Source organism: Pinus tabuliformis, chromosome 3_2 (genome assembly GCF_031772625.1).
Source record: "Pinus tabuliformis cultivar Carrire ecotype Pingquan chromosome 3_2, CPIR1, whole genome shotgun sequence".
Lineage (NCBI taxonomy): Eukaryota > Viridiplantae > Streptophyta > Pinopsida > Pinales > Pinaceae > Pinus > Pinus tabuliformis.
Window position 1 is genome coordinate 76,098,090 of NC_142302.1, and position 72,089 is coordinate 76,170,178.

General features: G+C 35.2%; 1 protein-coding gene and 1 pseudogene across 1 annotated transcript; one reads left to right on the plus strand and one right to left on the minus strand.

Moving 5' to 3' along the window:
* The first annotated feature begins 21,140 nt into the window (after positions 1–21,140).
* LOC149179925 (T-complex protein 1 subunit zeta 1 pseudogene) lies at positions 21,141–21,914 on the plus strand (annotated as a pseudogene).
* Positions 21,915–26,931: 5,017 nt separating this feature from the next.
* Positions 26,932–56,323, minus strand: LOC149179926 (uncharacterized). The gene is made up of 7 exons (XM_089413694.1): positions 55,654–56,323; positions 55,227–55,538; positions 54,789–55,022; positions 28,631–28,770; positions 27,837–28,548; positions 27,406–27,717; positions 26,932–27,257 (listed from the first exon to the last, which is right to left on the minus strand). The coding sequence occupies exons 1-7, from the start codon at positions 56,321–56,323 to the stop codon at positions 26,932–26,934; spliced, it is 2,706 nt and encodes a 901-aa protein (XP_089269820.1).
* Between the last annotated feature and the right edge of the window lie 15,766 nt (positions 56,324–72,089).

Consider the following 72,089-nt stretch of genomic DNA (forward strand, 5'->3'; position numbering starts at 1 on the left):
ATTTGGGCGAGTCATTTTTACAAAAAAATGGAAATTAGCGAATCTCTTTTTTGGAAAAAGTATAGAAAATTAGCCCGTGGGTGAATATTAGCCCCTAAAATTTTCCCTGACAGGTTTCCAAGGGGTGCACTCATACCTCGTTCCATGTGTTAGACACGTTCATACACCCTCCTTGAATTTTTGTGCATGTCACACCCTTTCTACCAACATGGACATCTTACTCACTTCTGCGCACAACCACGGTCAGGGAAATACCATACTACCCCACTGCTGGAACTCCTACACCAAACAGTCTAAGGTCTAGTTGGGACTTCTTACAGGGGAGATCCCCTGACATGTTGGCGGGTCTAGCACCATCAACACCAAAAATGCTCACCTTTCTCTCCCGCGAGGCTTTTGCTCATAAAAGCTTCCCTTTCTCTCCCACAAAGCTTTTATGTTTTTCACAATGGATATTTATCTCCAATCCATCTAGTTTGTCTAGAATTGAATCTAGAAGATTTATCATGAAATAATTACCCCTTCCCATTCACCAATTGGATTTGGAAATAATCTCATCTCTTAGTGTCTTGCTTTTCCAAGTGATTAATTATTTTATTTATTTCATAAAGTATTTACTTTTCTTATTACACATCAGACCTAGCTTTTCTCAGCTTAGGTTTGCAAAGTTTTACACACAAGGGAGGGGTGTTACAAAAAATATTACACTAGTTTTGCATCTCTCATCCGAATTTCACTATTGTGATTTCAATTATTAGATTCAAGGAAAATTGTAGGGACTACATTTCGCCCATGGGTTATTTTTAGTTGATTTTATCACAAAGGATTCACTAATTTCTATTTTTTTAGTAATTGTTTTCCCAAAATTTATAAGATAAAATTATTTAACCTTAAAAATTACCATAATTTTATAAAAAGTATATGAAATCTTTGGATATTTGAATACTTTTACAAATATATTTCCACACATTTTACAGTGCAAATTAAGGACTAAGAATATTTTCCAAAACTTCTACACTTTGATATAAATTTCTATCTTTAAAATTTCCTTAATTATATTCTATTTTAAATTAGAATCATAATTAAAAGTGAGGCTAATCATGAGGTGGATTTTCTAATGCCTTTTCAATAGTCTTTTATATTCTAGATTTCAACCCTTGGTCATTAAAAAAAATGTTTCACAAAAGCATGATTAGTTTCAAGGAAATAGATGGGTGGCAAAGCTTTAGAATTTAAAATGTAATTTTATTGGATGCCATAATAGTAATCTAAGGCTCTTGTGATATTTTCTTAACCTTGATATCATTTTTTGGCAATATTGTCATTGATTGCAAAGGAGTGGCAAGTAAAGAAGCAACACAGGAATAACAAGCAAAGGAGCAGCAGAGAAAGGGACAAAGGAGAAATACATACCTTGATATCATGTTGATGGCTTGATGCTTGGATAATGTTGAAAGGATTGTTTAATGAAGAATTTGTGATGTGAAATTGTTGATTAAGATTAATTATTGTGATGCAAAGTCAAAACTCCAAGGCAAAGGTAAATATCTTGCAAAGATTGTTGTGTTGTATTAATGATAAATAATGTTATTTGTTGTTGACATGAGCTTGATGCGTTTAATCATTACATATGGCTACAATTAATATTGGATGGATTATTTATTTTTGTGTTCCAATATTCAAGATCTGAAGAGTTTGAAAACGAATGAGTGGAACGCAAAGAGTCAAGCCTATTCACTTCATATTCATATATGCGATACAAACAACTTGAAAACTATTTCTATGAAAGATGTGATTTTGGAAGGCATAAATACGTTAGAGAATGGGAAAATGGGAAGAAGTTGATTGAGCTATTATGCATTAGTTACCTGGAACTTATGAAGCTTATGTGAAGCAGATTTGAAGGGAAGAAGATGCAAAAATGAAGATGGAGATATGCAGAGCAAGTAAACCAGCACATTATTATTTCTTGTTTTCATCAGGGGATGGTAGTCTCATTTAAGTTATGGTTTGATAAATATCCAGTTGGAGTTCGTTGAGGTAGGAGCCTCCTATGGGTTGTAGCCTATAGAAAGCATATGGGAGTTGGAGCTTCCCTGCATATTGTGACTTGTAGAAAATTGAGGTAGCATCCTCCTGTAGGCTGGAACGTACAGAAAATCAGATGTCATAAGGAGTAAGAGCTTGCCTTTGCATCACAAAAATAATAAAATCATGGCTTTATCCCTTTATGGGTTTCCACATATATTAGGTGTCAATATGTGTTGTTATCATGTGTTTAAGAGATGTTTTGATTAGCTTATTACTTCTTGTTCACATACTCAATATGTTGGCCATTATTTGTTAAGTTGCTCATGCAATGTTTTAGTTAATGAGATTAAGGAAAATAATTTAATGTACATGAATATACTAAACTAATTCACCACACCCTCAATTTAGTCAAGTTTTCATCAATTGGTATCATAGACGGTTCCTTCAGTGTAAGTTTAACAAATTGATGGTAGTTCTGGTTGAGTCATGGGCTGTCAAATTGTACCTATTATTAGTACATAAAACTTTCATGAATGGAAAGATAAGGTAAAATCTGAATTGATAGTTTATGGTCCTGGTGTGTTGAAACTAGTATGTGATGGCTACTGTAAAGACTCTCTCTCTGCGCAAGAACAACAGTGGAATGCTAAGGAAAAATTTGTTATGTTTAATAATATTCATAATAAGGATCTTGATATAGTAATAGATTTAAAATCTGCAAAAGAAATCTGGGATAGATTGCATCTCATGCATAAAGGAGACACTAGTAGTTGCACTGTCAAGAAGGAGAATATAAAGAGGAAAAAGAAAAATTCCTATCAAAAGGAAAGCGTTCAATCAAATGAGCTCTCTGCTAGTGTGAATGGATCTGATTGCCATGAAGAAAAGACAGTTGAAGAACAAACCAAGCTTGACATAGCCTTGACTAAAATAGAAGATTGAAAAATGAAAACAAAGATATAAAGAAATTGGTACAAATATGTGATGAGAGAGAGCATAAGTACAAGGAGGAAATCATTAGTTTGAAGACACAGCTTGAAAAAGCAAGGAGAAGAGAAGGGATGATGAATAACCAGCTAAAGGAGAAAAAGGTACAATGTGAAAGATTAGAGTCTGAGATTATTTCAGCTAGAAGTGATTTGGATGAAAAGAAAACTCTATGTAGAAAGCTTGAAGAGGAGATTGTATCCATGAAGGACTCAGAATATGAGAGCAGTAGCTCAAAGGAAACCTTAAAGGATAATGAAGTTCTAAAAATACCTATAGGAGAAGAAGCTAGCAACAACATGATTGGAAAATAAATAAACAAATACAAGCAACAAAATCAAAATGAAAAGTATGAAATGAAGAAAATGCAATTTTCTCCTAGATATGAGGTTAAGAAGCCAGCAATAATTCAATGGAGAGAACATATCTCATGCTTCCATTGCCATGAACCTGGACACATAGAAGCAGACTATAAGAACAAGAAGATCAAGACTATTCAACAAAACATGCAACAAACAAGAAGGTGCTATCCAGCAAGAAATCAAAGGAGAACATCAACCACCAGGTACATAAACCTTTTCGATGGTTATTTTTATATGTGTCATGAATTTTGACATAAGGCATTTGAATGCAAAGTGTATATGAAGAAAAACATGAACGCAAAAAGAAACACATCATTTTCTTTGTTTCTTGGCCACACAAGATGTTTTGTGTGTAATAATATTGGCCACAAAGCAAAGGATTGTAAGTTCCCATTTATTCTAACGAGCACTAAACGAAAGATGGAAGAGATTCCAAGCAGATCAAACAATGAAAGAAATGAAAATAAGGGAATACAACCTCGTAAGGAATGGAAGAGAAATAATAAAGAACAGCTAGTGACCTAGTTGCATAGAAAATTGATTTAGATGTTGCACCTGTGTAACCTGGACCCTAGAATGAGAGACATAAATAACACAGAGTCAATTTTTCATCAATTACAGTCTACTGCAGTAGGAATTGGAAAATTGTGTTCTCAATTGTTTTCAGAAATGAAAACTATTTAAAAGTGATAAGTTTTGATAGGTAGAGCCTGATATAATTTTGTTGCTAATATGAAGCCATTTTTTGGCTTACAAGTCAGAAGAGGGATGAAAATGGTGCTCATAGTCTGAGGTTCAGCCTCTTTAGATTTGTTTCATGATTAGAACATCAATTTTGAGAATGCGTTGGAAAGTAAATAGAATACATAAATGGTAGGCCTACAAAATAGGAAAAGGAAGAGCCAGTGTCTAGAAAAATCAGCTTGGGAAAAGGATAACATTGAAGGTCTCAGATGATAACCATCACGAAGAAGGTGTACAGAATAAAATGCTTTCTTGATCTGCAGATGTTGATATTTGTTGTTTTTAGATTTGTACACTGGGATTCTTTTATTTTTCCTCTTATGAACATTGTGACCAAAATTGAAGAGATCATTGCACACAAAGACCCAAAATACATCAATTCATTCGCACATTAAAGCAACATGAGGATCGAAGTGGAATTCATCAGGCAAGCTGAAGCAAAAAATTCAATAAGGACACCACTTTTCAACCATCCCAAATTTATCAATTTGGACAGATACAAAAGGATTTCATTGTATTTGGTTGTATCATATTAAAAATATACATGGATCTAGGCATGTGTTGTAGCAGCTACAACCACCCTCCAAAATTTATCCTTAGCTTCATTTTCGATCCTTCCTACCAACCTTTCAGAACACCCTATCTTGCTTCGTCAAGTATAGAAGCTTCAGTGTTTTTCTTTCACAAAGACAACTTGTCGATGAGAGCTTGATGCATACCCCTCACAGGTTGTTCACCCGGACTTGGTCCAGCTGAAAGTTGAGCAGCTTCCCCAAGAAATTGTGCAATTCTGGAGGGAAACTAGCCTTCCCTCTAGAAATTGTGCAATTATGTCTTGCAGCCTACTGGGCTCCAGAATTGTGCAATCCTATTAGTCAGGCTTTACCCAGAAAACTGTGCAATCCTTCCCAGCAGGCCTACTCAACCCAGGAATTGCACAATTTTGGGTAGCATTCAGTTGCTCTGCCTAGAAATTGCACAAATCTCCTAGAAATCTAGCCCAGCTCCCATCCAGAAATATGCATTTTCTCTCAGCAGTTGAGCAGCCTCATGCATGAGCGGTTGGGTTGACCAGTTCCACCCAAGACTAAGGAAATTTGACTTGCATGCATGGCTTGCTTTTTCCCAGAATAGCAAAAGGGAACATGCAAAAGAATCCCATGATTCAAGGAGATATTTTTAACAGTCGGAGGTTACATGTAAAGTTCATTTTAGAAGCTTTCCTCCAACTGTCAATTTTTCCTATATTTGTGGCATGCGCGTCATGAATTTAAAATTATTTATTTGACCCATCATAGCTCATTATTTTACATCGATCTTGGAGCTCTGGCATCCCACAACACATCAAGGACTCTTCGACACATCCAACTTAGCTATTCACAGGTAAGTGGTCTCAACTTGTCTTTTTCAACATTTCTGTCACTTTTTGTGTGTTTGCTCATGTGAGTGTTGTTTGCTTGATTTCTTTGAACTCTTGTTTTTGTTTACATGCATACTAGCTTGTACTAGCACCATTTCAGTTTTTGTTTCTATCTCACTATTGTTGCATGCATGAAACTATTTTGCATGAATGATCGTCGATTCGGAAACTTGCTTCACCCACATGCATGTTGATCTATTTTCTGAATATTTCATTCAATATTTGCATGAATGATCAACCGTTTCTACTTTCACTTAGTGTCACCATGCATTCACTTTTAGATTTTCTTTCAGTTGCCCGTCGGCAGGTTTGGGAAACCTTGGCCCAGACTCTGCCTCACCCAGACAGCATTGTGTAATCTGGAGAAGGAAGGCTCTGTCTTCCTCTCCAAAAATGTGCATTTCTGCCCATGCACTTTCCTCCAAGGTTGTTTTGCTTATTTCTGAGGGACAGTGACTGCTAGCCCAGAAAATTGTGCAATGCAGTCCCTGAGCCTATAGTCATTTCCAGCTAGAATTGTGCATTACACAATCCCAACAATCAACAGTCAGCATGGATTGTGCATTACGCAAATACAGTAGGCAGTCTTGCCTTCTATACAACCCAGACTGCCTTTTGCGCTGTTCTGGTAGCCAGTCACCCAGCCTCCCAGAAGAAATTGTGCAATCTTTGCCTATCATTCACTAGGTATGTGTTAAGTCATTCCCCAAATTTTCTTTTGTTTTCGCTGACAGATTTCTTGTCATGCATCCTGCTTTGTCTCCAGATCTTTCAGGTTTTAATCCACCTCTTAGAAGTACAGGATCAATGGCCTCCAAGAGAGAAGGCTAAAAGGACACTGACGGAAGTGTAACTAGAGCAACAATAGAGCAAGTGTCCGCATGTCCGTCGATCTATGAGAATACAAAGTTGTTTTAAACAAGGAAATCAAGTTGAAAAGGCAAGAGGTCAATGAAGAACTTCCAGGCACTTTTGTGCAATACCTCGAAGACCGTCAGTTGTATGTGAACATTCACAAGTCCAGCTTGTACCAGATTGGAAGCTGATACCCAACATTCCCATACGTGAACATGATACACTGGATCGTCTTACACACTGATCTCGAGATGATGACTCTGAGTAGTGTCAATGGGACGAAGCTTGTCACCTTTTGGGCACAGGATTATGATGAGATGTATCAGATGTCGAAGCCCGTGACTATCATGGAGACTCCTTTCAGCTTACCCAGCAGCAGTGCTAACTCCAAAGACATTTTGAAGAACTGGGTAAAGGATACGGCCAGATTTAGGATGAAACCCAACCAGATCTATAAGACAAAGATACTATGAAAGGCATATCAATACTTGGTCATATTTTCATGTTGAATATGTTGCCAAGAAAGAACAGAAACCTTCCCGTAGAGTTGGGTAATCATGCTGGACCAACTAACCAAAGAGGGTAAACCATGTAACTGATCCGACATGTTGGCTCATCAGCTGAAGGAATAGGTAACGAAGGCTCGATAGTCACCTAGAGGTATGAAAGTAGAAATATACATGTCTGCCTACATCTTAGATGCAATTTGTGCCCAACAGGAGTTCCCGGGCCTGGATTAGCCATGGTCACCGGTGGATACTACTATGAACACATATTGTAAGTTGTTTTCGAAATGCAACTTTAGAGGAGTAATCACACCGCCATCTGATCATTTTCCCACCCCAGTCTAAAAGATGATATTCGAACAGGATCCACCCTGCATGTCGAAGGAAGAAATGGAGTAACTGATAGACATTGATGATTGGTATGCCTCACTGTCTGACACCTTCATACAAATGTTCAGCGCGGAGAAACCTCTGCATGTCCTACCGAAGTTTTCCTCCGACATACTCATCATGCAGGAAGTAACATATCACATCTCGACAAGATTTATAGTTAGACTGCACCAGAAGAAGAAGGCACCTTGGCCCGCTCTTCCATTGCGGATTGGGTTATACAAGATTCAGAGTTTCAGGCAAGCGGATGTCAAGGTAGAACTGATGAAGAAGTATCCATTCGACCTCCAAAGTTACAATCTGTATGACCTAGATGCATTGTGAAAGATCACTGCATGAGAGTACAGTTCTACTAGATCACAGGGCATGTCATTGGGCAAAGGAAGACCCATGGAGGTACTGTTACAACTCCTCCAGACTCAATGAACCAGTCAGCTTCACTATGGAGTGGTTAGTGAAGCAACGTGAAGTAGCATCCCGGAGAGCACCAGCACCAGTAGAAATAGCAGCAGAGGCAAGCATACTAGTGTGTGACAAGGAGAAGAGGAAGATTGTTGATCACATGGAGGAAGAGAAAAGATGCAAGTTTTGAGAAGGTCCATTGGTAGAGAAAGCAGCTATGGCTATAGAGGTGAAGAGGCAACAACATGACAAGAGAATCACCCAAAGGAAGAGGGAGAAAAGAAGAATGAAGCAAGTAGATAAAGAGTTGCATGAGATGAAGGAGAAAATCGAGAAGGAACAAGAGTTGTGAAAACAAGAGAGGTAAGCGTAGCAGCAACAGGTACAGCAGGGGCACAACATGTGAAAACAAATGAAACAACATCGTCGAGGTACTGGATTCATCAGAACAAATGGCATAAGGTAAACTAGATGAACCATGGCAGGAGAAGGACTTCGCTCATGAGATAGAATAAGCACTTCAACAATTGGATACAGATATGGAGCAGTGGGAATTGTAACAGGACATCGACCTTTTATCTCACCACAAAGAGGTCGACTTACCTGCTTCACTACATCCAAATGATGAGCAAGTCTCAAGTGACAGAGGAGGAACTAAGATCCGTAGAGATCAACCGGAAGAAGAGATGCACAACATATCATTCAACGAGTCTCAACATAGAGTTGTGCATTCTCATAGAGTGTTAGCTCTGGATGATCATACATCTCCTACGCAAGTTGAGGAACAAGTGATCATGTCTGACGTGTGCAAACATCCACTAGCCTTGGCCGATGCAACTAGAGTGTATGTCGAAGCCACTAGCTCAAGTGTTCACTCTATGATTGCTGAAAATGAATGAATGGCTAAAGAACTTCAAACGTCCAAGCAAGGAGGAGAGTTCGTGACAGCGTCCACCTGAGCTAAATTGGAGAAGGCAATACTAGATGAGGTATTGTCCCTTGACACATTTATGTGATCGTTGTAGTCCAAGTTTCACACCGTGCATAAGGTAGTTGTCCATCTCAATGGATGGCAGCAACAACATGCTAGAAGAGCATGTGCCTTGATGAACTTGGATGATGTTGTTGATTACATGCAAGCATGGACGCTGAGATACAAGTGAGCCCCACTTCACTTACCTAAGATGATGAAGGCCAATGCAGTTGAGCTGAAGGCACGTATCCAGAGTCAGATTCGGAACTACAAACAGCTCTCGTAGCTCATCACTAGTACACAGGTGTCCCATGCACATGTGTTCAAGTGTATGGATGTTGTGGTGCGCGCACATGCGATCCCATCTATTGGGACTCTCACTCAGACGAAGACAAAGTCACACGTCTGACTAGATATTGACTCATACTTCGATGAGTTGATGTGCATGCTACCAACCCAGACTTGCCCATCAGTGAAAACATCATGCACAAGTATGTTGCTGGTCCAGCTGCATTGAAGACAATGATGTGCATGCTTACAGACGAGTTGGATAGAGGAGCCCAAGCAGTGTACCTGGATGCTATGGAGGCAAGAGTCAGGTTCCAGAAAGATGTCACCTTGGAGCACACGGACACCATCAAGGAATATCGATCTTGGCATCAATATGTTATTGTAGATCATTGCGAGGATGTTGAGGAGTTGGACTTCCATCGTTTTCTAAGATAGAGTGATGTCTAGCATGGCTTACTGAAGCCACTTTGTCTCACATGGGTACATGTGCATTGTAATGTAACATCATGTCAAGTGTAAGTCAAGTGTTGATAGTTGGATGTAACAGTCATAGAGTAGATAAAGAGTCATGAGGGTAGTTGAATTGTCACAAAAGGGAATGTCAAGGGTCACCACACCCTTCACTATAAATAGTCCCTCATAACTCATCGTCTAGGATTTTTGTCAACCAAGCTTCCGATAACACTATCTTGGAGAGAGCTTGGACAATATTGTAACGAGCCTTGGCTTCCCCACTACGTGGAGCTAGTACATCTATTTGGAGGAGTAAGCGATTTTGGCTGTAATGTTTCGCTATCGGAACTAGTGGTTGGACATGGATATATTGTATGACTGGAACTTAAACTTCTTAATATAACAAGAGCCATCATGTTTCATGCATATGTTGTATTGTATTTTATGCTATCTGATTTACTATAAAAAATATGTGTATTGGTTTTCTTACGCATGCATGTATATCTATCTATCTATGCATGTGTGAATCTTTCTTAAATGTTTTGTTGGTTTAACCATCACTTTGGATTGCTTGCTAACTTGGCTTCCATGCTGTGATGTATCTTTGCTCATGTGTTACCTTCTTAACTGCGTGCTATCACAAGTTTCCAAGAGGTGCACTCATCTCAACCCCTGTGTGTTAGAACATCTCATGCACCTTCCTTGGCTCGTCGCAGCTGTTACACCCTTGCTACCAACAAAGTTATCTTACTTGCCTCTGTGTAAAATTGCGGTCAGCGAATTTCCATATGAACCACTGTTGGGACTCCTACACCGAACGGTCTGAGGTCTAATTGGGACTTCTTACCGGGGAGATCCCCTGACATGTTGGCAGGTCCAACACTGTCAACATTTTTGGCGCTAGAAGGAGGGCCAGATGACAAGCTGTGTCCTCTCATCCTGTTTTGAACCTTTGCATATCTATCATGGATTCTTGCACTCTTCTCCCTCCACATTGTTTTTCAAATCATGAAGATGTCACCATCACGAGGGAGTTCTTTGATCTCTTGTCCACTTACACGTATGATGGTGAAGGTGAAGTGGCCTGGCCTGAGTTCTTACATGACTTTATTTCCATGCTTCATGAGGAAGATGGGTGTTCTAATGAATAGGACAGCTTGCTACTTGCATACACACTTCACGAATCTCCACTTTGATGGTTGTGCAGCCTACCAGCTGACAGCGTGCACTCACTTGAGCACTTCTGTGATCTCATTGAAGACACTTTCTATCATTTTGATCGAAACCATCTTGACCAAAAACTGTTACAACAATAGAAGGCTCCGCATGAATCGATTATGGACTTTTGGCAGCGCTTCTGTGATTTGCAGTTTCAAGCTCCGAAGAGCCAAATGAAATTTTTCTATCTTTGGGACTGGTTTGAGTATTGTGTTAAGGAATATGCTCATCCCAAGAATAAGTTTGAAATCAAGCCTCGCTCAACATCCTTCAGTGATGGATCTACGCAATCCCAAATGGATGCAGTCACTGTCACAAGTGACTGTCTGCCATCCCCTCATCAAACATCTCCATCACTGCAAAGTGATGTTGAGGATCATGCTCACACACCTGTTCATCTATCACATGCTCCCAACATCACTTCGATAATTTTCACACAGATTTGGTTGTGAGTCCATTGAGTTGTCATATTCCTTTTGTTCCACAACCTTCGTCTTCGCACTCGGATGTTCCTCCAAATGATATTGTCTTGTGTTCTTCCATTCGAGACTCTACACTTGTTTTGAACGAGGAACAAGCCACTGGTGGAGTTGGTGTTGCACAACCAACATGCACTGTCATTCATGAAGAGTATGAGTGGGAGCTTGAGCATCAACACTCAACGAAGGATGACTCCCTTCTGTTCGAGCCTCCTATGTTCTTTCTTGAAATCTTTCGTGAACCTTCCGTCCATGATTTCACATGTGTATCGTCATCCACAAATGCACCCATCGTTGATCACTCACATGACACACCGAATTTCGGTCCATCATCCAACAATGGAGAGGATATGTATTTCATTGAAAATCCACTTGACCTTTCATCTGCCTTTTCTAGATACACGAAGGATGAATGTGTTTGCTTCTCATCTACCCCTCTGTTTCATTCATCAGATCATGAGGATGTTGATGAAATAATTGATTTTTCTGATCGTGGCTATCGTGATCCATGTACTCCCATATTCGATCATGATCATGTTTCTATCACAGTTGATTTTTCGAAGCCACCAGTATATGATGATCTATCTAACGATGAAGTTGAAACAACCAACACTATCGAGACACTTCATCTTGAGCTTATGGTTATGTCAGGCCCTCGCTCTCTTGGGGTTAGTCTTACTTCCGATTAGGAAACTGTTCAATAACTTGAGGCTCCTCATCACTAATCTGTATGCATTGAAGATCAATCTCACATACATATCATGCTTCCTCCACTCTAACTACATCATCCTATCGCCCATGCATCGAAGGAATCTTACATTGCAGGCACATGTGCACGATGCAAGTTGTCTTTGTTTCTTTCGTTTGCTTGCATGTCACAGTAAAGAGTGTGCTTATGCTTTAAAGCTGCAGGCAGTATCACACAACAGTGTGGTAAGTCCAGGGATTGCTCTTCATACACTTGCACTCACTTATGTCCCGTGGGCATCTTGAAACATGAAGTGTGGTTGTCTTCATTGTTATATCTTTCTTGTTTGTTGGTTCGCACAACTGGGTTGCTCGCAGACCAAGCCTTCACCAACATGGGTCAACCAATCCGTTGGTGGCTGCATTGGAAATATCACTTCATGTGATCAGGCCCATGCACATTAGCTTAGGAGTAGGAGTAGTGTTTACTTTCAGTCAGTTTGCTTGCATGCATCTTTCCTTGCTATATTTGTTTGTATGTTTGCTTCCTTGTTTTCTTACTCGCTTTGCTTTCACTTTTTCTTCTCCTCTTACTTTTCTTGTTTTGTTTGTAGGTTAGTTTCGCATGAAACAATGTATGACTCTTGAAACAAGCTGGGTAAAGTACACGAGGCCTTGTGGAGCTATCACTACTTGGTTATCTATCATCTTTCCATTATATGAAGATATTTTTACTCGTATTCCATAATATGTCTAAGGAAAATACGTATTGTTCGAAGTGAACCTTGATGAAAACACGATGCTTGCGCACCAACTAGTGTCACCTACTCTAGTTGTTTGTTTTCGAGTTAACCCTTGTCAGCTCAGTCAAGTAGAGTAAGGTGAGGGGGAAAACCTTAACAGGCATGTCAGAGGTATAATAAACTACTTCCCTACTGGAGCAACCTCTTCCACTCTCCATAAGTTGGGATCCATCTTCTGCCTCTGAAATGAATAAGTTCTATGCACAATTATAAAAAAATGAAAATGAAAAAAATGAAAAGGGAAAAAATTCAAAATGAAAATGAATAAGATGAAAGAAGAGAAAGGCAACATGTGCAAAGAGGTGATGCAAGTAACTATGTCGGGGTACTAACCAGGCTCTCTGGCAGTAGAGCCATTCTTGTTTTCCTATGTGAATCTGCCTGGGTACTGTCTAGGCCTGCTGGCAATGAACAAACACCAGAGATGAAAATAAGACTCTGACGACTATACTGGTTGTGCACCAATATATCCCTCAACCCCAATTGAAACAATTGTGTTTCCTTTGTTTGAATGTGTGTCAACCGACCAAGAGCTTGGCAAATACTACATATTACAATCAAGCTAGTGTGAAACCAAGAGGAACTGAGAACTGGACAATACTTCTGGAGGTGTTAGACTTTCTTTTCACGAACAAGGTCCATTCAAAGAGTTTGAGTTCTACCAGTGTGTCACCGCTTGTTGTAGTAGCTACAACCACCCTCCAAAAATTTTCCTTAGCTTCGTTTTGGAGCTTCCCTACCAACCTTTCACAACACTTTGTCTTGCTTCATCAAGTACACAAGCTTCAGTGTTTTTCTTGCACAAAGATAGCCTATTGATCAGAGCTTGATGCATTCCCCTCACAAGTTGTTTAGTCAGACTTGGTCCAGCTATAGTCTGAGCAACTTCCCCAAGAAATTGCACAATTCTATAGGGCAACTAGCCTTCCCTCAATAAATTGTGCAATTCTGTCTATCAGCCTACTAGGCTCCAGAATTGTGAAATCCTATCAGTCAAGCTTTATCCAAAAAAATTGTGCAATCCTTCCCAGTAGGCCTACTCAACCTTGGAATTGTGCAATCCTGAGCAGAAGTCAACTGCTCTGCCAAAAAATTGCACAAGTCTCCTAGGCATCCAACCCAGCTCCCATCCAGAAATGCACATTTTCTTTCAGTTGTTGAGCAGCCTCATGCATGAGTAGTTGGGTTGACCAGTTCCACCTGGGACCAAGGAAAGTTGACTTGAATGCATGGCTTGCTTTTTCACGAAATAGCAGAAGGAAACATGCAAATTCATCCCATGATTTAGGGAGATATTTTTAGCAACTAGAGGTTACATGCAAAATTCGTCGTAGAAGCTTTCCTCCAAGTGTTGTTTTTTCCTAGATTTGTGGCATGTGCATCATGAGCTCAAACTTATTTATTCGACTCATGAGAGCTCATTCTTTCACATCAATCTTGGAGCTCTGACATCCCATAGCACATCCAGGACTCTTTGACACATCCGACTCAGCTATTCACGGGTAAGTGGTCTTAACTTGTCTTTTTCAGAATTTCTATCACTTTTTGTGTTTTCACTTGTGTGAGTGTTGTTTTCTTGATTTCTTTGAATGCTTGATGTCATTTACATGTATATTAGCTTGTACTAGCACCGTTTCAGTTTTCGTTGCTATCTCACTATTGTCACATGCATGAAACTGTTTTGCACGAACTGTCGCCGATTCAGCAACTCGCTTCACCCAAATGCATGCTAATCTGTTTACTGAATATTTCATTCAATATTTGCAAGCATGATAAATTGCTTATGATTTCACTTAGTGTGGCCATGCATTCACTTTTACATTTGCTTTCAGTTTCCCGTCGGCGGGTCTGGGCAGTCTTTGCCTGATCTCTGCCTCACCCAGACAAAATTGTGCAATCTAGAGAAGGAAGGCTTTGTCTTCCTCTCCATAAATGCTTATTTCTTCTCAGGCACTATCCTCCAAGACATTTTTCCACATTTATGAGGGACAGTGACTGATAGCCCAAAAAATTGTGCAATGTCGTCCCTGAGCCTCTAGTCATTCCCAGCTGGAATTTCACATTGCACAATCCCAGCAGTCAACAGTCAGCCTGGATTGCACATTGTGCAAATCCAGCAGCCATTCTTGCCTCCCAAATAACCCAGATGACCTTTTTTGTAGTTGTGGAAGCCAGTCACCCAGCCTCCTAGAAGAAATTGTGCATTCTTTGCCTATCATTCCCTAGGTATGTGTTAAGTCATTCCCGAATTTGTTTTGGTTTTCGCTGATAGATTTCTTGCCATGCATGTTGATTTGTCTCCTGATCTTTCAAGTGTTCATCTGCCTCTTAGCAGTATAGGATCGATGGCCTCCAATAGAGCAGGATCAAAGGGCACTCACGGCATTGAAACTGGAGTAGTAGTCAAGCAAGTGTCTGCATGTCTACTGATCTATGAAGATACCAAGTTCTTTCTAGACAAGGACATCAAGCTAAAATGGCAAGAGATCAATGAAGAATTTGTAGGCACTTTTGCGGAAGACCTCGAAGACCGTCAAGTGTATGTGAACATTCACAAGTCTGGATTGTACCAAATTTCATGCAAATACCTCGCATTCCCATTCATGAACATGATACACTGGATCGTCTCGCACACTAATCCTGAGACGATGACTCTGAGCAGTGTTAGTGGGACGAAGCTTACCACCTTCTCGGCACAAGATTATGATGATATGTATCAAATGTTGAAGCTCGTGACTATCATGGAGACTCCTTTCAACTTACCCAATAGTATTTCCAACTCCAGAGACATTTTGAAGAACTGGGTAAAGGATCTGGCTAGATTCAGGATGACACCCAACCAGATCTATAAGACAAAGATACTACGAAAGGTGTATCAATACTTGGTCATATTTTCATGCCAACTATGTGACTAAGAAAGCATGGAAACTTTCCCATGGAGTTGGGTGATCGTGCTGGACCAACTAGCTAGAGAGGGTACACCATGTAACTGTTCTGGCATGTTGTCTCATCGGCTAAAGGAATAGGTAACAAAGGCTCGATAGTCACGCAGAGGTATGCAAGCAGAGATATACATGTCTACATACAACCTAGATGTAATATGTGCCTGACAGAAGTTCCCGGGCTTGGAGTGGACATGGTCATCGACAGAGACTACTGTGAACACATATTGTAAGTTGTTGTCTAAATGCAGCTTCAGAGGAGTAATCATATGGTTGTCCGATCATTTTTCCACCCCAGTCTACAAGATGATATTCAGACAGGATCCACCTTGCATGTCGAAGGAAGCAATGGAAGCACTGATAGACATTGCTAATTGGTATGCCTCACCATTTGGCACCTTCATATGAATGTTCAACATGGAGAAGCATCTACATGTTCTACTGAAGTTTACCTTGGACATACTCATCATGCAAGAAGTCGCATATCACATCTTGGCAGGATTGATAGCTAGACTGCACTGGAAGAAGAAGGCGCCTTGGCTCTCTCTTCCATTGTGAATTAGGTTATACGAGATCCATATTTTCAAGCAAGCGGATGTCGAGGAAACATTTATGAAGAAGTATCCATTCGACCTGTGAATTTACAATCTTTATGACCCACATTGCATTGTGAAATATCACTACATGAGAGTACAGTTCAACTGGATCCACGAGGCATGTCATTGGGTGGAGGAGGACCTATGGAGATATTGTTACAACTCCTCTAGACTCAATGAACCGGTTGGCTTCGTTGTGGATTGGTTAGCAAACGAACGTGAAGAAGCATCCCGGAGAGCACCAGCACCAGCACCAGCAGTAGTAGTAGCAGAGGCAGGCATACGAGTGTGCAACAAGGGCAAGAGGAAGATTGTCGATCGCATGAAGGAAGAGAAAAGTTTCAAGTTCCAAGCAAACCCATTGGTAGAGAAATCATCTATGGCTATAGAGGTGAAGAGATAATAACGCGACAAGTGAATCACGCAAAGGCATAGGGAAAAAAGAAAAATGGAGGAAGTAGAGAAGGAGTTGCATGAGCTGAAGGAGAAACTCAAGAATGAACAAGAGCTGTGCAAGGAGGAGATGGAAGTGCAATAGAAACAGGTACAGTAGGGGGCGCAACATGTGCAAACAGATGAAACAATGTCGTATAAGTAGTGGATTCATCAGAATAGCTGGAATTAGGCAAATCGGGTGAACCATCGAGCAGCAGGACTTCACTCATGAGATAGAACAAGCACTTCAATCGTTGGATATGGATATGGAGCAATAGGAATGTTAGAGAATTATTTATTACGGAGCAATGGAACACATAAAATATTGCAGAAATATAAACACAGAAAACACATAAAACAAGAGAGACACAGATATACGTGGTTCACCCAGTTTGGGCTATGTCCACCCCAAACAACCAGTCCTTCTTTTATATTATCCAGCAAAATGAAAAGACACAACCTACAGCAGATCCACTGTAATATCCTCTTTTTTCTCTCACAGTCTCACCTCTCTGTTTCTCGCTCACAGAATACACATCTATTACACAGCCTCAAGTACAAGGCCCTCATACAAAGAGAGGGGTTTCCTTCTAGGGTAAAAAACCCTAAACTAAACATAAGTTCTACCATCAGATCATCTGCCTAATGGACGGCCTAGATTGACTTGAAATTACTATACTTTTACAAGGCAATTTTACATATGTTTTTAGCTTCGGGGGTGCTGCCCTTGAGCCCCCGCCGGGGAACACTGGCACCTGGACCCCCCAGCTGGGGGGGATCGGCCCCCTCGGACCCCCGCAGGGGGGACAAGTCCCCCCCGCGTGGAGGGGTGTACAAACTTCCTGGGATATACATCCAGCTGAAACAAAGACCTCTGACCAATCATGCTCCACACACAACAAGGAATTGGAACATGACATTAACCTTATGCCTCATCAACAAGAGGTCAACTTACCTTCTTCACCACATCCAGATGATGAGAAAGTCTCAAGTGATCATGGAGGCAATGAGATCCTTATAGATCATTCAGAAGAAGAGATACACAACATCTCATTTGACGAGTCTCAACATAGACTTTGCAGTCTCATAGAGTGTCAACTCAGGATGATCATACATCTCTTGTGCAAGTTGAGGAATGAGTGGTCATGTCTGACATGCACAAACATCAAGCGGCCTTAGCCAATGCAACTAGAGTGTATGCCAAAGCCACTAGCTCAAGTGTTCGCTTTCTGATAGCTGGAAATGAGTGAGGCTAAATAACTTTAGACAACCAAGTAAGGAGGAGAGTTGGTGACAGTGTCCACCCGAGCTGAACTGAAGAAGGTAATACTAGATGAAGTATTGTCCCTTGACACAGTTATGTGAGTGTTGTACTCTAAGTTTGGCACCGTTCATAAGGCAGTTGTCCATGTCAGTGGATGGCAGCAACGATGTGCTAGAAGAGCGTGTATCTTGACGAACTTGCATGCTATTGTTGATTACATGCAAGCATGGACGATGAGATACAAGGGAGCCCCGCTTCACTTGCCTAAGATGATGAAGGCCAGTGCGGTTGAGTTGAAGTCATGTATCTGGAGTCAAATCTAGACCTATGAAGAGCTCCCGTAGCTCATCACTAGTATACAGGCCTCCCATGCATGTTTGTTCAAGAGTATGGATGTTGTGGTGCATGCACATGTGATCCCATCTATTGGGACTCTCACCTAAGCTAAGACAAGGGCACAAGTCTGACTAGAGCTTGACTCGTACTTCGACGAGTTGATATGCATTGCTACCAGCCCAAACTTGCCCATCAGTGCAGACATCATGCACAAGTATGTTGTTGGTCCAGCCGCATTGAAGACAATGATGCGCATTCTTACAGACGAGTTAGAGAGAGGAGCCCGAGTAGTGTACCTAGACGCTATGGAGGCAAGAGTTAGGTTCTAGAAAGATGTCACCTTGGACCACACGGACACCATCAAGGACTACCGATCTTAGCATCAGTACGTTACTGTTGATCATCGTGAGGACATTGAGGAGTTGGACTTCTGTGGTTATCTACGACAGAGTGATGTCTAGCACGGCTTGTTCAAGCCATTTTGTTTCACATGGGTACATGTGCATTGTAATGTAATGTCATGTCAAGTGTAAGTCAAGTGTCAATAGTTGGATGTAACAATCATAGAGAAGATGAAGAGTCATGAGGGTAGTCAAACAGTCACAAAGGGGAATGTCAAGGGTCACCCCACCCTTTGCTACAAATAGTCCCTCATAACTCATTGTATAGGATTTTGGTCAGCCAAGCTTCCGATAAGACTATCTTGGAGAGATCTTGGACAGTATTGTAATGAGCCTTGGCTTCTCCACTATGGAGAGCTAGTACATCTCTTTGGAGGAGCATGCAGTTGTGGTTATATTGTTCTGCTATCAGAACTAGTGGTTGGACATGGATGTATTGTATGACCGGAACTTACACTTCTTAATATAACAAGAGCCAGAAAGTTTCATGCATGTGTTGTATTGTACTCTATGCTATCAAGTTTACTCTAAATGATATATGTATTGTTTTCTTATGCATGCATGTATAGTTATTTTTGTATGTATGTATAAATCTTTCTGAAATGTGTCGTTGGTTTAACCATCACTTTGGATTGCCTTCTAACATGCCTTCCATGTTGTGATGTATCTTTTCTCATGTTTTCCCTTCTTAAATATGTGCTATCACAGGCTTCCAAGGGGCACACTCATCGCAACCCCTTGTGTGATATAGCCTCTCATGCACCTTCCTTGGCTCGCCGCCACTGTCACACCCTTGCTACCAATAGAGTTATCTTAGTTTCCTCTGTGAAAAATCGCGGTCAAGGAATTACCATATGAACTACTATTGGGACTCCTACACCAAATGATATGAGGTCTAATTAGGACTTCTTACCGGGGAGATTCCCTGACATGTTTGCGAGTCTAGCACTGTCAACAACGTGACATGAATTTTGTCAATATATATCAATAATTTTATATGATGAATTCAACGTAGCCAAAGTTCTCATGCAAGAAGAAGTGCCTTCATTCCACGAGAATGACCCAACAATTATTATCTATTTGCACCTCACGAAAACATTGGCATAAATCTTTTTCTTTAATGCCTTAAATGTTGCATCGTGTTATGTTGATGACTGTGTATTGTTTATGCTACCAACGTGGTTTCTAATTGTGTGGAAGTAAGGGTTGTTCTAGCTAGTAGAACTCGCATTGCACATGCATTCACCCATATTTCTATTGACTTGTAGGTGCAAGGGAAAATGAATATGAGAGTTTTTGGTGAGTTGGCTAGACATGTGGGTTCTATAGTGGCTTCAAAAGGAGAGGATATTGATGTATTGCGCGAGTACTCTGCGGTGATGGGAGGAATTGTTGAAGGCTTTAGTATTCATGCATTTACCATGAGGAAATAATATTTTCTTATGGTTTTGTGCCCTAACTAGAGATAAAATACATTCAACATGCAACGTTAATATTAAAATCATATTATGAATAAAATAGAGCAGAGCAATAGAGCACCAATCGCATGAACATGGCAGTGAAGTGAGAGCGCCTCTGAGCTCATCAAAAGTGTTAAGTATTAATACATCAGTTGTTAACGTGCCTTGGGCTTGATTTATTACATTTTGAAAGAATAAATCCAAAGGATCAGTAGCTAAGAAGAAACTGGGCAACTCCTTCAACCACAATGGTGGGATTCGTTGGATGCTTCACACAGTTGGGCATTATTGTTTTATGTTCAAAATTTACATACACGTAAGAAGAGGCAACATGGACAAGACTCGAGAGCCTTCCTTCAAACTCATTTCCTTATTGATATCAATTATGGGGTTACTTTGGCATTAGTGTTATAAGATCATTAATTGGTTTTAATAAGGAATTATATGATATCGGTATTCTAATGGTTTGATGGAATTATATAGTAGGATTAATATATTATAGTTTTGTTGGAGATATTGTTTTGACATTAGGGTTTTATGCCCTAGTATCATCCTTGACTGTATTCTACTTTGACCAAGCCACTTGGAACACCAATATTTTTTCAATACATATTAGCTGAGTCATGTTACATAGTGTTACAATGCTATTATATTATGAAGAGTCTATAGAAGATGACCGAACATCAACAAAGCGACAAACTATGAAAAAAAGAGAGGGGGGAGCACAATCAACGCATAGGAAAGTGAAACCTAGTTCAACTTTTGTTCATATCCTAACTGCTACTCAGTATGACATAAGTGGAGATGGCATAACATATACATTTCCTTTCATTGTGGAGCTAATGAAAAAAAAACAGAAAGTTACATTAATGAAGGAATGCACCCACTTATGCTAGTGGATGGATTTGATATTGCAAAAAGAACTACATTGGATTTCCTTGATAATTTCAAAAACTTAGTTCTTATGGAGGAAGCACCTAAAGGGGAGATGTTAAAAATGGTAGCGAGGAAAAATCTCTTGAAACACTTGCATATCAATTAACTGACATTTTTTGTGAATGTGGTACTTTGTATCCAAAGGCTGGCAGAATCTATTGATCTATTTATGGTGGAAATTATTCATATGAGGCATAAGTTTGAGATAGATTCTAATCCAATTTAAATCTTGTTTCTTGGCCATGGAACCTGGCATCCGGACATGAAGAAACAAGTGGATAATTGCTACATGTTGACTTTCTATGTATCTCTAGAATATGAAAAGACCGAAGTAAACACAACTTTATTTTATTCAAATGCAGAGCAGAGGGAGAAAATGGTTTTAGCAAAAAGAAAATAAGTAGATGAGAAAACTCAAAATATCATTAACCTGTAGAAGAAGGTTTGTGATGGATCTAACAGCAATTTTGTTGTGATTAATTAAAATGGAATAGACCCTATGTCACTTGTTCTTCTTGTAAAAGAAAGGAGTATAGCTTTGAGGAGAGAAAAGAGGCGCAATATGGAGAGATTGGTTTTAACATGATGAGCAGCTATCAATTATGTTGATGATATGACTCCTAATGTTCTTGGATGGGTTGGGCTTGTATATGAGCATGCCCTAGGGGAAGTAAAGTATTTTTTTGTGGAAATTATTAGGAATCCCCACTCATGTACATTTTTAATAAAAGGACATAATGATTATACTATCTCTCAAGTTAAGGACGTTGTTAAAAACACACTTGAAAATAGATCTATTGTCTTGGGGACCAAAGCTTTTGAAGTTGCTACAAGCCAACATCTCAAACACACATTCAAGAAGGCTATTCAGGGAGTTGAATTATTTGTTGAAGCCATTCTATTGGTACTCAAGACTGGAAGAAAATTTGAATTATTAGTTTAAAACATCATACAGTTCTCATGCATACCATGTTTTCTTTACAAAGTGTTCTCTCAATAGTATTCTTTCTTTCAGAGTGTTCTCACAACAATATTTTTCACCGCTCTTACAATTTTTATTCATCATATAGAACAACATTCACTTTGGAGAAACATTCATTCAATGTGGAGGAGATCTAATAAGCCATTTGGAGTAGCATTCAGTTAATGATGTAGAACAATACATTTCAGGTTTTAAAGCATTAAAGCAATAATGACATCTACACTGAGGACTCTTTTAGAGGCTACAAGACACCTATATCCCCTTTCCATTGATGTCAAAGGGGGAGGTAAGCAGAGGTTATGAGAAGAAATGAGAAATATGTTTGAGGACAAAAGGGGGAGGACTAGTGTGTTGCCACCAATACCAAAGGGGGAGATTATTGGCAATATGGTCATTGATGGAAAAAGAGCAGCAGGAGAAGGATCAGCACAAAAACAACAAGCAAAGGAGCAGTAGAGCAAGGTACAAAGGAGAAAAAAATACCTTGATGGCATGTTGATGACTTGATGCTTGAATAATGTTGCAAGGATTGTTTAATGAAGAATTTGCATGTGAAATTGTTGATTAAGCTTAATCGTTGTGAAGCAAAGGAAAGACTCCAAGGCAAAGGAAAATATGTTGCAAAGATTGTTGTGATGCATTAATGATAAATATTGTTATTTGTTGTTGACATTAGGTTGATACATTTAATCAATCCATATGGATGAAATTAACATTGGGTGGATTATTTATTTTTGTGTTCCAATATTCAAGATCTGAAGAGTTTGGAAACGAATGAGTGGAAGGCAAACAGTCAAGCCTATTCACTTCATAAACCTTTATGGGATACAAACAACCAGAAAACTATTTCTATAAAATATGTGATTTTGGAAGGCATGAAGAGGTTAGAGAATGGCAGAATGTGAGGGAGTTGATTGAGCTATTATGCATTAGTTACCTGGCACTTATGAAGTTGATCTGAAAAAGATTTCAAGGGAAGAAGATGCAGAAATGAAGATAGAGATATCTATAATTTATGAGTAGGTAAAAGAGCAAATTTTTATTTCTTGTTTGCATCAAGGGATGGTAGTCTCCTTTCAAGTTGTGCCTTGATAAATATCCAGTTGGATTTGGTTGAGGTAGGGGCCTCCTGTAGGTTGTAGCCTATAGAAAACATATGGGAGTTGGAGCTTCCTTGCTTGTTGCAACTTGCAAAAAATTGAGGTAGCAACCTCCTGTAGGTTGGAGCCTATAGAAAATGAGATGTGATAAGGAGTAGGAGCTTGACTTTGCGTCACAACAATAATACAATTGTGGTTTTCTCTCTTTATGGGTTTCCACATATATCTGGTGTCAATATGTGTTGTTATCATGCGTTGATGTGATGCTTTGATTAGCTTATTACTTGTTTCTTACATACTCAATATGCTAGCTATTATTTGTTAAGTTGCTCATGCAATGTTTCAGCTAGTCAGATTAAGGAAAAGAATTTAATTTCCATGAATATACTAAACTGATTCACCCCCTCTCAGTTTAGTTAAGTTTTCATCATCATTTATTTGAAAATTAGTTTTCTTCCTTTTAATCTCAAATGATTTTCTTATATCTTTTGTAAGTCATTGAAAAGGTTTCAAGGGTGGGCTTCATATACCCTAATATTCCTCATTTTACAATCAAATTATTTCCTTGGATTTTTGGTAAGTCACTGAAAATGTTTCAAGGGTGGGTTTCACACAACTTATATAGCCAAAATTTGGGGTAGGTAAATAAGTTGTTGGTAGCAAGCAATAAAATTTATGATTTGATTATATTACAATATTTGTTGGCATATTTATAATGATACCTTAATTTTCCCATTCCAACATTGTATGGTCATATTATTATCTATGAACATTAGGGTACTTATGTGCTTTAGTGATATAATAATGCTTAGAATTCATGTTCCTAGATAAAAAAGATGATCTTTCCTATGTCAAAACATAGGTTTAGTTGAACATTAGTTTTCTTTAATACCTTTACAACACCATGTTCCATGTCTCGTTTTTCTTCCATATGATCTCCATTTAATCTCTGAGTGGTAAATTGTTAAGATGTATTAAATACTAATTTGAATCCATTTTGAGGATGAAAAATACTATAAAATTAAAAAGGAAAAAATAAATTTAAAAAAGGAAATTTAAAAAGCCATTAAATAGGCCATGCATGTTTAAGCATGAAAAAAATCAAGGTAAAGGTCAAAAATTGAAATAAATAAGCACTCCATTTCGTGCTTCAATGATCATTGAATGGAGCATTGTTCAAAGGTATCCATATTGGTTAGATACCATTTGCTATATTAAATTGTTGGCTAAATTTGTTGGTAGCAAATCTATTTTTTCCTAGTTCTAGGTTAAAACAATATTGTTGATTTATGGTCTCTTTTCTTTGGTTCTTCACTAGTTCATAGTGTTGGTTCATTTTTCATGGATATAAATTTCTCGCATTTTTTTCCATGGAGAAATAATTTCAAGGAGAGTGATTCAAAACCTTCTTTGGCCCTATCTACAAATCTCTTTGGACATTTTTTAATTATGGTTGGGTATATATATTTCAAGTTCTTTTTATAAGATATTTTGTGTGTGTTGTTGGTTTAGGTGGAGGGGGAAACTCGGGTTCGTGGGTATATGCATTGATTGGAGATGTTCTTTCTATTTAGTGGACTATTATGGGATTTACAGTTTCTTTTGGGGAGTTTTTTCTTACAAGTTTTTCTCATTGCCAAGACCCATTCTTTGTTATCTTTCTTCTTTAGTTACTCCCTATGTTTAGCTTAAGGAGGGTGTTAGAGGAGTGTGATAGATTAGGTTGGGTATATGCATTGAGTGGATATGTTCTTTCCATTTAGTGGACCATTATGGGATTTATAGCTTCTTTTGGGGAGTTTTTTGCTACAAGTTTTTCTCATTGCCAAGACCCATTCTTTGTTATCTTTCTTCTTTAGTTACTCCCTATGTTTCGCTTAAGGAGGGTGTTAGAGGAGTGCGTTAGAGTTGGTTGGGTATATGCATTGATTGGAGATGTTCTTTCCATTTAGTGGACCATTATGGGATTTACAGTTTCTTTTGGGAAGTCTTTTCCTACAAGTTTTTCTCGTTGCCAAGAGCCATTCTTTGTTATCTTTCTTCTTTAGTGACTCCCTATGTTTCTCTCATTGCCAAGACACATTCTTTCTTATCTTTCTTCTTTAGTTACTCTCTATGTTTTGCTTAAGGATGGTGTTAGAGTGTGTTAGAGTTGGTTTTTCCAAAGCTTCATTTTCCTATGAACTAGTTATCCTTAATTGACATTAGGCCTATTCTATTGCTATATAATGAAGGTATTTTATGTACTTTAATACAACATTGGGAGTAATAAAATAAACTTACAATATACACAAATTATATATATAATGTTTGATTTGCTTTAGAGATGATATTTGAGTGGGAAAATCCCTCTAAGCAAATCTGAAACTGTGACATAGGAAATTGATTAAAAAAACTATGGCAGACACCAAAATTTCAGTTAAAGCTATACCAAAATCATTTTACTTGAAAGGTACTATTTTCAATCATTTTAATGTTACACTGAATCTTGATAGCCTTTTTGGCAAGTTTTTACCTTATTCATTAATCAAATCAGTACTTTGTAGAGTTTAAGGTTTTCTCTAAAGAATAACTTTAATTGATTCTTCCAAATATATGTGCATTGCTCGTTCATATATATATATATATATATATATAGATTCTATGCCTGAATCTTGATCCTCTTTCTGGCCACTGTTTTCCCTCACATTTTGGTAAATCCATTGCCATTAGCGTTTTTGTCCGAAACAATCCCTAACGTTCTTGCAGATAACATGTACCTAATTTTCGTTGTGGATCACTAGAGACAAAATATGTTTACACTGTTGTTCGAAAAGAATATTCAACAACTACTTACAGGCCTGGTTGAAAAACGGTTCCAAAACTTTTCCTTGCCCGAAAACTGAAAAACGAATTAACAACCCTTTATCTAATCGGTTAGATGATTATACGACTAAGAATATTCTATTATTATGAAATCTAGACTATCAATATTTTTTTAATTTGTGAATAAATAAAAGTTCGAGCAAACCTATGGACGAAAATTAAATTAAACCTAATAACTAATTAACATATAATTAAATTAATTATAAACTTAAAATTATATATACTTCAATAATTAATCAAAATTGAGTTTAGTAAAACATTTTCATTATAAACTTCAAACAACTATTTAAAACAATTTATCCAAAATAATTTATCCAAATAACTTTATTGTCAAATCAAAATAATTAATTGAGCTGTAGTTTATAACACTTGGCTATTTTTTTTTTCTCATCACCACACGGTGTATTATATTGTGTTATATTAAACCCATTTCAGGCCACATTTACTATCCAATAAAATTGGAAAGAGAGCTTTCCCTGGTTTACCCCAAAGCCTCGCATGACAATAATTATCATCAAGAAGCTGTCACGATCCATCATATAGACAATGCTAAGAGAATATGAACCATGCGAGGAGGAAACTGAAATGGAGGCTTAAATCATGGAAAACATTTATTTCACTTCATAACATTTAATAAATCAACAACGATTTTAGTAAAACATTTTCTTTAAAACAATTTATACAAACAACTTTATTGTCAAATCAAATTAATTAAATGAGCTGGCAGTTTACAGTAATCATCATCATGAAGGTATCACGATCTACAATGACAGTGTGAAGACAATTTATACAAACAACTTTATTGTCAAATCAAATTAATTAAATGAGCTGGCAGTTTACAGTAATCATCATCATGAAGGTATCACGATCTACAATGACAGTGTGAAGAAAATTGAAATGGAGGCTGGAACTCTCCAAAATTCATACTGTGCGTAATATAAGGCATCATAATACTCTGATTGAATTCAATGACACAGAGCATACTGCTTCTGCGTATGGCCCTTCTGCAATTTTTAATATAATTTAGCCTTACCCTTTATGTCCGCAGTCGGGCACGAAGTTCGACACACAGAGATGGAGGCAGAACCACGCTCTGGATTGCTGGGGGAGTCGGAATCAACCGCACTGTTAGAAATTACGATCTCAGAAGCGACCCCTTTAACGGTAACATTTTCTGAAACTGAGGCCGCCTCCCTAAAAGCCAACTCCCCTTTACTGCTCGCCGAACTTGTAGCCGCTATTGTATCGATCTTGGAAGTAGAAGTCTTCTCCGTAGCCATCATCCCTGATCTAGTAGATGCAGAAACGACCTCTGTATTGCTCAAAATCCAAGGATGGCCTGCATTCATATTTCTTTCTTTATTAGTTTCAGATGTTCAGACCAGATTTCGAGAATATTTAGAAATTTAACCAATGAAAATGAAATCGACAAGATTTTAAAATATTCTCAAAACCAAAAACAATATTATAACGGAGGTGTAACGTACTTAGGATTTGATCGCAGGACAACCGGTTCCAATGTCTCTTCTCTAACATTCCAAGAACAAGATCCTTGGCAGAATCACATACAGAGCTCCATCGACCGAGCGTAAAATCTGGCATTGTATCCTGCACTAGTATTTTTTCATACGTGGTGCTCTCATTCTCGGCCTGGTTGAAAGGTAACCTGCCACACAGAAGAAAATATAACACTACTCCAGCACTCCATATATCAACCTCATATCGGTACCCTCTCCCGCTTCGCATTTCTGGTGCAGAATATCCCACGGTTCCCACGTTACCATACACAATATACTGATCTGTGAATTAAAACAATCAAGATTAATAAAAGAAGAGTTTATGTTCGTAGCAATGAAAAGATTGTCACAGACAAGAATCCAATCGATGTCCTATTTGTTCTTTCTGTCAATAACCCTACCTGGCTTGACATGAATTGCTCGATCAAAATTTCCAAGTTTCGTGGTCCATGAATTATATTCTGCATCGTTCGATATAAATATGCTTGAAAGCTTTACGTCTCGGTGAATAACCCTTCTCACATGGCAGAACTCGAGAGATTCCACGAGAGATTTTATTATATTGGCTATCTCTACCTCAGGAAGAGGTTCGCCTGATTTTACCTTGTGACTGAGATCTCCACCATTGCAGAGCTCGGTAACTACGTGCATCTCCTTGAACCTAAGCGGATACCGTGACTCCGTCCATATACCATCTATGATCTTCAAGATTCCGGGATGGCCCCCGTCGGAGTTCAAGTCATGGAGTATTATTAACTCAGCACGTGCATTCTGGGTGTCCGGCATTGTCTTACACGCCACATCTTGCCTCGTGCTCCTGCAAATGCATTTGCGCACCTTTCCCGTTCGTCCTGCTCCAATAATACTCCCAAATTCATACGTGCTTTCGATAGATTGCAATTGGGGATCGTCTCCATATCCAAAGCATGTAGTGCAGATGAGGAAATCTATCAGACGCTCAAAATTGTTCCCTGTCGTGCTCATGGCTGCAGACAATCGTTCTATGACAATGCTCGTGGCTTCAGACAATCTTTCTTTGATGCTGGCAAGGTTCTCCATCTGCAGTAATGGCAAAGTTCTTTGATATCTTGCACTTGGCCTTTTCTCCTGTAACTGTTCCCACAACCAACCCAGAATTTTGTTCTATTTCTCTTACGATGTTTTCTCAACATACATGCTGAATGTTTCCTCTTACGATCTTACGTGCTGAATGTTCAGACAATCTTGCAGAAGCTGGTCTGTTCTCTCTCGAACTCTCTCTCTCTAGCAAGAATATCGGTATATATTGGCATTGAAATGTGCCACCAGTAATCTTCCAACGTCGCTTTAAGAACCCTAATTATTTCATTACGTTAAGGTTAGATAGAAAGACTAGGACGGCATGCTGTCGCAAGTCCTAGGCATGTGCTGAAATGGATAACAGTGAAAACTCCTCACACTGTTACGCTAATTAACGAGGTCCAACCATTGTGCAAAGAGGAATGTATTTGAATTATTCATAAAATGACTTAAACAAATAATCAAGATCAAGGTGTATAATGGTACGGGCAGTGTATATGTGCCATGACTCAACGAGGAATTCACCAATGAAAGAACGAAGTTACTAATTCTTTTATGAAAATGAATTCAAATATTATGAAAATGAATTCTAGAACATTATTAAATGAAAACTAGATAAATAATATACATTTTGTAATAAAGGAATGAAAATTAGGTAAATAATTTGTATTTTGTGATAAAGTAATAAATATCATGTAATTTGAATGAAATAGTTTTATATTCAAAACCAGAATAATTACATAGACTGATATAGTAAATGGTATGGAGGGGATTGGTAAACCATGATTCGGTATGGTTCATGTTAGTTAATTATGGTTAAAAATGGTTATCAAGAGATGATGATATTTGACCATGGTAGTGAGGATTGTTGATGGTTGATGATGGTTGACCATGGTTGAAGAGGGTTGATGAGGATGACCGATGTTGAAGAGAGTTTATTAAGGTTGACCATGGTTGATTGATGTTGATAGTGCTCAACCATTAATATAACAATGCATTTATGTTACATTAATTTAACAATGTTACATTAATGTTGATGATTATTACATTCACATTACATTAATATTGACAAAGATTGACGTCCATCAACCATGATTGACTATGGTTGATGTTACATTAATGTTAATGTTAATGTTATGTTAATGTTACAATAATGGTTAAAGAGTGTTGATGAAGTTGACCATTGTTGATAAGACTGCCAAGGTTGATTGAGGTAGACCTTGGTCAATTTAGGTTGACATTGGTTAAGTATGGTTGGTTATGGTTGACCTTATTTGACCATGGTCAACCATGCTTGATAAGGGATATAGATGATAGATTATGATGGACTAAATGTGACCATGGATGACCGTGTTGACCGTGTTTAACTTGGCGGACACAGGTGACCATTGTTGAGATCATTTGACAAAGGTTTACTATGGTTTACAATGGATGGCCATGGGGGAACATGGTTAACCATGACTGCCAAAATTTAACTATAAATTGCTATGGTTGACCATGTGGGCTATGGTTGACCATGTAGACCACCCCACTATGTTTTACCACAGTTAATTATGTTAGCCATGTTGACCACACGCAAGCATCATTTAATCAAGTTTGTCATGGTTGACCATATTGTATATGGTTGTTTATGGTTGATAAGAGATGAACATGTTGACCATATTTAACCACATTAGTAAATGTTGTTGACCATGGTTGACCAAGAAACATATGTCTAGCCTTGGCGACTGTGGTGGACTATCGTTTGAGTATGATATACTACGATTGAACTTATTGACTTATGTAAACCTAGTAAACCTAGCAATTTAAAGTAAACCTAGTAAATCTATCTCAACCTAGGTCAACGTGGTAAACCTAGTTGATAGTGGTTAGCCATGGTTGACCTAGAAAAAATAGATCAACCTAGTAAACCTTAAAACTAACTCGACATAATAAACCTAAATCAACCTAGTAAATCTAATAAACCTACATCAACCTAGTGAACCTAGTAAACCTCGTTCAACTCAGTAAATATATTAAACCTTGTAAAACTGGGTCAATACAATAAATGTAGGTTAAGCTAAATAAACTAATACAACCAAGGTAAAACTAGTAAACCTAGGCCTACCTAGTAAACATATGTCAACCTAATAAACTCAATTCAAAATAATAAATCTAGTAAACCTATTTGACTTACTAAACCTATTCAACCTAGGACAACCTAACAAACATAAGTCAAACTAGTAAATCTAGTACACCTTGTATACCTAAGTCAACCTAGTAAACCTAATAAAATTGAGTCAACTTAAATGTAGGTCAACTTATTAAACTTATTAAACTTAGTAAGCCTAGGTAAACCTAGTAAAACTATGAAATATATGTAAACCTAGCTCAATCTAAGTTAATCTAGTAAACCTAGGTCTACCTCGAAAACCTCAAAGCTTAGGTCAACCTAGTAAACCATGTTTAAGCTAGTAAACTTAGGTCAACTTGGTAAATCTAGTAAACCTATTAAATGTTGGTCAACCAAATACACATAGGTCAATCTAGTAAATCCTGTAAACCTTCATAAACCTATTAAACATATTAAAACTAAGTAAAGCTACTAAACCTATGTCAAATTAGGTCAACCTAAGCCAACCTATTAAACCTAGTAAACCATTGTCAAACTAGTAAACCTAGTGTGACCTAGAAAATCTAGGTCAACGTAGTAAATGTAGGTCGGTTTAGCAAACATAGGTTAACGTAATAAACTCAGGTCAACTTTGTAAACCTAGTAAACATAGGTCAACCTAGTAAAACTATGTCAACCAGTTGACTATGATATATTAATGTGGCTATCACATTATGACATTGTTTGTTCTTTATCACATTATGATGTCATTTCTTGTTGATTAAATTACAACATTGTTTCCTTATCATCACATTATGACATCATTGTTTTTTCCAATTGCAATGTTGTTAGTTGTTCATCACATTACAAATTTGTTTTTTGTTTATCATATTATGACCTTTTTTATTGTTCATAAAATTGTGGCATTGTTTGTCATTTTTCACACTAGGAACAATATAAAATTTAATTCCTGTGGTGACTACAGTTTTCCATGGCACCCATGTTGACTATGATTGACTTTGATAGTCATGTTGACTATGGTTGGCCATATTAACTATAACCGACCAAAGTCAACCATAGGTTACATGTGTATAGATTAATGCATTGTTAATATTATATCAATGTATAGTAAACATTGTAAACCTAGGTTAACCTAGTTGACCATGGTTAACTATGGTTGACCTAATAAACGTAGGTCAACTAGGTAAACTTGGTAAACCTAATCTAGATTGTGACGATGTTTATTATTTTCAAAATTGCAATGTCATTTGTTGTTCCTCATATTGTGATGTCTTTTATTCTTTTGTACTTAAGTTTGAAATGTTTGTTGTTTGTCCATTTCAATGTTGTCACATTGTGACATGGTTTGTTGATTATCACATTATGACATTTTTGTGTTGTTCATCATGTTGCAATGTCATTTCTTGTTTGTCATATTACAACATTGTTTGTTCTCATCACATAGCAGTGTTTTGTATTATTCATCACACCATAACATTCTTAGTTATTCATCATATTATGAATTCATTCCTTGTTTATCAAATTACAACATTGTTTCTTCTTTACCACATTGAGATGTCACTATTTTGTCCAATTTTGACGTTGTTTAAGGTTCATCACATTACAGCTTTGTTTGTCTTTCGTCACAGTATGATGTTGTTTATTATTCATAACATTGTAACGTTGTTTCTTGTTTTTCATGTTGGGAATAATATTAAACTTAATGCCCATGGTGGCTATGGTTGACTTTGATGGTCATGTTAACCATAGCCAACCATAGGTGATGTGTTAATGTATAATTAATATGTTATGAGTGTATACAAAATCTTGTAAACCTAGGTTAACCTAGTTAATTATGGTTGACCATAGTGGACTATGGTTGACCATGGTGGACTATGGTTCACCTGGCAAATTTGGGATGACATAATAGACATAAATCAACCTAGTGAACCTAGTAAACCGAGTAAACCTAGTTCAAATTGTGACAATATTTATTATTTGTGAAATTGTGTTATCATTTGGTTTTCATCATATTGCAGTGCCATTTGTTTTTTTTAACTTTTAAATTTTGTTTTTTCTTATCACATTTCAATGTCATCACATTGTGATGTATTTTGTTAATTTTCACATTATGACATTGTTTAGTGTTCATCACATTGTGACGTTATTTATTGTTCGTCACATTACAACATTGTTTATTTTTTGTCACATTGTGACATTGTTTATTGTTTGTTGCAGTGTGACATTGTTTTTCATATTGGGAACATTATTAAAATTAATTCCCATAGTTATTATGGTTTGTAAAACAAAGCATGGTTATGCACCTAACCTTTGTCCTTTGTTCTTTTTCTGGATTAGAAGTTGTTTTATTTCTTTAATGTTATCTAGTTCATGACCTTTTAACTACTTCTATTTAAATAAATATTGACACATTTTTGTTTCATACGTTGTGATGTTAATATTTATTTTTGATATTATAATGTTAATTTTTTAACATTTTTTTTATGGTCAACAATGGTTAACACATTGCAATGTCAATTTTTGAACATGGTTGTCTATGGTTAAATATGGTAGACTATGAGTGAACATTGGTGATGCCAATGTTGAATTATAAATGAATATGGTTAAGAATTTTCAATATGGTTTACCATGTGAACCATGGGTGGCCATGGTGAGCATGGCCACCCAGTTCATAACCTTTTGACGATATCTATTTACATAACGGTTGACACATATTTGTTTCATACATTGTGGTGTTACTATTTATTTCTGATATTACGATGTTAATTTTAAACAACTTTGTCTATGGTCAACAATAGTTATCAAATTGCAATGTCAATTTTGGAACAGGGTTATCTACAGTAACTATGGTTGACTATGAGTGAACATTGATGACTATGGTTGTCAATGTTTAATTATAAATAAATATGGTTTACAATGTTCATTATGGTTAACCATGCAAACCATGGGTGGCCATGGTGACCATGGTTGACTATAGTTGAGATAGCTTTACCATGGTTGAATATGTATGCACTAGTGAAAAAAGATAAAAATTATTATTATTATTATTATTATTATTATTAAATCCTTTTAAACTTTGGGTATGGTTGACTAAGATTGAATATGGTTGACTATTGTCAACCATCATTGACTATTATAACATTGCTAACTATGAGCATGCTATAACATAATTCCTCTTGTTAATAATGAGTGATCACAATGTACATGTTGATTGTGGTTGACGAAGTAAATCATCATTGATATCTATTAATATATACATTAACCTATTAAATCTTAATATGACAATATGTAGATAAATATGTTATTATAAATGCATTGTTAATTTATTAACATATATATACATTTATTAATGTATATTTTTTAATATATTATTATGAATACATTAAGGTTTAAAAAATATTATAAAGTTAATAACAACGTTAACAATGTTAATAAACCTTATTAATAAATATTATCAACAAAACTTACTAAATATATTAATAGCCTTATTAAATAATCTTAAACTTTAATTCTATTAGTATTATGTTGGTTATATTCGACGTTCATCATCATTATTAATTTATTATTATTATAAATATATTTTCTCTATTAAATATTAAAATTGAATATTTAAAGAAAATTAAATGTGTATATTTAAATATTGTATATTGTTAATCTTTTAATAATATTTCAAATTATGAGAAAGTAATTTGTGGAGAAAATTGCCTTACAAAGCATTGAAATCCCCAATGTTTCAAAACACTTCACCCATCATCAAAAACATGAATAAAAAATAAATGTGAAGAAGAAAAGAGACCTCACCTCTATATATATACACACACGTGAAGAAGAAAAAATACCTCACCTTAATATATAATTGTAGTACCAAGAGATACACATTAGAAAAAAGAAAAAATAAAGAAAATATCATTATTTTTATTAATAAGATATTATAATAATTATTAATAACATATTATTAATAGTATTATAATAATAATAATAATAAATAAAATAAGATATAAAAATATTAATATTTTAATATAACTAATAAAAGTTAAAATAATAAGAATAATAAAATATTATTATTCCAAAATAAATGAAATTATTACCATTAATTAGTGTTAATATACCGTCAATATTAATATTAATTTTATGCTTAATATAAAGTAAATATTAATATTAATATTAATATTAATATTAGAAAAAGAGAGAGTGAGGGGGTTTTAATTCCAAAAACAATATTATTAATGTGATGAAAAAAAATACAATATTAGTGTATTAAGGAGACTATTAGTTCTAATATTAATAATGAATAAATATTAATATTTTTATTCTTAAATAATAAAATTCGTATAAACTTAATATTATATTAATTAAAAATAATATTAATCCTTATAATTTTAGATTATTTTTTTTTAAATAAGAAAAGATTTGATATTAAGTTTGTGCTTTTATATAGTGAACTATATAAGAAATTTACATATTGTTCAAGATTACTAGAACTTCTAAGAAGAAGGGGAGAATTATCTTGAATGGTTTAGAATGCTTTTGCTACACTCACTCCAAGCACCAAAATTTAAACTTCTATTACTATAGACTCTATAAAATTGGCCATTATCAAAATACATTTATATGGATCTGTTATTTCTTATTAAGTGAGATGAATTGACATTTGGTATATAGGGCTATCACGACAATAATTGTTGTACTTCTTGGGTCTCCATTGTTCCTTTGAGCTTAGAGGTCATGGAGTTGAAGGTGCAACCCATCCAGCTCATCCTCCATGCATTGAATTTCGACCTGTTGATTCTACATTGTTTATATCAGAGTGAGGATTTGTTGACACATATCAGAGTCTTCCACTTACCAATCCAAAGGAGGGTGTGGACAAAGATCACAATTTTTAGCCATTGGTGAGATGATACTTGTCCAGACCCCTTGGGAGGTTGGACTCTAAGAAGTGCCAGAGTATAATGTGCAAGTGAGAAAATAACCCGAATACCATTGGGGAGATGTGTAGGGTGAAGAACCAACTAGAAAACCAATGCACAATGTCTGCTTTTGAACTAATTGTAATCCACTGAGCATGCTTGAACATAGAGACCATGAGTGATACTGTTGGAAAGTTGCGATTGGGTCTACCTACACCACTAGAAGTGTTACCTTATGAAGAAGGATGAAATTTTACGCTTTTATTTTCCACTGTATCACATGAATTACACTCAAAACAACACCTGTAAGAAGAGGATTGTCATGATTTTCATAGAGATTAAATAAACCATAGGAAGCATGACTCACAAATGAGAGAGGTTCTGGGCCATCCTTTGGTGACTTCCCAATTTTGCCTTGGCCACCCCACTGACCACCACATTTGAATTCACTCGACAAATTTCGCAGCCTCGACATGAGCATGAGGGCTTAACTAAGGGAGAAATACCATAGCACGTGGGTTCATATTGGGGGATATTTATTGAGGAAATAATGACATAATATATTACGGGATATGTAAGGGGTAAAGGGTTTTTATATTGGTAGGTATTAAAAAATGGAGCTTAAAGTTAATGAAAAACTATAAAGGGGTATACAAAAATTTAATGAAAAAATGGATACCTACAATATCTAGTGAAAGTAGGGGTTTTTTAAATTGGCAAGGTGTATTGAGTTTGTATTGGTAGGGAGTTAAATAATGTCATTTTTAGAGGTATTTTCCAATATGTAGTTAGGGGTATTGTTTAGTATGCCATGAATGCACGTGATATGCCATAGGTTCCTTGAGTGAAGCCCCCATGAACATGAGCTCAACTTGCATGAGTGACTACATAGAATTCATAAATTCCCATCCTCCCCAAATAGCCATTAACGTTTGAAAACTAGAGTATGTGACTAGCAATGTTCATTCTGATGAGTATGATTTTGTGTGATGATAGTGTGAATAACTTAAATTAAATTCTTAACCAACTTTCTTATGACTTCACTTCATGTCTGTGGATGAGGCAGTTGTCACTTTGAAGGATGCAGCACACGATGAACAACAGTTGGATGGATTCACACGTTTTCAGGGAGTGGTGATTATAGGAGATATGTGGCCATCTTTGTTGACCAAGAGGAGCAAGTTCTTCCTTCTTCTTAACGCTTGAGAAATGATATTTCCTAAGATTTAGCTATGACCCTTCTCTCTTTTCAAATTTCACTTGGTTATGGTGAAGTAATTTTGGTAATTTTCCTTCATAATGGGATATGATTCCAATTGAAATTTCCATTGATTATGAGTTTCCCTTCTTTTAGTTGACAAGCTATATTAGTTTGTTTGTTAGCTTCCTTATTCTAACGGATGAGAATCTGGTGATATGACTTATATGAGAATGATTATAGGATCCTGGATATTTTATGAAGGATAGAAAGCACATTGTTCTTAGGGATATATCATGAGTGGAGGTGTTGAATGATTAATAGAGAGTCCCCCAATACAACAATAGAAGAGATGTAATGTCTTAGGTGATGTGATTCTAGAACTCCACACTTAAAGTTGTGATTGACAATGATTTTGGACAAATTTAAATTATAAGAATTATATGTTTCTTATTAATTGGAAAATATTTGAATGTAATTATAGATATCACATGTCCAAAAAGGAAAAATAAATAAATTTTTTTGTAATGTTAATAACAATTATTTTTTATGTTTATGATAAGGCCTACTTGGAGTGTTAGTCTCCCTTCAGTTAGAAAATAGTTAAGAAAGTAAGCTATATCCCAAAGAAGGGAAATAGCAAAAAGGAATAAATTCCTCATTTTTGGGCCACTTTTCACTCTAAAGAAAATGAGGAGGAAAAGAAAGAGGGCTCTAGATTAATGGCTCGAGAAATATGCCATTGAACTGGAAGAGGATGAATATAGCATACTCGAAACAAAGTAACAGATGGAGATAAATGTTGATATTCTAGTACTCTTACATAGAGTCACAAGGGCATTGGGTAGGCCATAACCCACTTAACTAAGATTTATAACAGTGGGAAGAAATCCCAAGGGTTTCATTCTTGGAAACAAAACAGAGAAAATAAAAAATATAACTTCGAAAATTATCATAACATGATCTAGGCTTTAACGTTGTTTAGTAGACCTGAAGAGATAAATTTAAAAGGGCAGTAAGAATCTCGCGACACTTGGATTATAGAGTCGAAACCTAAGCGACGACGAGAGGATTCTTTTATGAGTTTTGCGTACAAGATTTTCCATGGGACTTCCTAGACAGAAAAGTATGAAATTATCAATAATAATGCCAACCAATATTTACTGTCAATAGGATAAACGTTCACAGATAAAATAAAAGAAAACTGTAAAGGAAAAGAAAGCAAGACGAGTTTAGGATAAAATCCTTTGCCCTAAAAGGCAAACTAACTTGTAGAGGTCATTTAGTTCTTCTCTTGTGACATGGGATAATGTCATGTGGGTAGTCAACCACTTGCGAGAATGTAAGAACAATAAATCTATATATGTAACTAAAAACCATTGATGAAACATAAATATTAATTTTAATAATATATAAAATCAAATTAATAATTTTAAATAAAATCAAAATATTAATATTAAAAGATATGTAATAAAATCAATAATATATAATTAAATATTAAAAAAGTATATAATGAAATTTTTAAAAATTAAAATATAAAATTTGTAGTTTCTCCATTAATAAAATATAAAGATTAATTTTAGAAATAACTAAAATATAATTAATTATTTTAAATAAAATCAATTTATTAATAATAAAATGTATATAAAAATATATATAATAAAATATTTTAAATATATATAATAAAAATATATGAAGTGTATAATTTCTATTATATATAATATAATAAAATAAAATAAATTATTTTAAATACCAAAAGATGTGATGTTAATTCGTTTTACAAATAAACATATTTATGATAAAATTATATTATAGGTTAATAAATTTATACGATTTTTCCACGGACTTACTACGCCAATTAAGGGGCAATTAGAATTCTCATCATTTAATATAAAGGTTGCATGGCATTATATATATATATTTATATATTTTGTTATTTAAAAAACTAAAAAATATATTTTATTACTTAAAAACAACTTCTGAATATGGCTATAAAATCAAACTAATATTAATTATTTTAAGAATTAATGTTAATTCATTTTGCAAATAAACATAATTTTATTATAAAATTATATTATAAGTTAATAAATTTATATGATTTCTCCAGACTTCCTACACCAATTAAGGGGGGAAACTCCTATTTCCACCTCCATAGTAAAGTTAATGCACTCTGACATGCAAGGGGAATAGTGGGTGCTTTGCTGCTAACATGCCAAAGTCAACTTTGAGGGAAAAATAAATACAAGGCACCCACTATTCACCTTGCATGTCAGGGTGCAATAATAAATAGGATTCTCCTGCAAGGAGCATGTGAGAACTCTCATCATTGATTATAAGCGTTGCATTTAATACGAAATGGCATTGAAATATGCAAGTAAATTATATTTATTATTTAATAAAATATTTGAATATGTATATTGTTTTGTGTAAGTTTCAACAGCAGGTCGTGTGCTCGAATCTGATGAATTGAAATCAATGAAGATGACTTTGAAATAAAGGTACGACTCCGGTGAGTTCTAGTCCTCTGCCCCTATGAATGTACAGGCTGAAAGGCGTGGATACAGGTCGTCCTTCCATTGATTGCACTAGAAATTTTCCTTGTCCTTCCACGTGTGATGATTGAACTGTAAAACGATACATACGCAAACAAAATGAGATTCGTATGTTAAAACAATACTCTAAAGAGTTTTTTATTTTGAATATATTTGGTTTATTAAAAGCTTGGTTAGGTTTCTGGATTCATACAATTTTTTATAACATCTATTATGAGATTCGTACGCTCACAATCTATATTGCCCATCTGACCATTAACTTTAATGTCTCACAGCTAACATTTAGACCCCATTCAACTGTTTCATTATTAAACATACGGAGCAGATATTTGGAGCATTGCAGGTTCAATGAAACGGCAAAAAAAATATAATTTAAAATTCGAATTCCTACCAATGTTCATAGAAAAAAATTATAATTAAGAAATCAAATTCAATGACCTGCAATAAGTATTCATGGAGAGCAGATGCCACATACATGAACTCACGTCACTAAAATACATCTATGATCGAATACAAGGATCATATCCATTTGCAAATGCCTGCCAATTTATGAAAAGATTGGGGGCTTTTCAATATTGCATTACGGTGAGTTTCTAGGTATTCTGTGAGCAGAGGAATATAATTACCATGTTTGCGCACTCTCTAGCAACAAATGCAAGGTTATCTGCACAAAAACAATGTTTAGGCATACCTTCTCTAATTTCGATTTTGCTGCATCAATCACATCAAATGCCTGAAGACTTGGATTATTAGTTAGACTATACTTCTCTGCAGTATTGTTGTGTGTGGAGTCTATGAGAACAGAGCCATCCTATCCCTGAAACTGCAAGCCATTTCAAAATTAGGACATTATAGCTTACCATGCGTTTCCATTGAATTAGTTACTAATGGGGTGGAATTATACTATCAGTTACCAAATACATATGCGTCTCCAAGCATATGCTCCATGTCGCCCCATGTGCAGTCTATGTATCAGGCACATTCTGTTATACTATCAGTTATTAAATACATATGCGTTTCCAATGCATATGATCCACAATGTAATCGATAATATATCTTTCTCAATATATAATATGCCGATTTTTTCCTTCTGAAAAAAAAAGAATGTCAGTTTTATCATTTTCACTCAATGATGTCACTGGTGGCTCTTCCACTTCCACCTATCGACAACCTTACAAATTTAAAAATATATTCCTTTCAAATCCAATATTCTACGTTCATTTAAAAATAAAATAAAATTATGCAAGCTTACATCTACCTTGAGTTGAGTTGAAATAGATAATCCTACGCACTTAATAACTCAAACAAAGAATAAAGATATTGTAACATGGTGCGAGAGTAGAATGATGAGACTCAACTAGGAATTCATGCTACCCAAAGTAAGAATGAAGTTGCTAATTCTTTTATGAAAATGAAACACAAAAATATTATTAAATTAAATTAAATATTATATAATTAATATGCATTTTTATGTTGATAGGATATTTATTTCATCTCACGGTGGATGTGGGTTTGCAGATTTTTAATTATTTTTGAAATGATTAGAGAGGATTTTAATCCAAAGGAATTTTTTATTTTTATTTTTATTTTTTTTCATATTTTTTTTTTACCACAATGATTTTATTTAGTTATTGTTAGAAATTGTAATTACTTTCACATGAAGAGTTGGTTAAAATTAAAGAGTAAGTTAACTAAGCATTGAGTTGAGTCGAGTTTAGTGTGTGGTTGCATGTCAAGTTATTTTAGGCCAGTCGCTAGTTGGAAAATGTTAAATACTCTTCACCTGGTTCATTGTAAGTTGAATCAAGTTTTGTGCGATTAATAGAAAAACCACACCTAATATGTTTTGTGTGTGAATTTATGTTTTGGTTCCTCTGTCTTTCCAACAATTTGGTATGAAAGCAAGATGATCTAAAGGACCAAAAATTTTGTAGCCGCAGCTTGCAGAACCACAAGTAATAAAAGAGTCATCGTTGAGAACTACCCCATAACTGGTCAATTTTTTTCTAAAGAGAGAGGGGTCGCAAGCCTAGATGCCACACGAAGAGCCAAAAGATAGAAGAGGGTCGTGACCAGTCTACTAACAAGAAGTATTTGTTGAGGACAACAAATAACCAGCGTGTCCATGGGCTATAAATGCATGAGACTGTATGTACCCACCGTTGAATAATTAACCTACCAAAATCTAAAATTAAACATATACAAGCCCGTAAATTTATGATCCATTAACAAAATAGTCCTTTTTAGCAAAATGGTTATTTTCAGCGCTTTGTGTACGAACACCTACGCTGCCGTGCCGTGAAGCTTGAACGATCAGCACACATAGAGACCGATGAAAGAGCAAAAAAAAAATGACATTAAAGAAAAAGCACGGAAAAAGTTGTTTTCAAAGGAAAAAACAAGTCAACGGTGGTGGAACACGCTTCGAAAGAGTGACCACGTGGGGCAATTATATTTTTTTATTACTATTCGAAAGCTATTCATAAGAGGGTAATTCCAAAGACCATAAATAAAAGGTTATTAAAGGTGTGTATTTTGGAGCTACTAAAGTGTTTCATTTGGTATGTTAAAAAGATATCGTGTTTCAAATATGTATTTTGTGGAAGAAATTTATAAAATTTAGGTTGGAAAAGGTGTATATGTTTTTAAGGAGACGTTTATAAAGGATTTTGGTTTGAAGTGATTTTTGGGAGCTTTTCAAAGTGGTTTTTTTAAAAGAGGGTTTAGGATTTTGCAAAATTTAGTTTATTTGTAAAAGAAAATTGGTGTTTTATGAAGCATGACAATGTTTTGGGTTTATATGACTTGGTTTTGAGTTTTATTCAATAAGTAATGGGTGAAATAATTCTATGCAAGGCAGCAAAAGCTACATCTTTCAAGGAAGTGTGGAAGATTTTGGAAGCAGAATTTGGTGCAAGGGAGAGTGACATGTAGTAGCAAGATGTGTCACAGTTTGTTGAGTGAGCGCAGATCTGAGAGTAGATAAGCAAGACTCTGAGATAATTACAGAGCTTGGAGAATCTCACTCAAAAGTGGATGATAGTTCTCAAGATCATAAAATTGAAACCCATTATGCATACATGCATATGGATAAAAAAGATGCAAAAAATATTGCAAAGAGAGAAGTTGAAGCCTCTGTGTGTGAAACAGAGCAAGAACGTATAAATGATCAAGGACTCCACTGTAATGTTGATGGTGGAGATGATGGTGAATCTCACTGTGATAAGACACATGTGAATGATGAATGCAAAGTGAGATGTGAATTGGTGAATCTAGCCGCAACTGATGGATTTGGTGAAGTTGAAATTGTCAATCAAATTGACAATGAGCACATGCATGCTCGGATATCCCACCTTAGTGTGGATGAACATTATTTTGATGCTATGTGTGGTTTCTTTTTTGAAACAGAGATTGATTGTGACAATATGGTAAGCGCCATGTTTGATGAAGAACTGAAGGTTGAAGCTATCATTGTAACAACAAGATATGAAGCAGTTGGAACTGCTCATTAAGAAGTGTGTGAACAAACAACAAGTGAGTTTGGAATAGATAAAGCTATCAATAGAATAGCAAGAGGTTTGGTGGATCCAACAATTGGAATTGTTGATGTTAAATTTGATGAAAAACCATTAACTGGGGATGAGTGGTTTCACATGATGCAACGAAAATATCTTATTGACATGTTGTTATTTGGTGAGAGAAGCCTACTTGTGTCTAAAATCCACGCAAAAGACAACATGTTAGCAATAGCTTATGATTTCAAAGAAGATGGAAATGAAGTGATTCAACAGTTTTTGATGAAAATATCCACTCACAACATAAAATGGAAGATAACCTCGATGTAGTGGAAAAGAAGGCAGAGAAGGAAGAGGAGAAAGCTCTCACTTAAGAGCATAAATGAGATATTTTTAACATTGATTTTGAGTGTGCCGGTAAACATGATAGAAATCCAGCGAAGAGAGAATATGAACAACAAGACGCAGGAAAAGAAATGGATGTTTCTAAAGACAAAGATGAAAACATTGAAACAATTTTTAAGCAATGGAGTCAAGAAGAGATAATATTATGCTACCAAAAAATATGGGAGAAAGAAAGTCACGAATATGAAGCACAAAAAGCAGAGGAAAGAAGACAATTTGAAGATGAAGAGTTATGGTAGCAATCCATAGTTGAATAAATCTTTGAAGAGGAAGTTGTAGAAGTCAGAATTAGATCAAATTCAAGACAAGTCAAAGAAAAATACAACAAGAAATTGCAACTAAGAATGAAGTAGTTTCAAGGATATAGAATCTGGAAGCAGAAAAAAAGAAAATGCAGCATGTTTGAGTGATAATTGAGTCAATTTATATTGTAAGCATAATAAACATAGTAAAGTCGTGTTAAGTCAAGTTAATTCATGTTTGAGTTATGTTGAGTCATACAGTGGTAATTAAGGGGGGGTGTTAGAAATTGTAATTACTTCCTCATGAAGAGTTAACTAAAATTAAAGAGTCAATTAGCTGAGCGTTGAGTGAAGTCGAGTTAAGTCATAATATGATGTAGTGTGTGGTTGTATATCAAGTTATTTTAGGCGCTAGTTGAAAAATGTTAAATACCATTCACCGGTTTCATTGTAAGTCGAATCAAATTTTATGTGATCAATAATAAAGTCGCAGCTAATGTGTTTTGTGTGTGAAATTTGTGTTTAGCTCCTCTATATTTCCAACAAATTTCATCTTGAATATTACATTTGATTTAATAATCATTTTTATTTAATTGATAAATCTTGTGCAATATATTTCCAACAAATTTCATCTTGAATATTACATTTGATTTAATAATCATTTTTATTTAATTGATAAATCTTGTGCAACATAAATCATGAAAAGCTCATAACGGGGTGGTTGAGGTAATTGAATCGATTTGATTTTATTGGTGTCCTTTTCATTCTCCTTTGTTGTCATTCGTTCGGTGTCATTTCATTTGTTTCAACCTATATCGATGCATTTCAGTCCATAATTTCAACCATGCGTCCATGCTGCCGTGAGTACTGTTACGATTTGATGTCATACCATGCTTCCATCTCTCAGGCCGAGTGGACCTAGTACCTAGGTTTCTAGTTTTGAAATTGATGTCATTAGGTTTAAGTTTTAAATAATTAAACTGACATGTCTTTTAATTTGTGGAACGTTATCATTGGAGCAACCAATAAATGAATTCACCGAACCCGGTACGGATGCCAAGGTAATCCATAAATCTCATCAAATACCCGGTCTGCCAAAAAAATGAATTAGACTTACAAATTTGAAAGTTAATGAATTTTGATTAAAAAAATATTGAATAAACAAATTTCAATGCTCTTTTATTCAAGAAGATGGCATGCTATTGATGGTTATTTTTGCATACTTATGACCTATTGGCGTACTATCACATTCACAATGCACATCTCACCACACCTAGTTCTCTGAATACAATTTTCCGATTGAAACATGTTATGTTACCATCACAGTTATTTGGGTGTACGAGTATGATGCCACAACATATGCACTGAAAACTGTGGACGACCCCAATAACGGTGAATAAGACTGTATATATATGCCCACCTAAAAACATTTTATCTCAGAGGGAGGTAGTGGATATTTGGGAGAAACTGTGCGAAAAGGTTTTGCACAAGATACCCGTCTCAGACGACTGGTTAGGACCAATGGAAGGTCATCCAAGTAAATGACTGAAATTGGTTGCTTCATAAGGAAAAATCTGTCATAAAACTCAATGAGATGATGAAATGTGTGTTTGAGCGGATGGATCAACGAGTGTATAGAATAAAGTGGAGATGACGATATTTTACCATATATTTTACAGGGGTGAGCTCGCCAACTTTGACCTAAATCAATCCAACCAATTGGAGGCTTCTCTTCTCTATCCCGACATTGAGTACACATCCCTAGAGCGCCATTTGAGCCATTTTGGGTAGATTAATCGTCTATTTACTCCTGTGTCAATTCTCTGCCACAAATAAATGGAGATCGCTGGAATGAACTTTAATTTGCAATAGCAGCTAATCATTGCACCATTGTGATTAATAAAAATATGTCTGCTTCAAAAAAAAATCGCTAGAGAGAACAGTAAGGTTCAACTTAAAGTTGAATTATTTTACATATATAAGTTTGTGAAGTGATCACTCTTGATAAACGAATATTTTCAAAGATAAATTTAAAATTCGAAATATGTAGAAGGTGGCAATGGAAAAGGATGGTTGGATTCACTGCAGCCACTTATGCCTTTTATCCAAGAAATTCAAAAATTTTAATATTGCAACTTCACTATTTAGTGAAAAGACAGAAAGTCAATAGCAGTAATAATAATATTTTTATCATAATCGAATGTGAGAGCAACATAAGTGTCTTGTCACCAAAGGCACACTGGTCAAGGGCACAAAGATAAAGTAGTGGGGAAGCACATCATAACTCATGGATTAATTAAGAAATTAAATTGAAATGGTAATGTGTCTTATCAAATATCTTGGTTTAAAATGGAAGGATTATCAATAACCTTGTGGAGTGTCTTCGACCTGTGTTTCACCATTGCCCTTTCATATATATTGGCGAACCGAAGAAAAATGTGGTTCTTGAGAGAGGATTTGGGGTACGTTTAGTGTAACACGACTACGTTTTTGGTTTAATTTTATAGGGATTTGTTAACATTTTAAATTTTATTGGTGTAATTTGAAACTTTGAAAATAACCTGGATTAAATTGATTTTGGTTTTATTTTATTAATATTTAATATATTATTAATATTGTTTATAATTTTATGGGTGAAAGTACCTCGGGCCTTTTTTCTGGCGAGCATGCTCCTCATTATAAAGGGTATTATTGTATGTGATTTTCGAACTCAGAACTTTCTAGAGGCGGTGGTTGAAGTTATAATGGTTCACATACGTTTTGGGAAGGTTGATGAGAATTAGGAGATGAGCAGTGGGTGTAGGGTGGTGAGGTCGATTATGGGTGGCCATGCGAGCTCGCCCTAGAAGTTGAACATTTTGTGAAGTGCATCGATAGACCTTTATGTAGTATAGTGATGTTTTTCGGAGTCATCACATTCATGTTTTATTGTATCGACCTTTTAAACCAACCTTTGTGATTCATCATCGATCATATGTGTGAAAAAGACAGATAATGATGGGTCAATAAATAGAAGAGAGGTTGGGAAGGTAATGTATGGAGTCGACATGTTTGATAATGTTAGGAAATAAATTTAGTTTAATTAATTAAATATTTAAATTTTTATTTTTATTTTTGTTTTTTTAATGTTTTTTATACTTTTATTGATGAATATAAATATATATATATATATATATAGATTTAGATTTAATGTTAATTATTCAAATATTATAATGTAACATTATATTATATTATATTATATATATATATATATATATATATATATATATATATATAGATTTAATGTTAATTTTCAAATATTATAATGTAACATTATAATATTATAATGTTATTAACTAGAATGTTTTAGAATGTTTTAGTATGAGTTATTTTGTATGACATTAATTAATAATTAATGTTATTATTTTAATATGATATGATGTGATATTATAATAGTATAATGTTTCAAATGTTATAATGTTATTTGTCCCCAACAAAAGTTTTTGTATTAATCAATTTTGTTGACTTTAAGATTATTAACGTTAAATTTACTATGTATTAATATTAATGTTTTAAATGTTGCAAGAAATTAAAATATGTAATATAATAATGAAACTAATTAAGTATTCTAAATATTACTATTTTTTTTTTTTTAAGATATATTGCTAAGGATGTTCTTAAATTTTAATGCTAACTGAGGTTTAAATAAAATTATTTGAAATTAATCTTACTAAAGTTTTTTAGGAATTGAAAGAGTGCAAGGATGGGTTCTTGATTAATGTTATTTATTCAAATATTAATGAAATGATATTAGGGATATGTGAACCATAATGTTAAATATTTGTTTTTAGGATGGTTCTAAAGCATTCAGCTGAGCATTCATCTAGGACCCTCGGAGCACACCTAAATTGCTCATATATCCTTCTTCTCAGGCTTGGGTTAATGAGTGGAATCAACGACTCGTGTCAATGATGTAGACCCCTATATGGACTGGCATTATGTGGCTTCTAGGTAACCATTTCTATCTGGTTGTGGTCTTGTTATGTGGTTTTTATTCTAGCGGTGTTGAAGTTTTGGTTGCAATTGAGTGATTTTCTGGGCTCGCGGAACTAGGTTCACAAGTGGTGCCCAACCCTGTGGGTCATGCATGTTGAAGAGTCTTTATGTGGTCTTTTAAAGTTGTGGTGGAGATCGGGTGCCCAATGGCTCTCGAGTGGGGACTTCCCTGTTTCTCGGAGGTCTGTTTCCTTTCTATTATTTGAGAGTCTATGGCGTCTTAAGTCCAACCCTCCATTGGACTTGGACCTCTATGTTTTCTATCTCATGGCTAAGTCCATTTCACATCGATCTGTGTTCGGCTTTTATGTGGAGTGTGTAAAGGCTTTTTGGGTGGGGTGGGCAAGTAATTCACATTCCTTAATCCTCTTTGTTGGCTATGAGAGAAGCGTGTGGTCGCGAAAGTTTGTGAGCACCCTTGAGTATTGTGGGCTCTGTCATGTTGTAGAGTTGGTATCACCTCCTCTTCGTTTCGTTTGTGGGTCTCTTGTTTAGGTTCTTGTGGGTGGTGCCTCGGTGGAGGTTGCTGTAATTTTTGGGTTTCAAGTTTGGGAAATTAGCGTGAGTATAATTATGCCTCGGTAAAGAGGTCAAATTCATAGAGGCGGTGGTCAGCAGGGGAAAGCAACGAATCGTGCAAGTAGCCACAATTCATCAACTATAGACTCTGCGAATGTGGAGTGCAAGGGGGAGGTAGCTTAGGACCAAGGCCACTCCACGAGACACGTGGATGTGTCGATCACCTTGGAATAAATAGATGAGCAGTTGTGAGGAATCCAGTATAGCCTGGATATCTTCAAGGAGCATAGATATGAGGATAGGAATGAGCTAGCGGTATTTATGAATGACATCCAATTCAGTCATAATGTGATTCTGGAGCAGCTGCCTAACATTTGTCGAAACCAGTGTCATACTAATGATCACGTGCATTATTTGCACACAAGAGTTGAGCACATTGATTTCCATATGCATGAGAGATCCGGTCTATTTGCAGTTCCTCTTTCACACGCTCCTCAACTCATGATATGATTCTCACAAGTTGTATGCTATTTTTGTTTTCTCCTTAGCTTGTATGTCTATTCAACGCGTCAAAAATAAAGGCACAATGGAAACATTCTTTGCATACTCTGTCTCTCCTATCTAACAAATTTGGTTAGAGTGAAGCAGGGGGAGCCGTTGAGACACATTTTGTAATATGAATTTTCATGATAATATAATAGAAGCCCTTTGATCGACAAAAAAAAAATATTGTCACATGGGGGCAACTCAATTGGTGATCGAAGTAATGTGAAATCTATGAAAATTGAGAGATTCAAGGTTCATCCCCCGGTTATGACTCGGTCTATGGAGAGGAGATCAGGTCGTAGACCCCCACATGTCTACTAGTAAGCACAGTGTTGGGTTCCTCTGATATATATATATATATATATATATATATATATATATATATATATATATATATATATATATTATATTATAATTTATTTATTTATCAATAGAATATTAGTTACTTAATTACTTAATGCATAATTAATGTATTATTATTTGATATATTTAATTATGATATAATAAATATTAAAGATATATATAATATTGTTAGCACATTAATATAAAATTATTAAATTATTTAAGTAATATTAATAAAACTTTAATACAATATCAATGACACATTAATAATATATTAATATACACATTTATAAAGTTTTAGAAATAAATTAATCTATATAATAACACATATTATATATTGTTGACATGGTCAACTATAGTATATATGGGCATCATAGTCAACAATAGTCAACATGATTACCATGGTGAACCATAGAATGCCAACTTGAGTTTTCACGGAATATTTTTTTTCAAAACTTATCCATTATTTATTTGAAAGTTTGAGGGTTTAGTATTTATCCTAGGGTTTATAATATTAATCCAAGTTTTAATATATTTAACTTAGGGATTAATATACCAATCTTAAGGTTTATTTTATTGGGTTTTATAATATTAATATATTGATCATATGATTGATAATCTTAGGGTTTATAATAGTAATATCAGGATTTAATATATTAAACTTAGGGTTTATAATCAATCTATGATCAACCATTGTCAATTGTAGTTGATTCTATTTAGCATGGTTGACCTTCATCAACTGTGATCACTCACGTTCAACCATGGTAATACATACTCAACATTAATAGGGGTTGAATATTAATCCTAGGGTTTATAGTATTAACCCAATGGTTTATAATCATAGGGTTTAATATATTAATGTCAAGGTTTATAATTTTAATCTTAGAGTTTATCGTAGTAATCTTAGTATTTAATATATTAAAGTTAGGGTTTAATATATTAACCTTGGGGTTTATAATATTAATCCTAGGGTTTATGATATTAATCCAAAGATTTATAATCCTAGGGTTTATGATATTAATCCAAGGATTTATAATCCTAGGGTTTAATATTAATCCCAAGGTTTATATTATTAGTCTTAGGGTTTATGATCCTAGGATTTAATATATTAAACTAATAGTTTATAATCTTAGGAGTTATAATGGCCCACGGGGCTTTGGATTGATGGTGAATGGGTGCACGGTTAAGGCACTCCTTGCTCCTTGCGATAGGTCACTGGTTCAAATCCCCCGTAGGTGCTTACCTACCAAAAAAAAAAATTGTTAGGAGTTATAATAATCATCTTATGAGTTATTGTATTGAGTTTTATGATGTTAGGGTTTAATATTACGACATTGGAATGGTACAAAAATCTATCCAATATCGCATTATGATAAACGTTTTTTTTTTCCAGCTGGTTCACGGACCCTGGTCAGTTGATCCGCTACTCCAAGTTTGAGAAATCGGGGTGGACCCCACCCGAAGGGGGTCCACCCCTCGGTCACCACAGACCTAACCCCAAGAGCTTTTGGGTTTCGACCCTGTGACCTCCCATTGGCGAGGCCTCGACTTGACCGATTGAGCTAACCCTTGGGGCTACATTATGATAAACGTTGTTAGAATGTGACAATCAATTTAGTCCTCATCATCACAATGTTAAATTAGATTATGATTTATTCAAAATCGCATTGGGACATTGCGAAATTGGGTTTAAAACTTGGGGTTAACATTAATGACATGTTAATAATATATTAGTTTGCATATTTATAAATTTTTAACTGTAAATTACTCTATAAATTAACACATGTCAACTATGATTCACTATTATTAACATGGTCAACTATAGTAAACATGGGAATCATAGTCACTAATAGTCAACCTTATAATATTAATTCAAAGGTTTATAATCCTAGGGTTTAATATAGTGTTTATAATAATAATCTTAGGGTTGTATATTATTGTTTAAAATTGTGAAATTGGAATGGTACACAAATTTATCTAACATTGAATTGTGATAACACTGTCTCAATGCAACAATCAATTTGATAATCGTTGTTGCAAAGTTGTACTACATTGCAATTATTCAATGTCGTATTGCGACATTACAAAATTGAGTTTTAATATTATGGTTTTTAATATTGGGACTACAATATTAGGATTTAATATTGGGATTATAATTTATAATAGTGGGATTTAATGCTAGTGTTTATAATAATATTTTCAGGGTTTATATTCCTATGGTTTAATATTAATCTTAGGATTTATAATATTAATCCATTGGGTTTTTGAATATTAATCTCTTCCCTTTGGTTCATAATTTTAATAATCCTTCGCGTTTATTAATCTCTTCATTTTATAATATCAATTCGAGGGGTTTATAATATTAATCCCTTGGATTTATAATATTAATAATCCCTTGGGTTTATAATATTAATCCCAAGGGTTTATAATATTAATCCCTTGGGCTTATTAATCTCTTCGGTTTATAATATTAATACTCCCTTGGGTGTATTAGTCCCTTAGCTTTATAATATTAATCTTTGGGTTTATAATCTTAAGGTTTAATATATTAAATGTAGGGTTTATAATCTTAGGGTTTATAATAATAATCTTAGGATTTATTATATTGGGTTTTATAATGTTAGGGGTTAATATTATGACATTACAATAACACAAAAATCTATCCAATGTCACATTGCAATAACATTGTCTCAATGTGACAATCAATCTCATAATGATTACCATACTGTTACACTACATTGCAATTTATTCAACGTTGTATTGCAACATTACAAAATTGAGGTTCATAATATTAGAGTTTTAAATATTGGTATTACAATATTAGGGTTTAATATTGGCTTTATAATTTATAATAATGGGGTTTAATTTTAGGGTTTATAATATTAATCATAGAGTTTATCATATTGGGTTTTATAATATTATGTTTTTATATTAGGGTTTAATACTATAATATTGGAATGGTAAAAAATATATATCCATCATTGCATTGTGGCAAACAGTGTTTCAATATAGCAATTATTGTCGTAATGTTACATTATTTTGCAATTTATTCCACATTGCACTGTTACATTACAAAAATGAGGTTCAATATTAAGTTTATAATATTAAGGCTTTTTAATATTAGGCTTATAATATGGATGTTTAATATTATATTTATAATTTATAATATTAGAATTTATATTCCTAGGAGCGAAAAAATTATAAACTATGGTTAATTATGTGATTAAAGTTGAATATAATTATATTATTGAAAAGTATTATAAAATTTATATTAAAAAATAAAAGTTTAAAAAAAAACCTAAAATATTAAACAATATTAAGATTATATTAAATTTATTAAATTTAAATTTAACCATTAATACTTAATTTATTATTTAAAGTTGTTAATATTCATCAAAATCACTTACATTTAAGTATTGAAATTATGCATATTAATACTATGTACATATAATATAATATGAGTTCAAATTAAATAAATCAAATAATTTAAATTAATTGAAGAAATCACAAAAAGAAAAGAAGAAGTAAAAGATGTAAACTTAAAGGAATTAAGTGTTATTCATAGCATAGCATTTATAAAAAAAAATCCATAAGTGCTCTTTTGATTGATTTTAAGATTTTGTTTGTAACATTACTCATTGAAATGATTTAAAACCATTGGGAACACTTATTTTATCTTTCTACTAAAATATTGTAATTTTATTTTTAATAAAATTATTAAAACTATTTTGAGTATTCTCACTAAACATATATTTAGTTAATATACACGCTTTAGACCTAAAAGTTTCATTGGCATTACTCAAACTAACCAAAGGAAAGTATACATATCACAACTCTATTGGGTGGATGAATAATTAATTGAAATTTGGTATCCATGAATGAATTATCAATTACATTTTTTTTCAGAAAGAAAAGCAATATATTATATGAAGTCAATATATACATCATGTTTTGTGATAAACAGAAAGAAGATCTCCTTGACATAGGTGACCACTGTTGAAAAAACAGATATGACAAATATGACAAATAGCTGATAGACATATATAGTAAGAAACATTATGAAACATATATCAACAATTTTGCCTTAATGTGCTATTAATATGAAATGATGACAAAATGAAACCAAAAAGAGCAGAAGGAAAAGAACCCATAGCCTCGGTGGAGCTGACAGAAAAAGATGTTGAAAACCCCAAAAACTAAGCTCTTTGCCCCCTACCAAACTCCAGCCTTTAACCAATCTTCAGATAGATTGATAGAAAGCGAAGAGCCTAAACGTGGCGTTGAAAACCTCGACCCAATGCATAAAATCCCCTACTTCAAGTTTTTTTTTTTTTTGGGTCGTTTTTAAGATATTGACGAACTCTCAAGCATACGTTTTTCTTGCCCATTTACAAGCCAATTAAATTTTCAACAAGATTGTTCCTACTCTGTTTTGCAATTAGTAGAATATATCAATGAGGAATTAAGATTTCGATAAAATAGTCCTGGCTTTAATTTGCAATTTTTATTTCTCACAATATTATAGTTGATGATTTATAAAATTGTTTAAGTTATAATTGATGACTCGTAACTTTTGTTTACTTGATAATTATTATCTTTGGGATTATATTTTTCAAGATTTTAGAAAATAATTTTAAATATAACAAGTTCTACTTACAAACAATTTTGAGTCACACATAAACAAATAAAATTATAATTTAAAAAAACAAAACTTTTTTTCTTTAATAAAAATTAAATTTAACTGTATTCACAAATAATCTATTTTAAAAATTAACCAAACAAAAAATCTCTTAATCTTTTCCATTAACTATTCACAAACAATTCAAAACGATTTTTGAAGAACTCATTTATTTTAACAAAAAAATGTGAACCTTAAAAACTCCACCGAGATTGAAAACCCTTCCCACATTCATAGCCCCTTCACTGCACTACTTACAATTATTGTAGGCATTGCCTGGTTCCCATGTCACCACCAAATTCAACCGGTAAGGAGTGGTGCCCATGCGTAATTCATAGTGGGCAGCCATGATCTCCATGCATAGGAAAGTGATCCCTTTAAATAGTACCCAACCTGTGAAGTCATGGTGGGGTGGCACTTTGCATTTCAAGTTCTAGCGTTGTATTCATTCCGCTACATTTAGTGGTCGCCGTCGGAATCATCAAGAACATCATAAGCAGAATCCAAAAATATTCGCGAAAAAAAAAAAAAAAATCAATAATTATATTCAATTTCTTTTGCGTTTGTGGTTTGAAAATCTGAATTCAAAAAGATACCCTTAAAATCCCTGCAATGTGAAACTATGACCTAGAAATTGGATTTAAAAAGCTATGGCAACAACCAAAATATTTGTTAAAGCTATCCCAGAATCATTTTAATCATTTTAATCGAGTCAGTACTTCGCAGAGTTTATGGTTTTCTCTAATCAATAACTTTAAAGGTTAAGCAATACCAATTTTGCTATTCTTTTAGAATACCCAGTATAGATATAGATATAAATATATTTATATTTTCAAGATCTGATTTGATTTAGAGACCAGATTTATTTCAGTTCATACATGTAATAAATCAACGTTGAATTTAGCAAAGCATTTTCATTATAATCATCAAACAACTATTTAAAACAAATTATCCAAATAACTGTATTGTCAAAACAAATTAATTAATTGAGCTGGAAGTTTACAGTAATCATCATCGTGAAGGTCTCACGATCTATCATAACAGTGTGAAGATCTCACGATCTGTTATAACGGCGTGAAGTGAAATCCGAAATGAAGGCTGGAACTCCAAAATTCATATAGTGCGTAGTATAAGACATCATAATACTCTGAAAGACATCATAATACTCTGATTGAATTCAATGACACAGAGCAGACTGCTTCAGCGTATGGCCCTTCTGCAATTTTTAATATAATTTACCCTTACCCTTCATCTCCGCAGTCAGGTGCGAAGTTCGACGCAGAGGGATGGAGGCAGAACCGCGCTCTGCATTGCTTGGGGGTTTGGAATAACCCAACTCCTCATTAATGCTCGCCGAAGCTGTAGCCTCTGTTGTATCGATCTTGGAAGTAGAAGTTTTCTCTGAAGCCATCATCCGTGATGTAGTAGATGCAGAAACGACCACCTCTGTATTGCTCAAAATCCAAGGATGACCTGCATCCACATATTTTTAATTAGTTTTAGATGTTTCGATTAGTTGAACTTAATTTGATTAGTTTGAGATGTTTCGATTAGTTCAAATTAATTTGCGGAAATTTCACAAATAAGAATGGAATCAATCAATTTTTATAATATTCCCAAACCCTAAGATAATATTATAACTGAAAAAATGCAAAATATTCATGAGGTGTAACGTACTTAGGATTTGATCGCAGGACAACCGGTTCCAATGTCTCTTCTGTAACATTCCAAGAACAAGATCCTTTGCAGAGTCACATATAGAGCTCCATCGACCGAGCGTAAAATCTGGCATTGTATCCTGCACTAGTATTTTTTCATACGTGGTGCTCTCATTCTCGGCCTGGTTGAAAGGTAACCTGCCACACAGAAGAAAATATAATACTACTCCAGCACTCCATATATCAACCTCATATCGGTACCCACTCCCGCTTCGCATTTCTGGTGCAGAATATCCCACGGTTCCCACGTTACCATACACATTATACTGATCTGTGAATTAAAACAATCAAGATTAATAAAAGAAGAGTTTATGTTCGTAGCAATGAAAAGATTGTCACAGAGAATAATTCGATCAATGTTTTTTTTCCCTTGTCAATAACCCTACCTGGCTCGACATGAATTGCTCGATCAAAATTTCCTAGTTTCGTGGTCCATGAATTATGTTCTACATCATTTGATATAAGGATGCTTGAAATCTTTACGTCTCGGTGAATAACCCCTCTCCCATGGCAGAACTTGAGAGATTCCACGAGATATTTGATTATTCTGGCGATCATTACCACAGGAAGAAGTTCGCCTGATTTTACCTTGTGACTGAGATCTCCACCATTGCAGAGCTCCGTAACTACGTGTATATACTTGACCCTAAGCGGATGCCTTGACTCCGTCCATATACCATCTAAAAACTTCAAGATTCCGGGATGGCCCCCGCCAGAGTTCAAGGCATGGAGTATTATTAACTCAGCATGTCCATTCTGGGTGTCCCGCATTGTCTTACAGGCCACTTCTTGTCCCGTGCTCCTGCAAATGCATCTGCGCACTTTTCCCGTTTGTCCTGCTCCAATGATACTCCCAAATTCATACGTGCTTTCGATATATCGCAATTGGGGATCGTCTCCGTATCCAAAGCATTTAGTGCAGAGGAGGAAATCTATCCTGCGGACTCTCAGACGGTCAAACATGTTCTCCGTCCTGCTCATGGCTGCAGACAATCGTTCTTTGACGATGGTCGTGGCTGCAGACAATCCTTCTCTGATAGTGGCAAGGTTCTCCATCTGCAGTAATGGCAAGATTCTTTGATATCTTGCACTTGGCCTTTTTTCTTGTAACTATTCCCACAACCAACCCAGAATTTTGTATCTCCGAGTACAAACTAGGTTGTATATATTAGCATTGAAATGTGCCACCGGTAATCTTCCAGCGTCGCTTTAAGAACCCTAATTCTTTTCTTACGTTATGGTGGGATAGAAAGACTAGGACGGCATGCTGTTGCAAGTCCTAGGCATGCGATGAAATGGATCACAGGGAAAGCTCCTACACTGTTATGCTAATTAACGAGCGCCAACCATTGTGCAAAGAGGAATGTATTTGAATTATTCACTAGCATAAAGATTTAATATGAGTTAAAGGAGATATAATTTCTTCACTTCCAATTTTTTTTAAGTAAATATTATTTAAATGTTTTTATAGTTTTCCTTTGATTTAGATTTTTATTTTTTTTAAGAGAGAAATGAGTGAAATTTCAACTTACATTGTTACGCATTACACATCATACTTCTTATAGAATGAGTCTCTAGTAAGTTAGACCCTTATATATTACATATCATATTGGGCTGTAGAATAAGCCTCTCTCTCAACCAGCCATCTTAAATACAGATGTAACATGAGCTAGAGAACCAATTTCTTCACTTGCAATTTTTTTTATGAGTCACATTATTTAAATGTTTTGTACACTTATTTAATTTCTTTAATTTTTAGATCTTTAAAATTTTTTATTTTAACTTAGATAAGCAAAATTTCAAGTTTGATAACAGACATACTATAGAATGAACCTCCTCACTCAATAAAATAACTTAAACAAAGAATGTTTTGTAATAAAATAAGTTAAAGCAAAGAATGTTTTGTAACTTGGTACCTGATATATCTGCCATGACTTAATATATCTGCCATGACTCAATGAAATGACTTAAACCAAGAATCAAGATCAAGGTGTAACGTGGTGCATGGTATATTTGCTATGACTCAACGAGGAATTCACAAAATTGAAAGAAAGAAGTTACTACTGTTATAAAAATGAACTCTAAAAATATTATTAAGTGAAAATTAGATAAATAATATACATTTGGTAATAAAGTAAGGAAGGAAAATTAGGTAAATAATATATATTTTGTGATAAAGTAATAAATATTATGTAATTTATATTTGTGATAAAGTAATAAATATTATGTAATTTATATTAAATAGTGTTATATTCAAAACTAGCATAATCACAGAGGTTGATATATTTTGATTTATTTCATTTTTATATGTCTATTGATATATAAAAGATTGAAAATCTATTGATTGATATATATTAATCACATTTATTAATGTGGTTGTGCTAGTGAATAGTCAATGTGCATGGGTGGATTTGTAAACCATGATTCAATATGGTTCATGTTGGCTAATCATGGTTAAAAGTGGGTATCAAGAGATGATGATAGTTGACCATGGTAGTGAGGAATTTTGATGGTTAATAATGGTTGAGCATGGTTGAAGAGGGTTGATGAGGATGACCAAGGTTGAAGAGAGTTGATTAAGGTTGACCATGGTTGATTGAGGTTGATTGTGGTCAACCATTAATGTAAAAATGTATTTATGTCACATTAATTTAACAATGTTATATTAATGTTGATGATTATTACATTATTACATCCACATTACATTAATTTTGACACTGATTGACAACCATCAATCATAGTTGTTGTTACATTAATGTTAATATTAATGTTAATGTTACAGTAATGCTTGAAGAGTGTTGATGAAGTTGACCATTGTTGATAATGTTTCCATGGTTGATTGAGGTAAACCTTGGTTGACTGAGGTTGAGCTTGGTTAAGTATGGTTGGTTATGGTTGACCTTAATTGATCATCATCAATCATGCTTGATGAGGGATGTAGATGATATATTATGATGGACTAAATGTGATCATACATGACCATGTTGACCATGTTTAAGTTGGTGACCTTGTTTGAGCATGGAGACCATTGGTGACCATTGTTGAGCTTGTTTGACAAAAGTTTACTATAGTTTAAAATGGATGACTATGGGGGAACATTGTTAACTATTGTTGTCAACATTAAACTATAAATTGCTATGGTTGACCATGTAGACCACCCCTTCATGTTTGACCACAGTTAATTATGTTAACCGTGTTGACCATGCCCAAACATCATTTAACCAAGTTCATCATGATTTACCATATTGTATATGGTTTTTTATGGATGATAAGAGATTAACATGTTGACCATGTTTAAGCACATCAGTAAATGTGGTTGACCATGGCTAGCCAACAAACGTATGTATGGCCCTGTTGACCATCGTTGACTATCGTTTAAGCATGGTTTACTATGATTGAACTTGTTAATTTATGTAAACCTAGAAAATTGAGGTAAACCTAGTAAATCTACCTCAACCTAGGTCAACCTAGTAAACGTAGTTGATAATGGTTAACTATGGTTGACCTAGAAAACATAGATCAACCTAGTAGACCTAACAAAACCTTAAAACTAACTAAACCTAATAACCTTAATAAACTCATATCAACCTAGTGAACTTAATAAACCTAATAAACCTACATCAACTTAGTGAACCTAGTAAACCTAGGTCAAGTGAGTAAGTATAGTAAACCTAGTAAAACATGGTCAATAAAGTAAATGTAGGTTAACGTAATAAACTAAATAAACCAAGGTAAAACTACTAAGCCTAGGTCTACCTTGTAAACATATGTCAACCTAATAAACTTATTTCAACCTAATAAATCTAGTAAACCTAGTTGACCTACTAAAGCTTCTCGACCTAGAATAACCTAACAAACATAGGTCAAACTAGTAAATCTAGGAAACCTTGTAAGCCTAAGTCAACCTAGTTAACCTTAAGTTAACTCAATAAACGTAGGTCAACTTATTAAAACTTAGTAAACATATCTAAACCTAGGTAAACCTAGTAAAACTATGAAATATATGTAAACCTAGTTCAATCTATGTTAATCTAGTAAACCAATGTCTATCTGGAAAACCAAAAAACATAGGTTAACCTATTAAACCATGTTTAAGCTAGTAAACTTAGATAAACTTGGTAAATTTAGTAAACCTATTAAATCTAGGTCAACCTAATACACATGGGTTAATCTAGTAAATCTTGTAAACCTAGTACACATATTAAACCTATGTCAAAGTAGGTCAACCTAGTAAACCATGGTCAAACTAGTAAACCTAGAATAACCTAATAAATCTAGGTTAATGTAGTAAATGTAGGTCAATTTAGCAAACATAGGTCAACCTAATAAACCTAGGTCAAATTTGTAAACCTAGTAAACATAGGTCAACCTAGAAAACCTAGGTCAACCGAGTTGACTATGGTATATTAATGTGGCTATCATGTTATGAAATAATTTGTTCTTTATCACATTATGATGTTATTTATTTTTTATTAAATTACGACACTGTTTCTTGATCATCACCTTGTGACATCATTATTTTGTTCAATTGCGATGTTGTTTGTTGTTTGTCACATTACAACTTTGTTTTTTGTTTTTCATCATATGACAATTTTTATTCTTCATAAAAGTGTGACATTGTTTGTCATTTTTCACACTAGGAACAATATAAAATATAATGCCTATGGTGACTATAGTTTTCCACGACACCTATGTTGACTATGATTGACTTTGATACTCATGTTGACTATGGTTGGCCATATTAACTATAACCGGCCATAGTCAACCATAGGTTACATTTGTATAGATTAATGTATTGTTAATATGATATCAATGTATAGTAAACCTTGTAAACCTAGGTTAACCTAGTTGACCATGGTTAACTATGCTTGACCTAATAAACATGGGTTAACCGAGTAAACTTTGTAAACCTAATTTAGATTGTGACGATGTTTATTATTTTCAAAATTGCAATGTCATTTGTTGTTCCTCATATTGTGATGTCTTTTGTTTTTTTACCCAAGTTTGAAATGTTTGTTGTTTGTTCATTTCAATGTTGTCACATTTTGATATAGTTTGTTGATTATCACATTTTTATGTTGTTCATCATGTTGCAATGTCATTTTTGGTTTTCATATTACAACATTGTTTGTTATCATCAGAATGCAATTTTTTTTATTATTCATCACACCATGACATTATTTGTTGTTCATCATATTATGACGTCATTCCTTGTCTGTCAAATTACAACATTGTTTCTTCTTTATCACATTAAGGTGCCATTATTTTGTCTAATTTTGACATTTTTTTATTGTTAATCACATTACAACTTTGTTTTTCTTTTGTCATAGCATGATGTCGTTTATTATTCATCATATAGTGACATTGTTTCTTGTTTTTCATGTTGGGAACAATATTAAAGTTAATTCCCATGGTGGTTGTGGTTGACTTTGATGCTCATGTTAACTATACTTAACCATGTTAACCATATACAACCATAGGTCACATGTGTTAATGTATAATTAACATGTTATCAATGTACATAAAACCCTAGAAACCTAGGTTAACCTAGTTTACTATGGTTGACCATGGTTGACCCAGTAAACTTGGTATGACCGAGTAAACATAAATCAAACTAGTGAACCCAGTAAACCTTGTAAACCTAGTTCAAATTGTGAAAACATTTATTATTTGTTGAATTGTGTTGTCATTTGTTGTTAATTATATTGCAATGCCATTTGTTCTTTTTTTACTTTTAAATTTTGTTTTTTGCTTGTCACATTTCAACATCGTCACATTGTGACATGTTTTTTTTCTTTTCTTTCACATTATGACATTGTTTATTGTTCATCACATTGTGATTTAATTTCTTGTTCATCAAATTACAACATTGTTTGTTGTTCATCATATTGCGACGTTGTTTGTTGTTCATGAAAGTACAACATTGTTTGTTTTTTGTGACATTGTGAAATTGTTTATTGTTTGTTACAATGTGATGTTGTTTTTCATGTTGGGAACAATATTAAAGTTCATGCCTATAGTGATTATGGTTTGTAAAACAATGTATGGTTATGCACCTAACCTTTGTCCGTTTCTCTTTTTTAAGATCAGAAGTTGCTTTATTTATTTAATGTTATCTATTTCCTGACCTTTTGACTATTTTATTTACATAAATATTGAAAAAAATTTGTTTCATATATTGAAATGTTAATATTTATTTTTGATATTATAATATTAATTTTTAACATTGTTGTCTATGGTCAACAATGGTTATTAGATTGCAATGTCAATTTTTGAACATGGTTGTCTATGGTCAACTATGGTAGACTATGAGTGAACATTGGTGACTATGGCTGTCAATTTTTAATTAAAAATGAATATGGTTGACAATGTTCACTATTGTTAACCATGTGAACCATGGGTGACCATGGTGAGCATGGCCACCCAATTTATAAACTTTTGACTACATCTATTTAAATAAATATTGACACATATGTGTTTCATACATTGTGGTGTTGATATTTATTTGTGATATTACCATGTTAATTTTGAACATCATTTGTAATGGTCAACAATCGTTATCAAATTGCAACGTCAATTTTGGAACATGGTTGTCTATGTTCAACTGTGGTTGACTATGAGTGAACATTGATGACTATGGTTGTCAATGTTTAACTATAAATGAATATGGTTTATAATGTTCAATATGTTTAACCATGCAAAACATGGGTGGCCATGGTGACCATGGTTGACTATAGTTGATCTAATTTTACCATGGTTGAATATGTTTGCACCATTGAAAAAGGATAAAAAATTATTATTATTAGTGTAATAAACCCTTTTAAACTTTCGGTATGGTTGACTAAGATTGACTATGGTTGGATTTTTCAAAAATGCAGCAAGAAATTCTCAATTTGATTTTGCCTTGATTTAATTGGTAAATTCAAATTTCCACATCATCAAACAACTTGGATGATGTTAACTTGTGTGACAAAGCTTATGTCACCCAGTTTAGTCAATAAATTTGAGTTGGAGGAGTTAGAGTTCAGTAAAACATGTGTGATTGCTAATTTGTAGCAATCAATGTCAATTATCTAAGGTTGTTTTTAGTTAAACTAGTTCCAACTATTGGAGGAACTAGTGGAGGATCAAGTTGTGCAGTGGAACTTGAGTCAAACTCATTGATCATCTAGTTAACTCGTCAATCAACCCAAAATAACTAGTGCATGTAGATAATTCAAGTTACCTAATTGAGGTGGAGATTCCAAGGCAGTAAAACATTGGTTGTAGACTAGTCTTTAGTGTACATGTGTTGCAAGCAGTTAATTGATCAGCCTAAGGAGTTGTGCAATTTAATTAGAGGAATTCCTTGAATAATAGGGGATAGTTTATCAAGAAATAATGCAAGTAAATAAGAGCTCAAGAAAAGGAAATTTTGACTAAGTTTGGGTCGGAGGCCTTTACTGAGTAGAAAGAGAGGTTATGCACTTGTAGGGTGTGCTTAATTGAGAAAAGCAATTATAATACATCTCTATTCATTTAATTAATGCAATAAGGAATTAGGGTTTTTAGCATATTTATTTCCCCAGATAAAAATACTTGTTTCATGTGTGTTATTTCTTCTTGCATGTTTGAGATTTTAGTTTTAAATTATGAATTAATGTCCACAGGGCAGTACAATAGGTTTGTTTTTTGTGGTTGTGATTAAAAATTCATAAGCAATTACAAATATACAACCTAATTTCTACATGTTATTAGATTTGGATTCACATTAGAGCAGGAAACTTAAATTTGTTCTCAGGTGATCCAGGGGATCAGAAAAGTGCTCAAAAATGACCGAAACTGGTGTCATATGATAGTTCTTGTCATTCTGAATCTAACGCCACTTGATTCGTTGAAAACTGATATCATATGCTCAAGTTATGACGTTATGATCATTTGGCTCAACAAATAAAAAAATTGCAGGTGTGCTGACATGGTAGTTCGTACTACTAATGTCAGTGTGCTGACTAGTAATACGACCAGATGAAGGACTAGTGTGGGCTCAACAAGTTTCACATGGTCATTGGTCCAATTGGGCACAATTGATTGGTTGAAGTCATTTTGGAGGTCCAATTAGGGCTGCCATGTAGCACCTCAAGGTTGGATAAAATTTGGTTTTATTGGCCCCCACACTTCAGCGGGGATCAAATCTATGACTTGCAACCTACAAACACTAAGCTCCACCACCATGCCATAAACACGAGTCTTAATATACTATGGCTTTGACTTTATGTTAAAGGATTATGCGTTATGAATTTAGGGAGAGGGGTCGGGCATTAGCCCTAGCCCTTGTTATTTGACACCTCCACGTGATCGTCGATAGATCGAGGGTAGGGACCGAGGACCAACCCCTGTCTCTTGGTCACATAGAACACCATCACACCATGCACGAAGTGCTTAGTGTGTTGGAGGAGGGGGTAGGGCTCTAAGCCCTAGCCCCAGGTTCTGTGGTATACAGGTGATCGTAGGGAGAAGGTTGACGGGCGGGGCAGAGCATTGGGCTTTGGTCATGGTCCCATGTGATCAGATGTAACCATTGGTGGAGTATAGGGCTTCAGTAGTGACGGTGGGCTTTTATCCCCAACCCCCAACCTTATGACTGAAATATGACCGCAATTAATGGTGGTAGGTGCGGAGTGGCGGGGGCAGGCAGTTAGCCCTGCCTTCAGCCATGTGGGCCACACGACCAATGATAGGGCCGAGAATCCAGAGTGTCAGGGTAATAGCCAAACTAACTGAGCGATAATTTGCACTAAATGTGGCATGAATCTCACTGACGCTAAGATATTTTTCTCACTCGAAGGTTGGAAAAAAGGAAAAAAATGCATAACAATTAGCCAATTTTGGAGAACTGGAGAACAGTTAGCAGAAAAACTTTGAAGAGCCATAACTTGATGAGCTTTTGGTCTTTTTGAGCCCAAAAAGAGCCAAGATAGTGGTTTTTGGGCCTTTTGAATCCTTTGGAAGCAATAGTTTTTCATTCTAATTATTGTAAACTTATGTAATTATATATTGGAGCACATAATTGAAGAGGTCTAACATTGGAAGCTGAACCCAGAGATGTAGCCTAGGAGGGGTGAACTTCATTATTAATTGTTATTCTATGTTGTTTTGTATGGTTCATCTATCTCTGTTTATTTTCTGCAAACTAAGTTTTAAACACTAAAATTTATGTGCTTTTGAAAATTGATCCATTGCCCATAAGACATAAATTTTCTTGCAAATTTTTAATAAACCTTCAAGTTTTTAAATTTAGATCAGTTTGGTATCAGAGCCCTAGTTATTTTGAAGGTTTTATTGTGTTTTCAAGTGTTTTATGATGCTTACAAGGTTAAATATGAAAAGAGGATAAGGAGTTCTTGAAGAACCAAATCCTCAAGTTGCTTAAAGGAATTCACAAACACCTCAAACTTCACCAGTCATGGCACATGAAGAAGGACACGAGATGATGTCTGAGGCTGAGAGAGTTTTCATAAAGGATTCCTTTGAAATGTTTTAAATGGTGAAAGTTTTGTTTAAAGAAAGGAATACAAGGTTGCAAGGAGAGAGCTCAAATCAACCAAAAGGTAATGGAGGATATGGGAGTAAGCCTCCACCTCTACCTCCATCTTTTCCTCCTCCTTCACCTCCATCTTCACCTTCATCCTCCTCCACTTCAACCCCTTCACATACTCTTACTAGTTATCCAAAAATACATCTTAGAACACCTTTGTTAAATCTTGATGTCAAATCTGAATTTCCTATGTAGAATGGGGAAGTAAATGTTGAAAAATTAGATAATTGAGTTCGTCAGCTTGAAGTCTATTGCAGGATTCAACAAATTGATGACAATTCCACTAGAATCTAGCTTGCTTATCTATGTTTGGAAAGTGTATCTCTCATCTGGTGGGAGACCATAACCCAAGAGGACTTGAAGAAAAGTGGTAAGATAATTCCTTCTTGGAGTGATTTCATAGCTGCATTAAGAAGGAAATTTTATCCATTAACTTATATGTAGGAAGAAACAATGGATTGGAAAAAATTCAAACAAGAAAAAGGTACGAGTGTTCATAGTTATACACAAGAGTTTAGAATAAGAGCTCTAGTTTTGGGCGTAGATTTATTATCACAAGACTCTCTCCTTAAATACATAGGTATTTTACATAGTTACTTGAGGCATACAATTCTTATTCTTTACCCTACAAAGCTAGATGAAGTATGTTTACATGCTACACATTTAGAAGTAAAAGGGAAGAATTTTCCTGAAGAGATTAGTGAGAAGACATTTAAGTCTGGAGACAAAGGAAAGGGGAAGTTTAAAGGAAAAGACATAAAGAATGCTACCATCAAGAAAGAGGGATGGAAACTCCCCTATAAACATTGTTTAAAAAAATGCCATGATGAAGACCATTGTTGGAAACTTCATCCAAAAATGAGACCAAAGAAGGATAAAGAAAAGACTGCTACAACAACTCAAAATCACAGCCATGGGACTGAAAAGTGAGGATTCTATTACAAGTACTAGTTCTTCTAGAAATCCCATTGAAACTCAAAATGATAAAGAAATAATTGACCTATTCCATTTTAGAGTGTTCTGAAAACATGTTAAATGAAATACTTTATTTGATAGTGTTTCCCAACCCAACCTTATTTCAGAAGCCATTGTCAAGAAACTAAACTTGGAAACTATCCCTCATCCTAAACCTTGTCGTTTGGGTTGGGTATGTGATAATGCCAAATTGCAAGTGAAAAGAAAATGAAAACTTAAATTCGTCATCACTGAAAACTTTATTGATGAGGTAGAGCTTGATGTTGTACCACTTGACATATGCGGGATTTTTTTGGGGAGTCCATACTTATATGACCGAAAATCCTTATCTTATCGCCATGAAAATAAATCTAATTTTTCGAAATATGGAATTGCATATATTTTTCGAGCACACCATAATAAGATGAATTTAACTCTTCTGAGTGTTGGAAAAATGAAGAGGCTTGTAAATGCTAGTCATAATTGTGCATTGTTAATGATCAAACACAAAGATGTTGAGGAATTTTAAGCTTTCCATGGATGTGATGTAAAACTAAAACATGATTTAGTTGAGGTTGTTAACACATGTTATAAAGTGTTTCATGAGTCTGACGTGTTTCCTCCTAAAATAGAATACAACATGAAGTTCAATTGCAACAGGATGCATCACTTTTGAACATTGGTATGTACAATATGTCAGTGTTAGAGAATGTAGAGATCAAGGAATAGATGCAAGAGATACTTGACAAAGGGGTAATTAGGCCTAGTACATATCCTTGTCGGTCTCCTCATTTCTTGCCTCTAAAGAAGGATGGTCCATGGCGATGGTGATCATAGTGTGTGGATTTTGGAGCTTTGAACAAAATCACGGTAAAAAATTGTTATCCTCTTCCTTGCATTGATGTTTTCTTAAATCAATTGAAAGATGTTGGTTATTTCATTAAGTTGAACTTGCGAAGTGGTTACCATCAAATAACACTTGCAGAAGGTGATACGTGGAAAACCAATTTCAATACAAATCCAACTTCATTGCATGCTTTGACAAGGGTGAAACATCTCTCTCAATGGGGAGGCAAGCAACAGAAAGCCTTCAATTCATTGAAAGGTAAAAACAATACAACATCACTTTTTGCATCAAATCTTAAGCAACCATTACAGATTCAGTTGGTGAATTAGATGGCACAAGAAGATTTGGTGAAGTGTCAAGCCGAATTCAAGGCTAGACATGTTAAGTATCATGTTGACCACAATCTCCAAGTTGGAGATCAAGTAAGGATTTGCATCAGCAAATGAAAGCTTCAATGTGAATAGAACTTAAGATTATATGAGCCTCCTTTGATTAAAGATCATAGATATAATGTTCATATTCCAACAATAAAAGGTTTCTCTCCTAAATATCTTGAAGAATTGCAAAAGGATACCATTCTTGACAGAAAAACAAGGAATTCATGCAGAGGTATTTTGGACTACCATTGTGTGGGACTCAAGGGAACTACTCCAAGGCCAAATGGATTGAGATTGGAAGGGTGAGGGAGTTGTACCCTCATATATATGTTGAATAAAAATAACCTTTTGGTGCTCCAAAAGCTTCGAGTGGGGAGGAATGATCTAGGGGATCGTAAATGTGTTCAAAATGAAAGTGCTCAAAAACACCTAAAACCAGTGTCATGTCGTAGTGCTCTCCATTCTGAATCCAACACCACTTGAATCGCTGAAAATCAATATCGTATTCTAAAATTACAATGCTCTGATCATTTGGCTCAAGAAATAAAAAATTTGAAGGTGTGTTGACCTGACTGTTGACTAGGAAGTCTATATTGTTGATGTCAGCATGCTTACTGGCGTATGACTGAATGAAGGACCAGTGAGGGATTAACAAGTGTCACCTCGTCATCGGTTCAATTGGGAGAAATTGATTGGTTGAAGTCATATGGGATGTCCAATTAGAGGTTTCCACGTGGCACCTCAAGGTTGGATAAAATTTTGTTTATTTGGCCCATAGATCTTAGTGGGGATCGAACTCGTGATTTGCAACTTATAAACACCTAGCTCCACCATCACGCCATCAACATGAGTCTTAATAGACTATGGCTTTGAATTTATGTTAAATGATTATCTGTTATGAATTTGGGGAGAGGGGCTAGGTGTTAGCCCTAGCCCCTGCTCTTCGACACATCCACGTGACCACTAATGGATCGAGGGTAGGACTCGGGGACCAATGCCTTTCCCTTGGTCACATAAAAAACCATCAAACAATGCGCGAAGTGCTTATGGTATTGGTGGAGGCTCTAGGTCTCTAGACCCTAGCCCCAAGTTCCCTGGTATGTAGGTGACCATAGGTGGAAGGTTGAAGGGTGGGGCAAAGCATTGGGTTCTCGCCCTGGTCCCATGTGATCACATGTAACCACTGACAGAGGAGTAGAGGGCTTCAACTGTGAGGGGTAGGATGTTATCCTTGACCCCTGGCCCTATGACTGGTATATGACCGTAACTAAAGATGGCAGGTGTAGAGTGGCAGGGGCAGGCGGTTAGCCCGATCCCCGACCACATGGGCAACACGACCAATGGTGGGGCCGATAATCTAGAGCACGGGGGTAATTGGCCAAACTAACTAAGTGATAATTTGCACCAAATATGACACGAATATTTTCAGCACCAAGACAATTTGTCACTTGACAGTTGGAAAAAAGGAAGAAAATATAGAACATTTAGCTAGTTTTAGAGAATTGGAGAACAATTAGTAGAAAAACTTTAGAGAGCCATAACATGATGAGTTTTTGGTCTTTTTGAGCCCAAAAAGATCCCAGATAGGGGTTTTTGGGCCTTCTGGATCCATTGAAAACACTAGTTTTTCATTTTAAGCATTGTAAAATTATGTAATTATAGATTGTAACACATAATTGAAGAGGCCCAACATTAGAAGCTTGACCCAAAGACATAGCCCAGGAGGGGTGAACTCCATTATCAATTGTTGTTATATGTTTCTTTGTATGGTTCATTTATCTATTTTTATATTTTGCAAACTAAGTTTTAAACACTAAAATTTATGTGCTTTTTAAAATTGATCCATTTCCCATAAGACATAAATTTTCTTGCAACTTTTTAATAATCCTTCAAGTTTTTAAGTTCAAATCATCAGAGGTTCAAATTTGAAGACTAGTGTAGCAAGATTTCTTTAGAGCTAAGAAGATGGCCTTCAATGGACTAAGGCTAGAGTATTCCTTGGAAGGAAACTCAAATTTTGTTGCATGGAAGGACCACATGGAGGGAGTATTGGATGACAATGGATTACTTGAATATGTCAAAGCAAATATTCCAAGACCACTAACAAATGATGCCCATGACCTTGGAAAGTGGAAGAAATTTGTAGCCAAGGTGAAGAGAATAATATTGGAGGGAGTACAGGATCATATTGTCTCCAATCTCCACGAAAAAGAAACTTCTCTTGTGATGTGGAAAGAACTGACAGAATTGTTCAATAACAGTAGTGACCATAGGAACTTGATGCTCAAGGATAAACTTCAATGTATAAATATGTAGAAGAATGACACTATATCACAGTATCTGAGCAGGTTCACACAATGTCATGATGAACTAGGTGGGGTCACTATTACTATCCCTAAAGATGACTTGGTAATACTATCCCTTCTAGGCCTTCCCAAGAGCTAGTAAACTATCAATATTCAGTGAACGAGAGGGAGAAACTACTGAATTGGGAGCACTTATGGTTTGATTTGGTACAGAAGGAAATAAGGTGAAATACCAGAGATGGGACTTCGTCCAAGGGCGAGGATGAATTGTTTTTCTGCATTCGATGGAATTGCAAAGAAGGGAAAAGGGAAGAAATCCCAATCCAAACCAGAATCCAATCAAGGGGGCCGGAAGAAAGATTTGTCAAAAATTAAATGCTTCCATTGTCATGAATTTAAAAACTATTTCGCGAAGTGTACAGACATGAACAAAAGAAACAATACCTCAGGAGGAGAAGCAGGTGAAGCTTTGGATTCACAGTTTGAGCTTGAATTTACCCTCATTGCATGCATGGGAAACACAGTGATGGGGAGCGTGTGGTACTCGGAATTAGGTGCATCATTCTGAATGATAGGGTGTAGAGGCTTTTTCATTGACCTGGAGGAGAAATATTTTCATATGCACATCGAGATGGGAGACAAAAGAAGGTATTGTGCAACTAATATTGGTACAATCACCTTTCAAAGGGAGTCAGGCTCCCCCCTCAGGCTCAAGGATGTCATGTTTGATTCGGGACTAAAGAAAAATCTCGTATTTGTTGCAATTTTGGAAGACTTTGTTTATGGTGTGATCTTCAACAAAGGAAAGGAATTGCTAAGGCACATAACCACAGGATAGGTGAAGCATATCAGGGTTCATGTGAAGAACCTGTACAAGCTAGATGAGGCAGATTGTGTTGCATTAGGCATAAAGGCAGAGAAGGTGCAGAGCCCTGATGTCAGTGAAATTTGGCATAGAAGACTTGGACATTTTCATCATTGCACTTTGAAGATCATATAGCAGATAGCCACATGCCTCCTCAAAGGAGCACTTGGGCAACAAGATGTATGCAAAGGATGTACTTTGGGGAAGTATAAAAAATCCACATTCCATGATCGTGACAACAAAGCACATGCAGTCCTAGAAAGGATCCAGTCTAATGTTTGTGGACATTTCTCGATAGCCTCCATGACCAGACACAAATATTTTTCATTTTTATTGATGACTTCTCACAGAAGTGCTAGATCTTTTTCATGTGAAAGAAATATGAGAAATTCTTCAAGTTCGTAGAATTCAAGGCACTAGTTGAGAAATCAATAAGCAAGAAGGTGAAGGCTCTAAAGAGCGATAATGGAGGTGATTACGTGTCAAATGAATTTTAAAGAAATTGTGTAAAAGAAGGCATTCGACAAGAGTTGACAACACCCCACAACCCACAACATAATGGTGTTCCTAAGAAAAAGAACCATAGTATTGTAGGAGTACTGAGGGCGATATTACATGATCAAGGCCTACCTCTACATTTTTCGGTTGAGGCATACAACACAACATTCTATTTGTGGAACTAGAGTCATCATTGAATTCTAAGCATGATTACACCGAAGGAGGCTTTCTCGAGGAGAAAGTCGGATCTGTCGCACTTCAGGATTTTTGGTGATCCACATGGATATTGGGGGCCACCCGCCTATTCCACTTGGACCCCCACCATTGTTTATTTCAATTTTTTAGTTTCCTTAGTTGTAGCATAGTTTACTATTTTTGGCATTTTTTCGGGTCCTGAACTTCCAAAGCCGTTTTGAGACCCTAAAAGGCGTTTTTTTGGAAAACCATCGAGTGGAGAATATAACATTTTAACTCGATATTCGCTGTTGTTAGTTGTAGTCCTACGATAGATATTTATAATGAGGTATTGTGTGTGTCCAATGGAGTTTGTATGCCAATATTACGACCATGAGAAGTTGATGTACCAATTTACCCTAATGGGGTCAATAGTTTGCTGTTTCATCTCCTAGGGTTAGGTTTTTGGATGTTTGGGGTTTTCCATTATTTATCAATGATAAATAGGCCTTCAAGCCTCATTGTAACATATTTTAGAGGAATTTAGCCGCCACATCTCTTCTCAGAGATAAGCTACCATTGCTCGAGCTAGTCTTATTTCCATTCTATTTGTAAGCATATTTCAGTATATGATATTAATGAAATGAAGTGTTAATTATACTACATCTCTATATTTATGGTTATATTTGTAATTTGTTGCATTCTTGTTTAAATTCAGATCAGCGGTTTCATAGTGGTCTACTCTTTCTCGATCCTTCTTTGCATGTCCCGAATGAGGTCAGGGTATAAAGAATTAGGGCTTGATCTAGTTAAACCTTTGCAAGATCAACCTCATAAACCCCCACGACCACCCATGGGGGAATAAAAGAAAGACAAGGGAGTAGGAGACCCTATCAAAATATTGCTTTAGGAGGTCCTCGAGAAACAAAGGAACACGATGATGGATAACTTTGCCCAGATCCTTCAACGATCACCCACCGACGGTGCATCCACATCCAACAGCCACTTTGGAGGTGGTAATCCTTTTATGGTACAAGTAAACTTTGGCATTGCTAGATTTGAGGGCCAAATAGATTCAGACACCATAGATAAATGGTTAAATCTACTAGAAGGATATTTTTCGATTCATGATTTTTCTAGCCAAGAAAAGATTACTTTTGCTTTTCCCAAAGTTTCCCCCCACGTCAAGGACTGGTGGGAAACCTACTATGAGCAGAAGGATGAAAG

Coding starts and splice junctions, on each gene's coding strand:
- LOC149179926 (XM_089413694.1), bottom strand. CDS start 56,323: ATGGAGAACCTTGCCACTATCAGAGAAGGATTGTCTGCAGCCACGACC. Junction 28,771..54,788: donor TGCGGAGATGAAGGGTAAGG/GTAAATTATATT, acceptor TGAAATAATTAG/GGTTCTTAAAGCGACGTTGG. Junction 28,549..28,630: donor AACATTCAGCACGTAAGATC/GTAAGAGGAAAC, acceptor TTGTGGGAACAG/TTACAGGAGAAAAGGCCAAG.